The sequence below is a fragment of the Simochromis diagramma genome, unplaced genomic scaffold, assembly GCF_900408965.1.
Source record: "Simochromis diagramma unplaced genomic scaffold, fSimDia1.1 OVJJ01000545.1, whole genome shotgun sequence".
NCBI classification, from domain to species: domain Eukaryota; kingdom Metazoa; phylum Chordata; class Actinopteri; order Cichliformes; family Cichlidae; genus Simochromis; species Simochromis diagramma.
The window spans coordinates 788,823-860,576 of NW_024387371.1; the positions used below are offsets into that span (position 1 = coordinate 788,823).

The 71,754-nt window shown below is 39.5% G+C and overlaps 2 protein-coding genes across 3 annotated transcripts; one reads left to right on the top strand and one right to left on the bottom strand.

Annotated features, from left to right (window-relative positions):
- Window positions 1–22,112: 22,112 nt before the first annotated feature.
- Window positions 22,113–28,198, bottom strand: rnf114 (ring finger protein 114). Its single transcript, XM_040007821.1, has 6 exons — window positions 27,987–28,198; window positions 27,217–27,367; window positions 26,894–27,000; window positions 25,474–25,588; window positions 25,245–25,352; window positions 22,113–25,135 (listed from the first exon to the last, which is right to left on the bottom strand). Exons 1-6 carry the CDS (start codon window positions 28,121–28,123, stop codon window positions 25,070–25,072), a joined length of 684 nt encoding a protein of 227 aa, XP_039863755.1. The 5' UTR covers window positions 28,124–28,198; the 3' UTR covers window positions 22,113–25,069.
- A 108-nt stretch (window positions 28,199–28,306) lies between these two features.
- spata2 (spermatogenesis associated 2) lies at window positions 28,307–36,773 on the top strand. Of its 2 annotated transcripts, none has more exons than XM_040007806.1 (3): window positions 28,307–28,671; window positions 29,638–30,461; window positions 31,647–36,408. In XM_040007806.1, exons 2-3 carry the CDS (start codon window positions 30,111–30,113, stop codon window positions 33,000–33,002), a joined length of 1,707 nt encoding a protein of 568 aa, XP_039863740.1. In that variant the 5' UTR covers window positions 28,307–28,671; window positions 29,638–30,110; the 3' UTR covers window positions 33,003–36,408. The 2 variants fall into 2 exon arrangements, with proteins under 2 accessions (XP_039863740.1, XP_039863741.1); XM_040007807.1 differs by lacking the exon at window positions 28,307–28,671 and adding an exon at window positions 28,680–29,105 and having other exon boundaries at window positions 31,647–36,773.
- The last annotated feature ends 34,981 nt before the right edge of the window (window positions 36,774–71,754 follow it).

Below are 71,754 nucleotides of genomic sequence, written 5' to 3' on the forward strand. Positions count from 1 at the left end.
CATTATAACATTCCACAATAGACCCATTTCTGTAATATATTTACATATCTATATTATTGCTAATATTTATTGTAATATATCTATATCACTAAAGCACTTCTGGATGGATGCAAACTGCATTTCGTTGCCCTGTACCTGTGCATGTGCAATGACAATAAAGTTGAATTCTATTCTATTCTATTCTATTCTATTCTTTAAATGACTAGAAAAGATTTTAGTGTGGAGACTCGCTGAGGTTACCGTCCTCACAGTGTGAAATATTTGTAATCTAAATGGAGAATCTAATAGTTAAAAACATTTTGGAATCTTGATATTTGATGTAACCGTTTTAAAAACTTAATTTTGCAATAACGTTTTTGCCCAGTTTTGAAGAGAAATTCATTTTAAAAGGATGTAATAAAAAATATACAAGAATAGACAACACACTGAATATCAGCTTTTTAAAAAATGTGCAATATTTCTTCTTTCAGCGTGATCTCGGGTGGGTTGAATGGGCAAGTCTTATAACTGAAACTCCATTCCAGAGCCCAGCTGTTCACCAGTTTACAGATTGTCAACTATGACCTCCTACAGTGTCCTTAGAACCAAAACAAGTCCTAAAACACAACCTCCCAACGCTCCTACTACCTCTCTACTCAATGTTCAGTGTGTGTCTGTTTCTGTGTGTGTTTGTGTGTGTGTGTGTTGTAATAATGGAAGGCTAATTACCCACCTCCCATGTCCCTGGACAGCGCCACAATGTCTGGGTTAGGTCTCTGTGTGGGATGGTTCATGGTGGTAATTAGCTTGATACACACACATACGCTCACAGACAAGATAAATGAAGGCTGGGTGGGTGTCTGTTGTTGGACAGTTGATTGGGCAGGTACGAGGGGAGTGTCTGGGGCCTCTAGAGCATGTCCGCTCTGATAATTATGTGCGTATGTGTGTGTGTATTTGTGTGTCCTCCTCCACTGCGAAGAAGCTCTCAGCCCAAATTGCTGTCTCTTGTCTCATTGTCAGAGTGATTATGAAATATTGTTTAATTTACTGGGTGGTAGAGTCTTTGGTGATTTTGATGAATCGGACCTTTTATTTCTTCATTCCCTTTATTGTCTAGTGGTTAGGTGTTGTGTATTTCCTCACTCGAGTGTGTTAAATTCACTGTTGGTACCCATGGACCTGCAACATACAGTATTGCAACAGACCAGCAGAAGTGTGTGTGTTATGTGTGTGTGTTATGTGTAGAAATACTTGATCCATGGAGCTCAGAGAATAGATGTTGCAAGAGATGCCTTCCTCAAAGGAAATGGAAATGGTAGTACTGTTATCAGTATACCAGCTGTGTGAATTAGGAGATTTGGAGGAGTTATTTATTGTCACAGTTATGAATATTTAGCCTTAATGAAATGTCATTTAAAAATCCAGAATTCCACCAATTTTGACACAATGAAATTGTTAATAGTTTTGGTGGTTATATGTTGGCTGTCTTTGTGTCTAAAGCTTAGCAAAGAAGTCTGGCTTCTTTGTTAGCCAGAGTAGTTGTTTTTTTTGTTTTTTGGTTGTTCTTCTATTCAGGCTGGACATATTGCTTATGTATGACAAAAGGATAAAACCAAATTGGTTAATCAAGAGAAATATAGCTTAGTGCCTGTCAATTAATCTTCTGACATTGATGTGACTTAAGTTAAATAAATTAAATCAGTTCAATTTAATTTTATTTATATAGTGCCAACAACAGCAGTCGGTTCAAGGCGCTTTACACTGTGAGGTAAGGACCCTACAATAATAGAGAAAACCTCCAAAACCCAATGACCTCCTATGAGCAAGTGATTGGCAACAATGGGAAAGAAAAACTCCCTTTTAACAGGAAGACGGCAGAACCATGCTGTTTGGGGAATGACAGATAGGACAAAAGACACACTGTGAAAGAAAGCCAGAAATTAATAATTAATAATTTAAATGAACATGTCACGTTAAAGAAGCATTTCATGGGACTCTGTGAAGTGAAAAACTACATGTACAAAAGTACATCCCAGGATTCAGTAGCATGTAGAATCATATTTAGCAGCATTAGCCTGAAGTCATTATTTTCTGTGTGATTTTATCAGTCTCTCTTAACCTTTTCCCACATGAAAATGACTTCTGACGAGAGCTAAGGTCCTACCACAGCACTTCAACAGGGTTGAGGTCAGGACTTTGACACTTTCATCATTGCGGCGTTACATAACTCAGTTTCGGCCAATTTGGGTTTTAGCAACAGTCAAATGTTAGCTTTAACATTTCAGTTCAATTCAGTGCTGTTTATATAGCACCAGATCACAACAGCAGTTGCCTCAAAGCACTTAACATTGTAAGGTAAAGACCCTACAATAATACAGTATGGTCTCACATTTAACTATATAATACTTTAGTATACAGAAGAGTTCATGCCAACTTAATGACTGCAAGGTGCCCAGGTCCTGTGGCTGCAAAGCAAGCTGAAATCATCACCCCTCCAGCGCCATGCTTGACAGTTGGTGTGAGATATGAAGAAATTAAGCTTTTTTCTGTCTATCATTCCAAAAAACTCATGCTTGTTCAGTCTTTTTCTAATTGTAATTTTATGAATTTTAACATTTAACATGCTAACTGAGGCCTGTAGCGTCTGAGGGTTTTTTTGCAGTATTTCTGAGAATTGTACTGAACTTGAGGTAAATTTTTCAGTCCACTACAGATAATAACTGTGTTAACACTGTGCAGCACACTTGCATTGTGTTAATAGTGCAAGTGTGCTGGAGCAGACACACTTGAATCTAATTGCCCGAACTTCTGCTATAAAGGTGCTGACACTTGCTAATGATCAGTTTATCAAGTGCATTTGATTAGCAGCACCTGGCTGCTACTTACCCCTTAATTACTAGAGAAGCAGTAAGATTGTACTTAGTTTTTCAGAGGACTGCCTAGAGTCCTTTTTCACATAACTGTATAAACATGATTCATCAGCATGGAAGTCATTTGAAAATTAATATGTAGTCCAACATATGTCCAACATACTTGTTACTTTGAGCTTACTGGTTTTCATTTGGGTGCAGTTAGTAAGATTGACCTATCATGTTCCTGCAGGCCTGCTATGCATGCTGGTAAATAATTGATGTGGAGTCAAACTGCAAATTTGAAACCATAAGGAGTTATCTGTTTTAATTATTAGAATCTGCATATTTTTTAATTAAAAGAAATATTTCATGAAAAAGAAACCTGAATGTAAACTTTAAGTTAACTCACATTTTATTAAGAAATTTTATTATTTTTTTTTAGGTTGAATTTCATTATTTTCATTAGTGGGTTTCTGGGTTTCTTATGTTTTGGTATATCTGTAGTAGCCAGTAAACAGACAGCCTAGACTAGTTTTTAGAAACTGATTTAGAAAGTGAATGTGTGAGACAGAAAGGTAGGTTCACTCTAATTGATTATACCGCTATCGACAAGGATCCAGAAAAACAGGCACTCACTTTCCCCTTGATTGAATTAAACACCTTTTATGGGGCAAATCGATGGGATGGAGATGATGGTGGGAGCGGAGAGTGGGCAAAAAGAGGTGGTGGGGGGGGGGGGGGGGGGGGGGGTAGCTGAGTGTTATGATATGTGGAGGTGAGATCTGTCTTTACCTTCTCTCTCTGACACACATTCACTTACTTACACACACATGCAGGCTCACTCAGAGCACCCTGCAGACAGGTGAGAGGTCTGATTCCATGTTGTAATTCAAGCAAATCAATTCTTTTAAAGCATTTAGCCATGCCCGGTGATGAAGTATGGCAAGAATAGGCTCACCAAGCAATATATGCCCCAGACCCAAATCAATCATAATTACAGGCTGGGACAGTTCAGTGAATGAGCAGAGGGATGACTGGACCCCACTCCTTCATTCACTCCTTTTATAGTTTGATCAAAGATGAATAGTAAAAAGAGGATCGTGTCTCAGATAGCCACAGAAAGTAATACAGTATCTGGATTGTGTCTGTACCGTAGGTACTCAGTTTGGTAATAGGTCTTTTTTTTAATAGTCCACTCTTTGACTGGTTACAGCTTGAAAAGTGCAGATATTGTTAAATCAACCACTCAAGAAAAATGGTTTCTGTAAAAATGTTAATTTTGCCTCTGTCCATATGTTTTCCCGGTCTGTACAAAGGACAGGATCAGCAGCACAGATGATTTAATAGCCACAATGGGCAAGAATACCTGAATAGCACAAACCCTTTGCTGATTGAGAATTTTACACAGTATTTGTGTTCTTGTGTGTTCTTCAAGCTAAGGTCCTCTACCAGAGGCCTCGGAGGTTGAGGGTTTTGTGTAGTTCCTAGGACGGACTGCACTCTTCTTGACAGAGACCTTTCATGATGTGCCTGGAGTCTGGAGGAGCCACTTTTTCAGTTTGGTGATTACAGCTCCTAATGCTCCCGTTACCACTGGGACCACTTTACACTTCCACATCTGCTGCAGTTGTTCCTTCAGCCCCTGGAACTTCTCTGGTGTCTCGTGCTCCCCCTTCCTGATGTTGTTGTGTGTTGGGATTGCCACACCAAACACAACTGTGGTCTTCTGCTCCTTGTCAATCACCACTATGTCTGGTTGATTGGCAAGCAGCTGCTTGTCTGTCTGGAGCCCTATTGTTTTAAAACCCACTGGGGGTGTCTACCATAAAAACTTGGTGATTTCTAGTCTATATGTTGCACAGATGATCCTCAGCTTCTTGGCTGTGCCTGTCAGTGTAATCAGTCCCAGCTTGCATCTTACATCCTGCTACTGTGTGTTGGGTAGTCTCCGGGGCACCTTTGCACAGTCTTCTTCTTGGGTCCTGTTGACTCTTGCCTTTATGGGGGGAGAAGTCTACCATAGCCAATTTAGTCTACCAAGTTGCAGTCTTAGGTGCTCAGAGTCTGTGAGGAGAGCCTCTGTACTGTCTTTTAAGTTGGCCTCTTCTAGTCAGTGGTAGAATTTCTTCATGTCAGCCTCTTCTTCTAATTGTCGATGTTACATCCCATGCAGGAGCTTTGTTGTATCTGTTGATGCATTGGTTACCACTGTCTGGGGCTTTTCCAACATCCTGTTCTTCCTGTGCCTGTATGGGTTCCTCCCAAAGTTTGGTTAACTGGTCATTTTAATTGTATATGTGAGTGAGAATTATCTGTTTTTCTGTACTAGCTGTGCTGGAAATCTGTGCAGATTTTACCCTGTCTCTTGCTCTAAGACAGCAGGGTTAGCTTTCAACCACACTGTGTGTCTCTGTTAGATAAGTTGTTAAGAAAATCAGCAAAGAAATGGAACTTGTAGTCTTTTGCCAAATCCTACATTACATTCAGTTCCTTAACATGGCTTTCATCTACCCTTTTTCCATGCATGCTAGAGTATTTTTCTTGTAACACAACAGACTGTAATACATAAAGCTGGACTTACCTTTTAATTTTGATCTATAAACCACTGATGTCAGAAATCATCAAAACCGCACCTCTCCAAACACCAATAACAGCCATGATAACAGATCCAGGCAACGTGACATCATCCCCACAGACTGCTACAATCAATACAAACCACGGGTTGCTCATTTAAAAACTCAGCTGTCTGCTGTTTACTACACACAGAGAGTTCATCCTGTCTATGATGTTCCTAAACCTCGCAAGTAAGTCACAGGACATTATGACCTCATGTTGCCACAAGGAGACCTCCCTAGCCAACGCCCATCCTAATCACCACCTCTGCCTGGACTCTGGGTCCACTATGACCAAATTAGTCAACAGCACCCTACTACTGACCCCCACAAACCACCACACTAACTTCGTAGTCCGGCTCAGCCAATCAACGATGCTGTCAAGACGAACCAAACCAATTAAAGTGTCTAATGAGCGTCTTGTATAACACTAACACAGCCATTAAAGAGTGTTTAAAGAGAGCACAGGGGTATCGGGTGGAGGGCTGTGGGTTAGGTGTCATGGCTTATTAGTATTCAACCAGCGTTTGGATTCCATTAAGGCGGCGTTCACAAGTGCCTCGGGTGACTCGAAGGATTCAGCGCCAACGATTTGATGAGTCACACATCTAAGATTTTACAAACAGCTTTCACATCGATGAAAACAATATCCAGCCATAAAGAACACTTCTGATTTCATTTGCAAATAAGGAGATAAGCAAGAACAGAATGAATAAATGAAGTGCACATGAAATGTGTTTGAGAAAACAGTGACTTGACAGTATTACACAAGCACTCAGTTTAATACCCAGCCATAATATTGCTGAGGGAACAGGCCCAAGGCGCTACTCTCTTTTATTAGCCATTCGCTGGGATTATGGACACATTGCTTCCATTACCTAAGAGAGAGGAGCAGAAGCCCTGTCCCCCTGGGGATGGCCAAATAACTCTCTCTGTCTTTCTTTCTCTCTCTCTCTCTCTCTCTCTCTCTCTCTCTCTCTCACACACACACACACACACACACACACACACACACACACACACACACACACACACACACACACACACACTAACATTAACGTTAACATACACTATGGCTTAAATAGATTTGAGCCGCAGTGTGAAGGCATACTTACAAACACATGTCATCATTAACATAAACACAAGCTCGTAGCCCTTTTTAACTGTAACATAATAGAGCCAATACTGCATACAAATAAATAGCAACTAAACAGATCCATATAAAAGTAGATGAAAGACATTAGATCACAAATGTTTGTTTGTTGCTCTCCGTCTCTTTTTGTTAGACTACTTTTCATGTGTGCAGTGAGTTGAAATCTGGGCTTTGTGTAGAAACATTTAAAATGAGTATTATGTCAAATGTGAACGCTAAATCCACACAGACACGTGCAAGGACACACAAGCAGCCTGCAACAAACACATACTGGGTTTGTCAGCAGTGATGCAATGAGGCTGATGGATGGCAGCAGAGAAAGAAACATTTGGCAGATGAATTTGATTTGTCTTAATGCAGCTGAGGTAGATGGACTGTACATCAGCGTGTTACAACTTTAGCTGTGAATGCATGTATCAAAGTAATTCAATTACCATTAGATACAATTCTTTCATTTGCATAGATTAGGCTGTTTTAAGCAACCACTCTGTTTCTGTGTTTTGCCCCTAGAGTGCACGCTCGTCATCTGCACTCTTTCAATCCATCATCCCACCATCTCGCCACACAAGCTCTTTCACTTCACTATGACATCACTCACAAAAAAATGCAATGTGCTCTGATGACAGAGATCCTTGGTGCATGTTATTATTATTTTACATTCAGAGCTGATTATTGTACCTCTGCTGGCCGTTTGACCTCTTTTTCTAATTTGTATTGATGGCAGTAGTTGAATAACCTTAATAAACAACTGAGCAAAATCACAATAAATAACTACACAGGAAATCTTTTAGCTAGATATAATCATCCTGAAAGGATGTAATTGGTCTGTGGATCTGACCCTAACTTACATTAAGCAAGAAGTACGCTGACCAGGCTGCTGAACACCCACAAGGCTGATGCATAGAGACAGACATTTATGTTCACATTCACATGTGAGAATTATTCATCTAACAAACACTATCCATGCCACTCTTAATAGAAACAGAGTTTGCAATATTTCCACTTGGAAAAATTTCATGAGTTACACGTAAAACAGAAGTAAGTGGAAAGTTTAAAAAATCTAATATATGTAGGGTTGAGCACTGACACAATGAGATGAGATGACAGGAGGAGTGGGTATGTGTCCCTGTATAGTAAACAAAAATGGTGCCACGTGTCTGTTATGACAAAGGAAGTTGCAGATTGAATGTACTGAATGAGTCAGCGCTTGAAAAATCCTAAAACATTCCCACAAACTGAACGGCAGTATTCCAACATTTGTCATTTAATAGTAGCGACAGGAGCATGAAAACATGAGCAGGGAAAAGTAGTCGTCTGTAGACATCAATTCAGAGAATTAATGTGTTCCAACAAATCTTGTTGTTTTATTTCCACCAGTGCCTCCATTATGTGCTTTTAGTAACTGGGGTTGATGCTTAATGATGGACACAGAGTTAAAGTGCACCTTCAGTGCATCGCTTATTGTGACCTGCTTTCATGTATGGCACCCACATGTACACATCCATGTATGTGCTCACACATTTTAATATTTACTCTCTTAAACACACAAGCACACAGCCAATCCACCCACTCTCCTAAACCCCTATGTGGGCATAAATTTCTCCAGCTGTGACTTAAAAGACAAATAGCCAATAAAAGTGCCAAGAGGTGTTCACACATACGTTTCTGGCACAATCAAATCAATTTCCTCTAAGTAGCTATAAACATGTTCTCTTTTAAAAGGTGAGAGAGGGGTCCTATTATCCCCAGGCCCCCTGGCATGCTCCTCCACCCCAGAGGTCTCTCTATAGGGGTCAGCATCAAGGCCTAATCTGTCTCAGTCCGCTAGACCTATCTTAGCTCCCAGACACAGAAAGATCAGGACCTCAGCCACATCCCAGTCTTCTGATCACAAGACTACATCCATTAATCAGTGGCAGGCAGTGCAGTGACAAAAGGATTGCTTGGCAGGGGGTTAAAGTCTTGAGAGTTACCTTGGGCCTGCTTCAGGGCCTAGGCTCTGCTTTGGGCTTGAAGAGGCCTGTATGAGGGACCAGACAAGAGGGTCTGTTGTAGTTAATGTTATTAATCAGCAACTGAAGTTACAGATCTGTGATTTTACTGATGTTTAAATTCTAAAATGTCTAAAATCTGTACTGCCGATATTTTGTCCCCATCCTTCTTGCACCATTGTAATGCACTGTTACTGTAGTGGCTTCAAAGGGGGTGCCAGGACTACAATTACCCTGGTTGTCCTCCCTGTGGTGAATGATTGTAATTATAATTGACTAAATCCACTTTTTGCATATAAACCCCATGTTAAACATTCTACCCCCAACTTGCAAACACTCCCCGCCCCCCCTCCATCCTCACTGTCGCTAAACCTTGTGCCTCAAGCTTACACTCATGGGAGTTGACACTCTGCTCCTACAAATCCAGTTAATATTCAGTGGCTCATTAAAGATTGATTGTGAGCTGTAAAAGGGAAAATCACACATATAACAGCACAAAATCCTGCCTTTACCTTGTAATTGTGCTTTACAGAGGAGCTTTGGTCCTGCTGCTCCCTTGGTCCTTGTTAGTGAATGCTGGGGATCTATAGACCTGCAAAGTGGAGCCCATAGTCTGGCCCAGGTCGACCCGGATGCACCCAGGAAATAAACGCCAGACCAGGGCAATCAGGCACAGGATTGACCCCCTGAGAGAGTAGTTCATTTCTGCTACTGAAATATTTAAGGGCTGAGCATGCCCGGAGAGACTAAGAGTAGCAAATCTTAGACACAGCTGTGTATATATGCTGGAAGGAGTAATTCCTGTACATCTCAGCCCAGGTGAATTAGTGTTTGGTTAAGAAAAAAATTGGGTCTCTGCACATTTTTTTGTGAAATTGCTTTTAAAAAAATCTTTATAGTGGTTTGACCTGTTTTTAAAACTGTATTTTCTCTGATTATCTGTATTTTTATTTTTATTTTTTCAGTTTTTTAATGTTATACATTTTGTCCATCTCATGTTCATTCTGACCTGCTTTCTTCCTCTCACTATTTACCTGCTCCTGTTTCTCAAGCTCTTCCCGCCTGTCTACCTGACCTCTGTGACCTACCCAGTTTCCCAGGAGTCCCTGGCCTAGGCAATGCTGCAAACACAATTTCCATAATGTCATTTGCAGCATGGATGGAGGAGAGAAAGTCTGGGCTGTCAAAACCACCTCAGCGTTGCAGTGAAGAAAACACAAACCGACATATGACAGATTCTTAGGTTTGTACAAATGGACAGTTCCCCAGCTCCCCTCCTTCTCACTTCAAGCCTCTCACTTCTGCTATCCTCCATCCAGCAGCACCTTACACCTTCCTTGCCCCTCATGTTTTTCTTCAAAATGTCTACTCCCCCTCTCACTCAACCACTTTCCAAATGTCATGCCCCTGTCCCTTTGCCTCAGAATGTCACTGCCTCACTCTCTCCCTGTCAACTGGGCAGAAATTACTGCATTATTAACTATGCATGGAGTGCCAGGTCACATCATCAGAACTAATTTAATCAGTCTGTCACATGACTCACACTATCATGGTCATAATGCACAAATACAGGCTAATCCACTTCCACATTGATATGTCTATGACACTTAAAAACAAGTGACAAAAATGGTAATGTGGAGGCAAACGCCTAAAACAGTAAGTGAGGAGATTATACTCCTGTATTCTATAGTCACCATTTTCCTTCATGCTTTATCCACTTCAACCTTCAACTCCTCCTGTTCATAAAATAAGGGTAGGACCCTTTCAATCATTGGCTCAATCAATGAAGATGATTGGACCAGTGAACAGGAACACATTGGGTTATAACACCTCCAACCTGCTCTGCACCTGATGTGACCCACAGCCACCCAGAGTGCGCTCACATCCCATTTGTCACTGCAATTTTTCCTGGAACAGGGGGATAAGATTGAATGGGCCGCCATGGAAATATGATTTTCAGTACGCATTGTTAACTCGCCAGGGAGAAGCTTTTGCCAAACTCCATCAAAGTGTGCAACTGTGTATTAAATGACTATCAAAAGGCCACCCATCATTTTTCATAGTGTAACCACGGTGTCCGCAGGACTAACCCCTGACTACTGCTATTGATCCACTGTGAAAATGTGTTGACACTGGTTGTGACAGTGCCACAGCCAAGGAGGCAACACTGTTTTGAATATGAAGTCATGGTTAGTATATCAGAGGGCTGTATGGCGCGTGCAGAGGGCTAGGTTAATACAGCCAATTGCTCTATATACATCAAGACGGGACCCCAGAGCCATGTTTCTTCTTTACTTCCCACACTTTGGCCAAAAGTTTGGTGATCCATATGGAAGCAGGTGGGCGCCAGGCCATGAGTGGGCGAGATGGGGTCCCAGTGGGCGGGGGGTCATGGATCCCAGGCTGACGAAACATCAGAGTCTCCCACAGGAGAGAATGGTGTCTTAATGCAGTCTTCAGTGTGTAGGATGAGAGCTGGTTAAAGTTTAACCAGGCCCATCCTGTTCCCCACAACCCTCCATCAGCCAGCCAGAGCCAGAGCCAGCCTTATGGCCTCCACCCCCACTGACCCCCACTCTGCTAGGGACAGAAGTGATGGATCGCCTCTCTCATTGTGCCCTGTGAGGGGACCAAAGCAAAGAGAGAATCCTGGTTAATCTGACCCTCCCAGTCATAGTAGACAACGCAACACATTATGACAACCCCCCACTCCAAAAAGCAAAAAGAGAACAAATGACATGTATCTGAACTCGCCCGCCTACGTATGAGCCGCAGCACTCTGCTCTCCTCCTTTTTATTTACCCTATTTTCAACCTCAGCCTCCATAAAACCGTGACAGGAATGCTTTAGAAGCTGGGCACATTTGGTGAGGGGTATAAAAAGAACAGAGAAAGTTGGGCAGAAAGAGAAAAATGAGAGGTGGAGGGGAGAGACGGCAAGCAGCTGTGTGGAGTGACAGGATGCAGCGCAGATGACTAATGTTGCTGGATGAACTCGTGATATTGATGAGTGATCAGTCATGTCCCGATGCCATCTCTGCCCCAAACCATGTGTTCAGTAGCACAGGGTGTTGTACTGTTGCAGCTGCTTATTCTGTGTTGTTTGCATGAAAGAGATATATCAATTTGATAGCAGGCTTATGTTTTAGATTTAAAAAAAAAACACAAACATGTGCTAAAGAGTTTCTCTGAGCTTATTTTTATTATGTAATTTTTGTTTTACGATGACTGCTTCTACAATTTTGTTTTTAATTCTCTAACACCATTTACAAATCAGTAAAACTTAAAGTGTCAATAGAAGTTTATCTTAAACTATATTTTCTGCAAAAACCTACACATTTACACATAAAAAAGGATCACAACTGCAATAAGTGATCTGAGAAATGCTTATTATGATGACAAAAGAACTAATCGTGCTAATTTGTAATGGTCCTCCCCTTGATTATTACATGTTTTCCTTGGGGAGGACTGGCAATGTTCATTTTAGTGGTTTGTTAAGGGGACAGGATGTCAAACCCTCACAAGCAAAATGTAGTAATGCAAAGGACATGGGTCAAGTTTAGCATTTGGAGGAGAAAAAAATCTTTTCCCTTGTTTGTGACAGTGGGGTCAGTGCTCCTCCCATCTGGGTCTAAACTGGAGATGCTGGGTGTCAGTAGGTGACAGAGAGGGGCACCATGCTGCCTGAGTTCGGAGACTTGATTCAGGGAAGGACGTGTGTATGTGTGTGTGTGGGTGGAGGGTTTGACACACACGCGCGCTACACCTCTCTCAGCTGACGCTGAGAATATGTTTGTGTGGGACAAGTCCACCAAGACCCATCCATCAACCGGGTCCAAATACGCCCTGCGCCACTGTTGACATGGGGTTAACAACTTGACACTGACAGAGGTGGGTGAGGCCTGTGGCAGAATGGAGGCTGGGACGGAAAGAGAGATGGATTGGGCCGTGATCGACATTCAATTTGAATTATTGCAAATATTCCCATTTAGCGGAAAAATGAGAACATCATTGAGCGTGCATGCTGTTGGACAAGTAAGAGCGATTTTCTAGAGTACACGATTTTGATAAAAAGTGTATCTGAGAGTAGTCAGTGTTCACTGCTGCAGAAGTGAAAACAAGCAGTGACCTTGTCCTTAGTTCAGAATATTGCTTTACGGCTAAATAGACGGGCTTGTCAACTTGACTGCGAGAGATGAGTTATGTTAGAATTGTTCATGAAGACATTAAACTTCCTTCCCCTCAGTAATGAGCGTACATTATTACACATTAAACATGCACTAATGTACAATTGATCAATTCTGTGGTAAGGCAACAACCAGAAAATGATTAAAAACTTTTAGGGGGCATTGATTGAAAAACTACTTTGTGGGCTATATGGAAAAAAAAACAAAAACACAGGCTGTATATAAAGTTGTAAATCAGTGCTGATGAACGGGTCAAGATGTTTCCCGATGAAAATTTCTGTCCAGCGGGGGCTGAAAATGTAAAGCAAATGTCTTAGTGGCTGTGGCAGGAATGCAGGTGGAGGAAAGCGCAAGGGAAATGTAGCGTAATCTCAGCTTCAGCCACGTTATCGGCTGGGCTTTTTAACACAGGGGCCAATTTAATTGCACTTAAAGCAGAATGGCAGAACATCAATCTTGATGAGTGGATCTGCATCGCAGTTCTCCCAAGCCAATCTATCACTATCTATACCTCTGGGTAGCCTCAGCCCCCCAATACTAACAAACTCATACATACCTGCACACCCTCGCCGTCCCATCTGCACCTTATTTTTTAAATAAACAAACCATACATTTTTATCTCTTTTGCTTGATCTTTATTTTTTAAAATCTAGAATCATCTCAATCTTAACATGAGAAAAAGTTTTGGTTATATTTAAAGTATAAGGATGACAAGATTTTGTTGTTTTTCCCCATTGTCAGCAAAAAATGTGTTTGTCCATCTTGCCTCTGTGACAGTGTGAGTCTCTGGGTCCTGGTGACAGAAACTTCATCTTTAAAGCGTGAATGTGAGTTTCCTTGTGGATATCTTTGTACCCTCATATTTCTTTTTGTAACTTTGCCAAATGCACCAGTAAAATCCAAGAGCTTGTGAAAAGCACGGATGTTTAATTGTCTGTAAAAGATGGTCACAGACATTTTGTATTCTATTTTCTTTAATTTCCCAAAAAACAAGGCATTGTGGATTTTTTGGAAAAAGGAGAAAACGTGTAATTGTTTTGTTGCTGAGTATTTACAGCAGCTGGAGGATGTGTGATGAAATTTGGATACACAAATAACCTTTTTTCTTAAGACCGTTTTATTGCTAGTTTTTGCATTTTTCATTGGATTTGATCACAATAAGAAACAAACATCACCCCTCATATTATTTAATACACTTCATGCCCCCAGGAAATGCAGCCGGTTTGATGTTAAGCCTTGTAAAGTTGTGGTATCACACAAAAACCGGCTTAAAAATGAACTGACTATAGAACTTTTCATGAAGTCAGTGTCTGTTTAGTCACCATCAGTGGTGTCCACTGCAATGAATCATTCTTCTAACTGACCAATGTGAATTAAAAGCCAGCGCAGTTAATGCTGAAGTAAATGTAGGGGAAATACACACAAGCATTAGGGCTTAAGGCAGTGATGTTGTGGTTACAGAATGGTAACTACCTCCTGTGAGGTAAGCGTCTCGAACTCCTAGTGGCTATTGAACACTTAAATACAGAGGGTACTGGATTCATCAAGGCCATAAAGCATAAAGAGTACCTATCTAGCATTGAAAGCTATGGACAGAGCCTATAGAGGAGTAATGATCCCTTAATGCGGTGGCTCTCTCAACCACTCTTTCTGTCCACCCCCTCCTCCCACTCCCAACTGCTACATTAGCAGGGATAATAAATGAGACTCCAGCATCACAAGCATAAACTTTTTATGACCCACCTGACCAGCCTTATCAAATGTGGATGTGATTACTCCACCAGGTGACAGATGGAGAGATGGATGGACAGCATGCGAAGGGAGGGAAATGCAGATGATTTTCTGATGGAAATAAATAATTATTTAATACTATGTTCACAAAGGAGTGATGAGTGTGGAAAAGCGGGAAGAGGAAGTGTAAAAATAAAGGATGAGGAATAAAAAATGAGAGTAGAATGAGGAAGGTGAGGAGTGGGAGGATGGGAGTGTCTAAAGCGCTGCTCTTGGTAGCCGCTCTGAATGGGCTGGTAAGATGGAGTGGACAGGCTGTATAGGCCTGGTGAAAGGCACCTTTCTCCTCTACATGATAACTTTGATCCCTCCTGTTTCCGCACACCAGTCAGCAATATTGTTAAGCAGCAGTTGGTTAATACTTTAACTGAGTCGCGGTATTGAGATGAGAGGTGTAGGCACCCCTCACCCCCGACCACCGCAGGCCCATTAGCATATACTACTCTAACAGTAGTATTCGTTAATTTGGACATATTCCCATTTCTGTTTACTGTAAACCAATTAATTGATCAAAAACAACAAAACTTCAATTACAACTCTAATCAGATACAAAGCATTAAAAAAATACTCAAATTTAAGGCTCATGCATGCATGTGTATAAAAATTTGACGGTATTCTCTAGCTGTTATGAAATGAGCTGAAAAGTAGAAATTGAAATTTCTTAATCACATGCATTATTTTACAATATCATGAGGAAACTGGGACAGAACACCAAATGAAAAAAATCATGTTATTAATTACTCAGTATAGTACTGAATATTTCTGTGCATAGGCATAATTTTGCTGTGGTTTCTGCCTCCCAATGTAGGGCAGGGATGTCAAACTCAATTTACATCACTGGCCCTCTTTGTGCGGGTCAGGCTGGTGAAACTGACCTTTCAGTAAAGAAATGTAACTAGACTTTTAATCCCTGTGATGCTTTAACATAAGAAAAATAAACAGTATGTCTAAGTTTTTTCTACATGACAAAGAAATACTCTTGTAGTAAATCAGTCAGTACAAATCTTTAGGCTTAAATTGCAAGAAATATGTAAAATTGGCAGCTTATTGCCCAGACTGTCCTGTAATTATAACACAGAAAGTTTCTGTGACAGAAAATGCTTTAAAAAAAACAAAACAAAACTGTGGACCCATTGTAAAAAAAAATGTTTTAACACAGTGAAAAACGGGAACTTTTCTACGGAGCCCCGCAGGGGACATGGGAGAAAAAAAAAATTAAGACGGACTTTTGCGAGATCTCGCAAAACAAACTCGGGATCCCGCAAAAGTTTTAGCCGCATTCTTCGGAAGCCGCTAGCTCGAAGCCGACCGGGAGGTCGAGGCACGATGTGCCGGGAAAGCGGTGTTCCTCCCGGCTGTAGTAGGTCTCGACCTCCCGTTAGCTTCAAGATGGTGGGTGTCAGATCTCCGAAAACGTCGGAGCACTTTTGCAAATATGTGATGTCTTGTAAACCGAGCAGGTATCTGACGTTTACACAACTACATTCACGCCTCAAAATATCTTAAAAATGTATTTTGTGACTCAGAAAGAGTAATATTACAACTAAGTAGCTGCCGCCATTGTTGGAATTCAACTTTTGCGAGATCCCGAGTTTGTTTTGCGAGATCTCGCAAAAGTTCGGCTTAATTTTTTTTTCTCCCATGTCCCCTGCGGGGCTCCGTACTTTTCTGTCATTTAATTTTGTACATTAGTTAATTACTTTGTAGTTGTATGAATGGCTATGAGGGGAGTTTTTAATCAGGATTAAAAGCTGTAAAACGTATGAAAATACAGCAAAAAAATGTAAAAAAAAAAAAAAAAAGCCATATTCAGTATTCTGTCCAGTGGGCTTGATTTAAATCTTTTTCGGGTCAGTTCTGGTCCCCAGACCTTATGTTTGTCAGCCCTGTTGTAGAGCAACTTTTCCATTAAATTTATTTTTTATTATGTTAAATAATAAAACACTGTATTTAAGAAAGTGATTTCCAAAAATCATTTTAGTTTTTAATACAGAGTCTAATGCTAATTGATCTAATACAGAGTATATATATATATAAAATGCAATAGAGAATAAAGGGGAAAAGTTCCATAATTGTTTTTCACCAATGATTTCAACTTTCTGCTGAGCAGCAGCACTCTTCATGAAGTCACTGAACATTTTTCCCATGTTAACTGTGTGACTGATAGCACGGATACAAGCTAAACACGTGTGACATGTAGTTTTTGTTCTGCCTCATTAATGAACGGCCCGAGTATGAAGACATCAGATTAAAGGTAATTAAAATGACAAAAACACACTATCATTCCTAATACAGCTGTAATGAGGGCCTAAGTGTAGCTGAGTGCCAGCTCCCTCCACCTCTTTCTCTTCCCCGTTCCTCCCACCGTTCATCCCTCTCTCCAGCTCAGCTGTGGCTGCAGAATCATTAACCTGGCTCTCTGAGAAGGATGTGCTGACAGAACACTCTGCTATTGTGTTTCCTGTCATCTTCAGGAAATCAGGTCTTCCCCCTGCTGTCGAGGTAAAGGACCGCTGGGTGATGAGCGACGGTCCCTCTCTTCGTTCTTCTTTTATTCTCTTCTCTGTTTCTATGTTTATCTCACTTTGTTAAGCGCTCTTTATGTTCGTCCTCATAAAATGCTTACACACACACAAAAAAAGTATTTTAGTAAAATAACATCCCGGCGCCCAAGTTTAGCAGAGAAACTCACTCCCATTTAAAGGCCTGAAATAATGAACAGATTTTACCTTTCAGCTATAAACACTGGCCAAAGTTCCTCTAGTTTTAAACGTGGTTTCATTTGTGTCATCTCAAATAACCAACAATAGTCCCTTAAACCAAACACCAAGATAAAATATACTGCATACGTGAAACATAACCAGAACGACTAAAAAAGTGCAGTGTGCGTGTGCATTTGTGTGTCTGATTGCATGTCCTGATCTAAGTGATGGAGTGGATATACTCTGTCATGAGCAGCACAGACTTGACGCTTCCTTTACATGGCAGCTGCAAGGCACCAGTGATGTATCAGAGTCAGCAGAAGCATTGATCAGAACCGGGTTAATCATTGCTCCGGGAACCCAGAAGAGATAGAGGCTGCCTGGGGAGAAGTAAGGAGGGCGAGTGGGCGGCTGCTCCACAGGAGGCCTACAGCTCTACAGTAAAGGAATGCAGGGAAGAAACACATACACGTGTGTTTATCTCTCTTTTCAACTATCAGCTAGTCATATTAATAAACAGCTAGCTGTGTATGCATGCATTTTGTTTTGTGTGAATGTGCATAGGGGTGAGGGCACCAGCAGTGTAATGTGGGTGCTTGAGAAGCCGGTTCTGTGCTGTGTCTAGTCAGCAGTACCCATTCACCCCGGTGAGCTAGAGAGTTAATAATTCAAAAGAAAGCAGGAAAAAGAGGTGATAGGCCTGAGTGACAACACGAAGAGTGTGAGACACAGAGAGAAGTAAGAGTGGAAAGAGTGACCACAGAAGGAAGGAAGAACTGAGCGGAAGGACAGAAGTAAAATATATCCATACTATATCTCTTTGGAGAAAGCATGACGTGGCATGAAGTTGTCCCAACATCCAAACTGCACAGATCATTTTACTGGCAGAGACCTTCCCTCCATTTAACTTCCACCTCTTCTGCTCTGGCCATTCTTTTCTCCTCTTACTGTCCCTCTGAGTTTTCACTGTGACCTGCCGTCATCACTATCACTGGTGCCAACATCAAAGTTCAGGATGCTCTCTTCAAGAAAGCACACGAGGATATGAAGGAAACAAACACGGCCCTCGAAACTACGACTGGCACAGACACCACAAGCCTGCGTGTGTAGATATATATATGTACACATACACTCACACATACACACAGATGCTTGAAAGGAATGTCAGCAATGCCAGTAGGAAGGATGAGGGGCAATGGGAATACAAAGAGGTTCATCTCCTCAGAGGGGAAGAAAAACAGGGCAATAAAACCGTCATGTCAAGCCAAGAATCTGCTGATGGCACACATACATATACACAAGTTCAGAGAGACAAAAGAGAATCTGTCAAGCAGATAAAGCCATCACTTCTCCTTTTCATTCCTTGTTTTGTCCAGAGGCGTCCCCCTTTCACCTCTTCTCTGCCCCGCCAACACTTGTCAGGCAAGAGAGTCATTAATGTTTAGCTGGGCAGTGATGACAGCACTGACAGCACTCATCTGTCTAAGAAGACAAGATGAGAGACAGGGACAGCCCATCAAAGCTTGCCACTTAGAGAAGCGAGAGGGGGGAAATGAGGCGAAAACGGGAAAAAGTGTGGCTGGACCAACAGGAAAGGGACTCATCTTTTTATGCAAAGTTAAAGGTTACGTCACCAAGGTGGGCTATGAAATAATGCCATTGTCATCTCTATCCTCCCCTCCCTTTTCATCTTTCTATCAATCCACCTACACAGTCCCCTTCTCCCCACCCCTCTGGTCCCCTTCATGTGCTTGTCAGCAGTTTGATTCACTACCTGCAGGTTAGTTACTCATTGAGCCGAGGAGGTACCGGAGCCGATGGAGGTATATGGACGACAGTTTGTTGGGCAGCGACTGGTGGTCGGGGGCTGTGGTTTGAGTGACAGATCTGCCTGGATCGTCCATTCCCTCCTGTAAAGACTCAGAATACAAAGCACAGGAAGTGTAGGGAGGCAAATAGCTTTGAATATGAATGGTACAAAACAGACATGGTTAATAATTGGGAAGTGTTGGACTATTAATCCGGGAGAGACAAGGAAATGCTGTGCTGCTGTTTCTGGCCTTCACTTTTGAAGATACAGTTAAAATAGGAAATGTGAAAATCTTTCCCTGGTAGCTGCATTTTTCTTTTTACAGTTATCAACTATTCACTAGTTGTTCTTTATAATTTAAATAATTGATCATATTTTTTGTGCAAACATAAGCACTTATGAATATTTGGAAATGCTTATAAGTATTTCTTTTTTGTTTTGTTTATGTGTGACCATTTATGAGTGTGATGCTATAAATCAGTGTTTCCCTCCATCTTTGCCTAATATGCCACAAGTTTAGTGAGAAGGTGCTTTGACTGCCATGACAAGTTAAGTGGAGGGAGTGGGAGCATTGTCTTTCAAATCAGCTGTCAGTGTGTTTATGCTGTCAGCAGTTTGACTCAGTACCTGCCTGGTTAATCATCGAGCTACTCGCCGAGCTGCGAGCTGCAGGAGGTGTGTGGAACACCGTCACGGACCCCCATCATCGCCACAACAGGACAACATCTGATTGACAGATTAGCAAGCACTGGCGCTTTTATAAAGAAAGAAGGGGGGAGAGAGAGAGAGAGAGAGAGAGAGAGAGAGAAGTGAGTGGAACTGAAAGAGGCTTGAGGAGGAAGTGTGAGGTCGAGGAGGTGTGTGTGCTTGTGTGGGTAGGTAGGATGGAGGACTGGAGGTTACCAGGTCTCCCCAGTATGTAGGCATGTGATGAGGCATTGTAAAGATACAAAATGTGCTGTATGAAATTAATGATGTAAAAGAAAATGGAAGAGAACTGAGAAATCCTAATTGAATTGAGAGGATTTACTGGACTGTACAGATGTGTCTCTTTTTGTAGCAGTGACAGTTGGATGGACAGATTAAAATATCAGATTTAAAACAAAAAACAACAACAACAACAACAACAAAAAAAACCCCACCCAATCAAAATAATCAAAGTTATGTTTCTGTGGGTTTTCATAACCATAGAGCTAAAAAACAATGTTTTAATGTCATGCAGTTTTCCCACAGGCCATTCTGGACCATGGAAGAAGAAGTGGGCAGACACTTTAATAACAAGCATTGCTTTGAAAGTGAAATTGCCTCCCCTATTGGACATTAATACTGCTACAACTAACATTTGTCCCCCTCACACACTCCCCCAATCCTGATAAGGTTATCCCCACTGTAGTCCTCTCCCCCCTCCTCTGATTCCCTCTTGCATGCCCGCTGAGGTTTGATTTCAAATGGAAAAATTAATGGGAGAATAATAGCCTTGGGCCTCACTCTCTTCCACACATCTTAGTTGGTCTAAAATGGTAAAGTGAGGGGGGGTAAGATTTAGATCAGATCGCCTCACTTGGCCTGATACTCCACTGTGACATCAATGCACACATGCGCACATACACACCAGGGATTTCGCCCACCCTGCCGCTTTTTTTTTTTTTTTTTTTTTTTTTTTTTTTTTTTTTAAAAACACCTTAGAGGACTTAACTTTCAAATATTAGTACAGCGGCTGTGTGAATTTCAAATAAATAAATAAATAAATGAGGAAGCAATGATTAGCAATTCTCCTGATAGTTATATCAACATGCTTCATATTCATTTTCACTTCCAGGAGAATATTTCTGCAGAAACAGTGATTTTTCAGAACTTTCCAAGCTTTTACAGGGTCTCCTAAAACTGTGCTTTTGCAGCCACATTTAGGGAAGGACATACAGTAGCTTCAGAAAAAATTACAAAACTTTTGCTTGGATAAACAAAATACATGCAAAAACTGTTCTTTCCTTGTGGTGTATTGAATTACATTTCCCATAAAAGAAAAATGAAGTACACAGCAGTCTTTAAGAGACAATAATAAAGATAAACTATGTTGTTCTTACAATTCTAAGTACCTCTGTCATAACACTGGCAAAAGTCAGGGCACAAAAATAGAACATGCGCACAGACAAGATATGCAAGTTTCACTTAAGCTGATACAGGGCCAAGTTGGTTGCAGGCGTTATTAAATCAAAGTTAAGACTCGATGCTCTTAGGCTAGCAAGACAAGAAGTGTGTGTGCGCGCGTGTGTGTCTGGTTGGGGTAGGGGGTCGGTTGTTAAGAGTTTAAAAGCGGAAGATGAGTTGGTGTAGAACCAGTATTGATGTCGGGGAAGCCCACTGGCACTTTCTGTTCAAACATTTGAGAGGACCGACCTGCTGAGCTGCAGTACCCGGGTGGCAGGATTCCCGCTCTTCCGGTTTCTCCTGACTTTGAGGAATATTTCGGTGAACAAACTCCCAGTGCTCTCCTCACATGCCCCGCACCTCATCAGAGATACCTGCCTCAGCAAAACTGAGAGGGAAACAGACCAAGACAGAACTTTCCAGGCATTTCAGGAGTTCCTGTCTGTTGTCACCCAGAAATGCATTACATGTAATGTTAGAAAACTATTTTTTAAAGGTGACCGCTACATATGTAGTCACTCTATATGCTATATCTTCCACCAAAAGAACAAGGTGATGAACCTTACCTACCACTTCTTTTTCTCTGAACAAAACTTTTTGGGCAAAACGCACAGTTTTAGGGTTTTGAAAAAACCCTAAAACTGGATGAAACCCATCGTTCTGAGTCTGTTAAAACATTAAATTGTGCTAAAAAGCAAACAGATGAAGTCTTGCTTCGCCCCTTTTTCTACAGATCGGTTTCACGATGAAGTGAAAGTCTGAAAAGAGTGCAATTTCACTGATGTCACAAAATTGCTGGCTGAATTTGCTGTGTTCAAGTGTCACTGGTGTGGGGAAAACAATTTAGACAGCTACCAGGCATGAACAATATGGACTTCATACAAGTTCAGGAGCGATTCTTTTTAATCAGTGTTCAGGTGAAAGAGAAGGTTTACAATACAGTGAATGAAAACAAAAGACAGCAAAGAGATGTCTCGGGTATAGTGATGGTACGACACACATAAAACGAGCTACCGTCCCCACACCTCTCACAGTTTGCCTTTGGGCACATGTAGCATTAATTGCTGCCTCTACAGAGCCTGCAGACTGTACGCACCATCCACTGCTCGCATCAAAGAAACCACACACTGAACTTTATGAAATTTTTATTCAATGTGTTCACTTCTCTTCCCTTTTTCCTATTCCCCACCTTGGCCCCCCTCTCCCTTTTAAGCTGCGCCACCAAACAGACAAGAAAGACTTCTCCCTGCCATGTTTTTCAGCTCGACTTCCTTCCTGCCCAGAAGCACTCGAGTATCTCGTTAGTTCTCTCACAGCTAACATCACTCCTCTATCTGCCAGGAGCAAAAACCTGATTGGGGGAAACATAACGAGAAGAAAGGATAAGAACGGGGGGTGACATCAAGAAGTTTGGTGGATGAGATTCTCAGTAGAGCTAGGTGTAAAGCCGCAATATCATTTAGCTACAGTAATTACAGATGAAAGAAACAAAAAAAAAAAAAAAAAAGGGAGGAGAGATGAGAGGGTTTTCTCTCTCCGAGGACAATGTACACTGAAGAGCCCCGAGTTTCATCATGAAGTTACACATACATGTAAAACCACGCTGCGAGATCTTTGTCGTTATAACACGACCCTGGCTTGACTTCAAATGTACAAACAAAGGTTTGCAGAAGGCTTGCCTTCCTTCATCCACAGTTTGTTTCCCCCCCACTAATACACAGCTTTTGCTCATAGCCAGATTATGACAACTGGGCACGTCCGGTTTTCGCAGCGCTGTGAACAGTGCTTTCTGTTTAAATCCTCCCGCTCACACACAAACACACACAGTGGTCATCCATCAGCACTGAGTGTTGTTTCTTCCCCCGCATGTCTCATACACACAGGTATAAATCACTGCACCTGATTTCTGGGGCCAGGGTTTAAATAATTAAAGAGCTTTAATTTATCAGGATTTAGCACCTGCTGACAGTAGGGCTGACAGAAGAGAATGAGAGATATATTGAGAAAGAAAAAAAAAAAAAAGTTCATTAAACATTAGAAGAAAAAAAAAACAAACAAACAAACAAAAAAAAAAAAAAAAAACCCAACACATACAAAATTATTACACATTGCACAAGACAGAAAGAAAAAAGAAAATATCTAGTTCGAAGTGGAACCAAAGACTAGGTGAGAAGGCATTGAGGTTCTGCTCTAGAGCTACTTAATCTGCTGTGTTAAAATTTGTTATTTACCTGTTGGCAGAAGACAAATGAGCCTGTTCTACTGTTCTATGTGGGTAATCTTACAACTAAGTTGAAATAATCATTAATGTAAAAATAACACAATTGCAAAGAAAGACCCCCCCTCCCCCCCCAAAAAAACCAAAAACTCCCCCCAAAAACATCCAGTAAAAAGAAGATCAAGCAAAGTTGTACTGGTTTTTTGTTTGTTTTCCTAACTGCACATGCCGTCTTTTTGGAAGCATACATATAAATGACCATGGATCTTTATGTTTCAAAGCTGTTGAAGTAAAGGAGAAAGTGATAGCCACAAGAAACTGGAGTGTTTTTAGTAAAGACCATCTAAGACACTGGGCATGAGAAACATACATCAATAAGTTACATTTAAAGTCTTTTGTTATGTCACTTCAACTGCACAAACCGAAAATGTGGTTATTTTGTTTTAACAATGACAAATAACCCCACCAAAAACCTAAATATTGAAATACCAGTGATTTTTTTTGTATTAAAACAAAAGTAATAAGTGGAGAACAAAGCACTGGGTAAAGCACACTTATAGAATGAAATCTGTCTTCAATTATGTCCTGCAAGAACCAGCTGTTGTCATGTTGTCACAGAAATGTAGAACTCTACTGCCCTCTTGTGGTTTAGACACATGCAAATAAACTCTCACATGAAAGTGACCAAATGAACCCAAACACACAGATTTTTTTTTTTTTTTTTTTTGAAATACTTGCATCTGTAGATTCACTGAATGAACTACTGTGTTAGCCCTATGAGTTCTGGAAGGTTGAAAACAAGATCTACCAGCAGGCACAAAGACATAAGGGAGAAACATCACAAAAGCAAAAATGCCATCTCTGGCTGTGTTTGACCCTCATTGTTTATTCTTACCAGTAGATCTGTCAAAACAGAATGAACACACCCAGCCACACTCTAATACACAAACACACGCGCTTCAATCAAAGACAGCACTGAAAAGACAGAGTTTTTCCCCCCCCCCATCTGCTGAAAAACTGTGGTCAAAAAAAAAAAAAAAAAGGGAAAAAGAAATAAAAGTCCCTTTACCCTTTTGCATAAACATGCGAGTAGAATTAGTATAATATATTTTTCTGTTACTTGAAGACTTCACAGAGTGAAGTTTGTTGTCTGCTGGCAATAGGTAGCCACCTAGTGGTTAGACCCTCTCATAACATCAAGTATTGACTGCAGAATTTTTAAATCACAAGTTTGGATGTTTTGTTGCTAGATGACACTTTGTCATTGATAAACAAACAGCTTAAACATAGTTTAGCAGATACCTAACAAACTATCCAGTCTACAGACTCAGCTGGGGGGAGGGGAAGATAAGTGATTATCACACCAGAAACACAGTATTACTCCTAAATCAAACAGTACAATATGTTTTTGTTTTTTTTAACCATATTGCGCGATTTATTTTCAGAATAATAAACCTATATATTCATAGTTACGATACCAGTTCCCTATGAAAAATAATTACCCATAAGTCAGTACCACCATCCCCATTCTAGATGAATGATGACACTGTGTGTTTTTGTCTTTTCAAGACCATCATCCCTTCATTTCACTGGATTCCCTCCACCGGTGGATTGTTTTCACACTTCAGTGGTCCATAAGGGAGCGCTGTAAAGCCTCCTGAATCATTGTGTGCTCATCTGTGGAATAATCCTGGGAGGTCATAAGCATGAGAAGGGGAAGAAAAAAAAAAAAATCACTTAAATTCTTATTAACATAAAAAAAAACCCAACAACAAATAAACAGAGAGTGCTTTACTTACAACAAATGTATCATAGGAGAAAGTGTGTCTGATCTTCAGGTGCTGGAAAAAGTCAGCACTCCTGTAGTTAGGATCCCCCCAAGGCATTGAGGCACAGATGGGGCACACCTAAAGAAAACATGAAGGTAATAAAACGATCTTTGAAACACATTAACCCAGCTGAAGCCAGTAAGTGTGTGGAAACTCAGTAGGACTCAGAATTATGACAGAATAGGTTTTGTTTTTTTACCACTTGGCGTGCATCTCGAGCATGTTGGGTTGTGCAATGTTCAACCAGGCCGTCCTGGTCGAGGTTCTGGCAGTTGCAGTAGGGGCAGGTGAAGGTGTAGCGATTTGGCACTGAACTGTGGCAATGAAACAGAAATAATAAAATGTCACAAGGTTTGGTTCTCAACTACATGAATATTACACTTGAAATGTAACAGGCATCAGCTTATGAAGAAATAAGTGGACATTTACCACAGTTAGTGGCCAATCTTTATCTATTGTCACATTAACTTTGCACCAGCTGAAAGAGCTTGAGACAGACTTAAAAGTGACAGTTATTCCTTTTTAATAATAGGAATCTGTTTCATGGTACAAAGGTCTGGAGGGTTAAATAACAAAATAAATAAATACTGGGATCGGTTTCTTACTTTAAACAGTGTTGGAACAACATGCCACAATGTGTGGATTCTTAGTTTTAAAGGCTGCTGTTTGGGTGGGGGGAAAAAAAAAACAAAAAAAACAAAAAAAACCCAAAGGCTACTTCCTGATTAGTCATAATAACCTCATTACAAGCGACGGCTTCTCAAACCATCTTCTCAGAACTTTCTCCAGGAAGCACAGTTGTCATAAATACTTAACATCCATATATGATAAAAACCACATCCACTTCATACAACTTGACAATAATAGTGTTTTATGTTTTCTAAAGATGAAAGTTGTACTGTTTTCTATACACTCTGGAAAAATTACAATCAGAAATTACGAGAGGTAAAATACAGAATGCTTAGTACTATAAAGTATGATCAAGCATATGCTATTTTTTTCTTGCAATCAAGATTGTGTTCAATTTGAAATCCCGTTTGTGCTAAAACTTCTATTTATTTATTTTTTTTTACTTTAAGTGCAAAATGTATACACTACATATAGTAAAACCGCAAAAAGAGAGCTTTTCTTATTTGACTGACATGTTAGGCATGCCAGTGAAACAAGGCAGTAATAGAGTCACGACTTTGGAGTCTTATCAAACAACAATGTACTGCCAAGAGTTTATAATACTATAAACATAGGGAATTTTATATCACGAGAAGATATTATTCCATCATTTGTCACAATGAACAGGTCAACTGTTTACATTTGGCACTTAAGTTACAGTGAAATCTAGCATAAATCATATCATTGAATATATTTGATTGGGCCAACAGAACTCTATTTCCTATGTACAGTACTTTCTGCTGCATCAATGAAGCCCTCTCACTGAAACTACTGACAGGGCTGCACTCTTTTCCTTTTTCACTTTGGATTAGTGTTGGTCCAAAGGTGACCTTTAATTTATACAACCCAACAAGCAGCAGTAATTGCACGCAAAGTCTGACTCTACAGTGTAAACCATTTTGCTTTATTATGTAGGGAATAGCAAATAATTGTTCTGCTTCTTTCCCCACCTGACGATGGCAGGCTGACTCTGGGCAGTTGTCCTGACTCCCTCCTCAATGTACTCCTGGTACTTTGAACAGGCAGCTGTGTGGCTTCTCATCTTAGAAAGCCCAACCTAATTGGGGGAGGAGTGACACATATCAGTAACTTCCAGTATATGACCATCATCATAAAATTGTTGCTATTATCTAAATATAAAGACAGAAATTTAGACACAGCAAAACATTAAGATTATGCATGTGCAGTTATTGGATCTTCACCCTCTGTGATTGCTTCATAAATGGGCGTCAGTTCAGTGATATTTTAGCTTTTGGTCTGTAGTGAAACTTACCTGTGTGCCACAACCCTTACAGGCTGCCACAGAAGATTGAATGAGTGCCTCGAGTTGAGCAGCTTTAGTCCAGTGGCCCGGAGCACCTCGACATACAGCACAAACGGGCTTCTGTGGACGCAGACATTCCTGCAAACAACTGTGGCAAAACCTGTCAAGAGATGGGTGAAAGAATGTGATTGCTGCACAAGAGAAATCAACTAAATTGTCAGTTTTAATTTGAGCTCTGGTTACCTTAGGCTTTAAAAAAATATATATATATATAAAAAAACCAAACCAAAACAAAAACATGCAACAACTCTGTTTGCATTAACGCATGGCCTGCCATGAGAAAAAACAAAAAACAAATACTGTCACTAAAACAAACCTTTATTATGCTAGTGACTGGACCTTCCTGTAACTCATATGGAAAGTCCCCCACCTCGAGAATAGCCAGGGACTTGTAGTTCTTTAAAGTGGTTTCAAGAGTTAGAGCAATACACATCCAAACTACAACTCCCAAGTGAGGCCTCCTTTTTGATGTAAACAAAACTGAAACTGATTTAGCAAGCTGGAACTGTTTTTGTCACATATTCGAGAGAGAAAAACAGAAAAAACGGGGTCGTTGCACGAGAAGACACTCGCGAGGCCGATATTTTACAACTCTGGTGTGACGACACATTTAAAGTGAAGCCCTTTCCTCCATTGTTTTTGCCTCTTTTCACTGCATCGTTGGTGGCAGACGCGGGTTAGGGGGAGGGCGACCGAAAATAAACGGCAAAAATACTCACGTATGTCCACACTGTGTTGTCACGGGACTGTCGAATATTTCGAGGCAAACTGGACAGACAAATTCGGACACGTCGTTGCTCCCGTCCGAGGTGTTCTTCTTGTGAGGTGCTGCGCTAAAGCCTCCGAGCATCGCCATTTCTTTTCTTCACTGAGTCGGTTCCACCACCAGCACCAACCGTCCCCGTGACGACGTCATCGGGTTCTTGTTCTTTTTTAAGCGCGAGGGGGCGGGGTCACCGGCGAAAGTAAACATCGTAACACATAATTGTACGACATATTTACTAAATTTGTGACACACCCCTCCCACTAGATTTTGAAACCCCCCAGAGACATTGAAAATATTACAATATATAGTTATACAAAGAAATCAAAATTATTCAGGCACTAATACAACGAAAAAGCAGGAAATCCACACCACTAAATGCATACCTTCGGCAAATCATTATTAACCCGGGAAATCTGTCTCTGCGCGCACGCGAGCCTATATTTTTTTCCCCAAGCAAAACAAAAACAAAAATGAATGAAGACTGTGGATGATGTAGTTGGGGGTCTGTATCCCGTCTTCCCTAGCACGTGGGCTCCTGATGCTGATGAACTGTCAGGATTGAGCGCATGCGTGTTGTTATACTGGGAATTTCCAACAGCTGAGGAGGCGTAGCTAGCCATGGCTAGCACTTGTTAAAGGTAAGATTTGCGAATGGTGGTATTTCTGTTTGAAAAAACGTCTTGATCTCCTAGTGGGAGCGCATTAACGTTTGGTCCCAAAAGAAGGTCCCCTTAAAAACTCGCTGTGTCTTGATATTTTATTTTAAACTGGCGAATAATGTCTGTGTAGCGATGGAACGCCCTGCTAGCCGAAAGCAATTGTTAGCTAACCAGCTACGCTGAAATGGGCGTTCACTGTTTAGCTTATATTCAGTAGGGGGGCCACAGTAGTGGCAGCATCGGGTTTGAGAGTCATGGAGAATTAATGTATACGCTCTAGGAGTATTACTTTATATTGCCATTGGTCACGGTGGACTAAATTTGTTGTAGTAGATACGCAGTTGTAAAGCATGCGTCTGGCTAAGGCTCATTGGTTGCTAGCTCGTTGAGCGGATGTTCGCAGAGATTTTCAGGTAACAGGTATAGCCAGCCAGCCAGCTTGCAAGAATCTGAGAGCAAAATGTTTGCTCTCCTGTTGTTCAAGCCTCGTACTATTTTCACGATGTGTTTGTTTATGAGTTTTGAGTTGAAGCTAGGCTAGGGTTAGCGCCACTCTGGTTTACACGCATGTAGTACCAATAGCTGAAACGTTCACTGGCGCAAACGTGTGAGAGGGATGTATACATCAGTAATGAGTCCCTCTCTTGCTTATTTAAGCTATAATTCCACTGGCCTTTTTCTTGGTTATGTACATTGTAAAACAAACATTGTTTTTTAAAAAAAGCCCTTTCACTATGTGACAGACAAAAAACCCACCTACCCACCCACCCAAACGAATCCATCTTCACATCTCTACAGAGATGGTCCTGGATTAGTGTATCTTCCCTCTTATCTGAACCTCTAGATATTTCAAAACATGCTTAACCACAGTTAAATTGCATTTTCATTTGGCTAGAACCGAAAATGATATTTTTATCTTAACAGCTATTGCTTGTGTCATTTCAGCTTGGACATGGCTGACAACAACCCCAAGATCATGAATCTGTCGTCTTGATGAGTGACCTTGAACTCTACCAATGCTGAAACCAAGCAATGGAATAGATGCAAGTCTGTGTGCCAAGGAAAACCTCCCCCCTGATGTTATCTTGCATGACAGAAGCCTGTTTTTCGGGAAACAAGTCAGGCTTTGAGCCAAAACCAGAGATGCTCATACCAAGGCATCCTTATGGGCTACAGCCTTGCTACACCAACTGAAAGCACTAGAAAACTGCACCTCTTGCTTAGAGGATGTGCTACTGAGTGGATGCAAAGACTGACTCCTCTGCCATCTCTCCGCAACATTAACAATTAGTGTATACGGTTTAAAAAATGGTAACCAAAAATGGTGTCTGAATGTGGCATTTTGTGGTTGGGCATGCTAAAAGGTGTGAGGCTCTCTCAGAAAAGTATAACAGCTGACTAATAGTCTGCTGCTAATAATGGATGCCAAGTTAAAAGAGGACCTGTTCCGGAGGTATGTGACAGCACTGGAGAAGCGCCTGGAGGAAGGAGGGGATAACAGGGGGACTGGAAGTACGCAAGAAGGGGAAAGAAGCAGACACAAGGACAGTGAGGCCTTACTTTCCACAGCCACAGCTCTGCTAGGAGCCTATCAGCCAGATCCGGCACAGCGATTTCGCATGGTGCGTTTCTATGAGGTAGTGGAGAACTCACTCCGCTCCCAGAGAGGAGTTAACCTGAAGGGCCTGGAGAGAGCCTTCCATACCCTGGAAACCATCTGCACCAACCTCTTGCTCTTCCCTTGGAAGAAGGAATTCAGATGTATAAAGGTGACTTTATTTTATCGATGGGATATTTAATATACTTTGCTTAGATTAGTTTACTTTAATAGCCAAAATTTCACTATTAATACATTTGTTATAACAGAATGAATCATTATTGTCCAGTCTTGAGCTTTGAGATACTGAGCTTTGGCAATTAATCAGGGCAGTGTGTGTGTACACCGAAATACTTTTGTGAATTTGCATATCTTTCAGACTGTCTTTTGTAGGTAATATATATGAATATCTTTCCTGACCTTTAGTATGGAAGCAAAACTTTTATGTTTGTGTACACATTCTCAGGCTTTATGCAGATATCAGATATCTGCATAATCTTAAGAGATTTGTGTTGTTGTACCTTAATTACTTGTTGTCTAATCCTAACATCATAAAGTGTGTATACAAACAAAAGTTTGATCCCACCAGCATATCTGAAAGTACATGAGTGGTTCTCCCCTGTCTCATAAACTGCTTGACATGTTTTTTAGTAAATTAATATCTAAAAGTAAGAACATTTTTCTGAAACTGTTAAAATTTGTATAGATTTGTAATTTTAGTGAACACACATGCAAAGAGGACCTGTTATTATGATTGCTTCTGCTCGGTGAATAAGTGACAAATTAAAAGGAAAGCTGTAACTCTTGACCCCTCTGTTTTGCTTTGGGGATTTATGTTGCTGGCATTCTTTAGCTCTACTTGTCGTCTTAGAGGGAAAGCACTGCAACTCAATACGAAGTTGTTTGGTGTGAAACATTTCTAACCTAATAGGAGAGGGAAATGTCCTTGCACACAGAGCCGAAACTGTTATGAATGATCTTATGGCGTTCACCCTCACAAGATATCAAGTTAACTGATTGTCTATGGGAAATTTCTGTACATGTTAGACAGCCTTCTGCCACCCAAAAAGGAAAAAAATAGTTGTGTCCTCACTTCTGGTGGTTTTCTAAAGCACTTTGTTTGTTTTTCCCTTGAATCTATCAGCTAATTCTATCTAGAACTATATCTAAAATAAGGGTTTGTTATTAGAGAGGTGGCCATTGCAGCTTTACATTGAGGTTGTTGTAATTTGTGCTAATCATCTGTTTTTTCATATAAAGATGTGCATTTCTATATGTTTTTGTCTTTATTTTTGGCTTCATGTCAGCCTGTTTTAAACAACTGACACTTATGCTGATTCTCATTTCTCTCTTTAAGACCTTCACTGGCCCATATGTGTACCATCTGCAGTCTGCCATTTCTGATGCTGAACTCCGAACTTTAATGCGCACCATTGGCTACACCTGTGACCATGATTCGCAGTTCCATTTGCAGGAGCATCCAGGAGGTGCAAATCATCTGCGGCAGTTGGCATTTGAACTCTTCCTGGCCCAGGCAGAGTGTCGTCTTCTGGGAGAGGTAGTGGCTCTGGCCCGTGGTTCAGCGTCAGAACTGGAGGCCCTGGAGCTCCGCAGAGGTTGCAGAGATGATGCAGCTGGCTGTGCTGAAGCGCTCCGCAGACGTGACAGCCTTGGGGCAGATATGGCTCGGCTGTCCGTGCGGCCATTGGATATAGAAAAGCCTCATGCCCACCACCTTAGGCGAGGTAGCCGACCATCTAAGTCTGTGGATGTTACAGATGGGGCTGGTCACTGGCATGCAGCGGTTAGTAAGCCTGTCTTGAAGGCTTCACTGAGTCTGAGGAAGGAGCCTCTATTTGTGGATGCAGAGGAGGATATGAAGGATGAGATCATCAGGCCCAGCACCTCAATATCTCTTTCCTCTGTGGTTGCGCCACCTTCCTATAGCCCTGTTGCAGATTTCTTCCCAATTCAGTCACCTCCCCCAGCGGATCCCTACACATCCTACCATCCATCCTCTTTAGATGAGATTGACTTGTACACAGAGAGGGGTGGGGCTGGCACAGGAGGAAGGCAGACCCCGTCTCGACCTCTATCCAGAGAGCCTCGAGATGGAAGGGATGGGTGGCTGCACAAAGGTCATGGTAGTGTGAAGTGCCAGGGTTGCGGGCTGGGCTGCACCACAATGGCCTCCTGCCAGAGGTGTGACATGATCCTCTGTTCTGCCTGTCATGATGTGGACCCCTCCCCTTGCTGTGGCCTCCAGGACTACCATTCAAAATCTCCACGACCCCTTGATGGATACATTCCTGTCAAGGAAAAGCTCTCTGTCTACTCTAATACTCATACTCACTCCCATCTCCATCCACACCCCCTCACACTGACCCACTCACATTCTCATCCCCACCCTCACCCTCAGATGGTGGAGAAGCCCCTCATGTCCACTAAGCTGTTTCCCAGCAAGTCTGTTGCCTTGACAACACCAAAGGGAGGCAGCAGTGAGCGAATAAGCATGGGGGGATCGCGATGCGGGTTTTGCAACAAGCCAGGTGCATCACACACCTGTGTGAACTGTTCGAAAGTGTCATGTGACTCGTGCATGGGCTTGTATGCAAAAGATATGTGCACGCGAAAGAATCCTCAGCACAACTTTGTGCCCAACCATCAGCTCAACTTCAAAACTGGCACCATATCTCACCTGGTGTACCGATGAATCAGGCAGACAGAATATATTTTTTCCCTTCCACTGCCCTCCTTTAACTTGCAACATAGTCTTGCACGATTGCTTTAGCTTTCTTTCCATTTAAATCATTCATGTTCTTCATCTCAGTCCAGTGCTTTATTTATTTTTTTGGTCTTAGTTTTATTTTTCCTAACCCTCTTTTAAACTTTGTACATTTTCTCTTACTGTTGTAGGGCCATTGGATGCACATGCCACAGAGAGCCATATCGTCTGCCCATCTCTCTGCCTTGTACAAGTTCAGGCCTTTTATCTATTTCTTCTTCCTTTTACCTTGCTACCTGCTCTTGAGTAGTCATGTGATGTTGTAGCGCTTCCCAAATCCCTCAAATCTTGTCCTCATCAAAAAGGGAAACTGGAGAAAGTTTAATTCCTTCTCATTTTGAATGAATTCCGTCCAAATGAACATAATCTACTTTGCCTAATTTCTCAGCTAAAAAAATCTTCTAATATATATAAATATATATATATATATATATAAATATACAGTATATATATATGTATGTGTGTGTGTGTGTGTGTGTGTGTGTGTGACTGAATGAGTGAACGTGTATGCGTGAGTGAGTGTAGAAAAGACCTCTGAGCTTGCATTGTGATAAAGGGGTCTTTTTAACTTGAAAAAAATATAGGAAAAAAGAGAAAACATACACTGGAAGTCAATAAGTCAATAGTATATATTTTTAATCTCTATTCTCTAGAACAACATGAGACTGTTAAATGGGCATGAGGCCTGGCATTAGGAATTTTGGGCTATAAACTTATATATGTGGGTATGGGGTGGGGGATATCTCAAGGGGACACACTGAGACAATGGTCGAATGCCATAGATTCTATTTAAAAGATTATGCCTTGTAAATTAATCCTCAATTGTTTCTGGTTGTAGGACTGAGGTTAAATGCTGCTGTTGACTTGAGACATTGAAGACAAGCGGCGTTGATTTCTTTCTGGTAGTTGTGTCAGTTCCAAGCCCCCTACTCCTTTTCATTACACTTCTCAAGCCTTCATGGATCATGATGTTGTAGTGCCCCTGCACTAGATCAGTGGTTCCCTATTAGTCTTGGGTGGGACCATAGGAAGTCTCACACTGGGCCAGAAATCTAGGGATTATGATTCAATTGAACAGTTTGTCAGACTATTGATAGGATAGGTTTTAGGCAGTATGAAAGTACATACTCTAACATGGTTTCTGTCTACCTCAAATGGCTTCAGCTTATACACCCAGTATGACATTGTGGTTTTAAACTAGCCCTAAGATCTAAAGATTGTTTGTTTATTGCATCTTTCATTTCTAATTTATGTTTAAGCACACTAGAAAGCACCGCCCTTTTACAATCAGCTGAGCCTGTCAAGTGGTAGAGGCCAGCAAAGACATCAAAAATGTTACACATGCAAACTTTAATGCGGTTCAGTATTATGACGAGTACATAGCAGTTAAATACTTATTGCAGTTTTGCTGATGAACTATTTACCACATTGCTTTTTGCACTATATTTCACAGAGCTTTCTGCACAGCACAGTGGCTGCAGGCTGGAGTTTTTGAGTTATTTCTTGCTAGTTAGTTTTGACAACACATTTTTAAACACTAAATCTGCATCTGTTTGATGTATGGGGGCAGAATGGGAGGTAGTTATGCTAATAAACTAAAGTAATGAATTAAACTGCATATTTTAAGGGGTAGATATATTCTGCTTACATTTGAAACTGAGGACCATACATTTAGTGTTTACCTTTAGTAATTAGACTTTAATTTTCATTGTAATCTCAATTGTAATATTTTATATCACAGTTGATCGTCACCAAGGGCTAATTTTAAATCACATTGCATTAAACAAAAAAGTCTGAGTCTGGGTTATTTTGACAGACTGCTTAGGCTGTTGTAGCCTTTATGTTCTGTCAGGAGTAACCTCTAAATGCCTTAAACTCATTCAGCTGTCTTATCCTAGTGTATTTAAGCTTTTGGTGTTGTTGTTCTCACCCTGTTTTGTCTTTAACCAGCCTGTAGGTTTAAAATTAACATGTGGTTAACAGGCTAGAAAATGAAGTTCACTTCTCTGATGGTGAATTAAAATTACACCTAAGAGTATGGAGTATGTGTTGAATACAGAACATACCTACCATGTATATTAACATAAATATGCAGCAATGAACACATTGTACATCTGTAAACATTGTAGATGTTTTGCTTGGAAACAGGTTTGGTATATATTTTGTTTGCGTAGAGATATTACCTTAACACATTGGTTTCAGAAAGTGACATCTGATTTCATTCTTTTCATTCCTTCCCTTCAAAACTGAAAATTGTCTTTTGTGTCTTTATCATATTAAAGAAGGGATCTTTTGATACCAATTAGATGTAGTTTTAGCGGTTCTTTGAAAGATGTTCTTGTGCTAATTTGGGTATCAAAAAAAAAAAAAGAAGTCTTGAGTGCCCTTATGGGAGGTGTGCAATTTTTCTGTTTCCATCAAAGAAGACTTTCTAGATATTTATCATAGCTATATTTCAGTTATTCAATTCAAATCATACCAGCAACAAAGACAACTTTCAGATGTATTGAGCCATGTTGAGTGATCATATTGCCAAATGAAGAACAAATATCTTACCAGAGGAGAAAACAAAATTATGTGGCTTGCCTGGATGTACAGTTAATGTAACATAAATCTGTGATTTTGCTAAAGTTTAGCTTCGTGTCTGTAGATGTTGGCCTTTTTAAGAAGCCTAGAGAGAACACCCCCCCCTCCCCCTCCCATCAACATAGATACCTACTCGCACACCATCGGATGTGTCACTTGAAACAGTGGACTGATAACTTGTGTAGGTCACTACAAAGGGCTAAACAGTCTGCAGGGCTGCTGCTAAGTTTGTGGGCACTGTTTTAATGAGAAACTGACAGATCAATATCTAATGTGGGGCTTACATTCATCAGTTGTTATGAATTACTGATGTTGGGAAAACAAATGTCATGGAACACTGAGCCATTTTAACATGATTGGTTTATCCCACACTTGAAACACTCAAGTCATTGTGGAAGTGAATGCTCCCCTTTACCTCTGTGTGGTTATCTTACTGATATTAGCAGTCTTGGTGTAGTTAGGCAGCCTCTACCCATTTCCCTAACCTTCCTCTTGGCATGCTCTGTACAAGGCCCATACCCATACCCACACCCCACCCCACCTACCTTGGCACTGAGGATCATCGCACAATGTATTTGAAGGGGTATGGACCTTGTGATCAATATGTGGGCTTACATGGGGTGGAATGGGAAAATAGCCAAAAATTGTTAATTGGTGAATATATAAAGAGAAATGAAATGAAGCAAAAGGTAAATGAGATTTTATAAATTAATTTAAAGAATAAAGTTCTGAAAAACAAAGTTTCCTATCTTGAATTTTTTTATTACTCTGTTTGTTTTTGGTTGATTGAAATTGAGTTTGTACTGTCAAATCTGTACACATAATTCATTGTTTTTGAACTACTGTAAGCACTTTTGACAATCCGAATTTGCAACTATTGGATTTGCTAAATTGTCATTTTGTTCAGTGTAATGTTAAGAAAAAGGCCAGAGTTTAGGACTCAACATCTCAGCCTTTTTAATCTGACGTGTCGGTACTGGGGAAAAAGAGGTAATTACGGCTCTTTTTTTACTCATACCTACTCGACTTGACTCAGGTTTGGTCGCTCTCATGGCTCATTGAGTGACACCACTTTCCAGATAATTGGTGGTATGCAGTCTGTTGAGATCACATTTTTGATTAACTCCGATCAGCCGAGTTGGTAATGAAGAAGTACAAGGTACTACCACACAATGGAAAACCATAAAAACCTAGCCAAGCCAACTGGGTGCTAGTGGAAAAGGCCTATAGCTGTCGATGTAGGTAAGAGCCCTTTAAAGTAAGATCCATATCAGACCCTTGTACTGCTCTTTTTTTAAATCCGTTTTTATCCATAGGTTTACAGGTTTGATGTTCCTAGTCTTTCCCTTCAACTTGTAAAGGAAAGCCTTAGTCATAATCATCTATTGTTGTTGTTTTATGTTGTTGTGCAGTCCTTTTGTGTCATTGTAAATTTCTTTCTTCTCCTTCTTTTCTTGCAGCCAGACTCAGATGCTGTTGGCTGGTCCAAATGATTAATCTTCTGTGCTGAATCAGGCTTTTAGGGCCAATTATGTCTCCCCCTAATACTGAAGAAAGACCCTACTTAAGGCCCATGGAAGTTTGAAGTTTTTCCTCCGATAACTCCACTGACCTCTCCCCTGATTGCCCATGAGCCCACCACACAAACATGTTGTTTCTTAATAGGCTAGTTATACCTGATGATTATTTGAGTGGTTTCACACTTACCAGGAAACAAATACAAAAGCAAAACCCACAAACTCAAAACTTTTTTCCTTTTGAATTCTCACAGGCCTCCAATTAGTAACTATGTTTTATTGCCTTAAGGCATAGTGCACTTACATAGGTTTTTATCATTTATATCAAGTACATAGAGTTTACAAGAAACAGAAAAATAAAACTGTCCTCTGTCCTCCACTAGATGGCATTGTATTACTATATTATGACTGCGTGCTGTTTGCATTGTCTGTGAATTTTGCGGGTTCTCCCACAGTACATGTAGGAGACATATATACAAGATTCTTTATTGATTCTAAATTGGCTGTTAGACTGTGAGCGTGAATAGTTGTCTGTCACTCTGTGTTAGCCCTGTAAGGGACTGGTGACTTATCCAAGGTATGCCACGCATCTCGCTCAACATCAGCTGACACAGTTTCCAGTGCCTCAGTGACCCTGAACTGGATGAGCAGTGAAGAAAATGGACGAATGATGCAAGTATAACAATTAGTAAAGTCAATATTCCTTAAACTGTAGTTGCACAAACACTTCTGCACGAACAGAACCCTTCATTATTTATACTAAATTAAGCATCATTACTAATAATATATTTCACACATTATTTCACAAACTAACTGGCTGTTTTAAATGGGCCCCTTGCCAAGTTTTCTGCGACATGGTCCGCTAATAAGCTCTCCTCATGACTCAGTGATATCACAGTTAAAGCAGCTGATATTCACATTTACAAATGCTAAATTAAACTAAAATAAAAACCTCAATAAAAAACACTTTCTGTCATTTTTATTTTATTTTTTTAATTTTTTTTTTTAATTTTTTTTTTTTACAAATTTTCTTTGGTGAAATTCACCCTCATAAAGCAGCTTGTTACTGTGATCATATAACATTTTATTATAGCTCTGCTAAAAGTATCAGAGGAAGGTAACAGTTACAATTATGTAGTTACTTGTATTACAAATATTCTTCTTTTATCTGCACAGTGGACAGATAGAAACACTGTCTGCTGTCATCTTTGTGTTCACACTTAAGACTAGGAGAAAGATCCTGAGTGTGTGTCCTCATTAGGATTAGGATTAATGTTGTGTGTGGGACTGTAGCCCAATATTTATGCTGTTAAATAGTAATTAGGACTATGCATCTATAGTTATGTGACAAAGTAACACAAAAATAAAAAGCAGTGAAATTAGTTACTTTCTCCAGTGACTAATTTGTTTAATGCATTCTTTTTTTAAAGTAATGAATAATATGTAATACATTATTTTTCTTTACTTGCTCTTTTTAAATATCTACTCCTGGTAATACATTTTCTGCCATAAAGTATCTTGCACATTTAATAAACTTAAACTCACTTCCTAGGCTTTAGATAGTAAAGTAAATTTAGATCACAAGCAAAAGACTTTACAAGATCCGTTGCTTGATTACAAGTACACCTCCAACAGAGAAGGGAATATCAGAAGCTAGGAGCATGAAACCCAAGGGTAGGGTTACTGTGCTTTTAAATGACATATATTGCAATGAATAGACCAGTGCTAGGTGATTTGTGAGGTTTGTGTGGCTCACACCTTGTACGCATTTCTGAATTAAGGAGCGAGGACATAAAGTGCATTAAAACAAGTGTGGGCAGTGGCTTTTGCTTCATTAAAAGCCAGTGACTTTGTAAATGGAGCCAACAGTTAGTCATCACAGAAGTCTGTGTACTCTTAAAAAAATCTTAAAAGCATATTCTAGCGTTTTCAGGTGTAATTGTCATGAAATGCTTGTGAAAACCTGAGGGAAGCACAGAGAATAAAAGAAATTCTTCACTTTATCTAAGAACAGGTTTTCTGAATTAAACCTATATTCCCAGTATAAGGTTGACAAAGGACACCAAGCATGTTTTGAAATCAGGTATATACAAAAGCTAAGCAAAAACTTATTTTCTAAAGTAATGTCTTTTGAAGTAAGGGGGAAGGGAAATTTCACAAAGTATATGACCTTGGATCGAGCGCAGGCCTCAGTGCTGGCAAAGCTTTTGGTAGAAATGGCCCACCTGCAATCATGTGACCTACATGTGTCCCATTTTATGTTATTTTTTAAAAGAAATATATGATTGTCATTTAAAAAAAGATAAACATTAGGAATGTTGTAGGACTCCAAGCTTCTTTTGTTATTTCCCTTTACAGTGTTACACCATTACTGTATTTTTTTATCATTATTATTATTAATAATTATTACTGCCTCATTTCAGTCACAGTGAATGTGATGGCTTCACTATTTTGTTATTTAAATTATACACATCGTAAAAAGGTGTCAGTGAAAAGTGAGGAGATTTCTTTTTTAAACAAGTCCCTTTATAAATAAATCTGTGTTAACAGTTATTATAGAAATCCAAATTACTTGTAGAGATGTAAGCAAAAACCATCAGTTTTCCTTTTGTCCCCACTCTCCTTTTCCATCTCTGAAGTCCTCAAAATTTTTTAATGCTTTTCTTATTGCATCACATCTCCATATCCTAAAAAGCATCAGACAGCTATTGGGCGGTTGTCATTGTCAGCCTCACAAAGGTTGTAGCATGTCACCTTTTATACAATGCAGAATCAATTTCCCCACAGCTGTGGTGATGTGATCAATGGTAGTAATTTGTTTAGAGAGCGACAGCAACAGCATGAATGCCCCATTTCACTGTAAACAACTTTTACACTTTCCTATTCAGTAGTGTGATGTGTGAAGGAGAAAGATGAGATTGCTTTCTGCTTTCCTCATGAAACTGAAGGAGAACTTTATTAGGTACAGCTTGCTAGTACCACGACCCTCTTTGGCTTTCAGAACTGACTTAATTCTGTGTTACAGATTTAACAAGGCGTTGGAAACATTCCTCTGCGATTTCAGTCCATATTCTCCCTCTCCAAATTTTGTGAGGCTGTGTAAACTGTAGCATCAGTTTTCTTTCTCTGACTCGAGTTACACCTGGTGTGGTCTTCTGCCCATCTAGTTTAGCGTTTGACTTATCCATTCAGAGATGCTCTTTTGTATATTTTGGTTATAATGAGTCGCTGTTTGAGTTACTGTTATCAGCTTGAAACAATCTAGCCATTCTCATCTGACCTGTGGTATCGACAACAGAATGCTCCAGTGACGCTCACTCACTCTGACCATTCTCTGTTAACCCTACAGACTGATGTGTGTGAAAGTCCCGTTAGAACACCAATTTCTGAATTACTCAGACTATCGGTGCACATTTAAAATCACTTAAATCACATTTTTTTTCACCATTTTGATTCTCAGTTTGAACCTCAGTAACCCATCTTCACCATGTCAACCTGTCTAAATTGACTTAGATGCCAATATATGATTAGATTTTTCCATTTACAAGCAGTTACGACTGCTATGGTTTGATTTTAATTCTTCTTGATCTGAGCTCAGCATTTGGCACAGCTGATCACTCTGTTCCAGAGTACCTACCTCTGTTAAGGTAGCACATCAGTTTGTGACCCATCGGGAACTTGTGGTAATTTTTTTTAAATTATTATTATTTTTTTCCAATATTAATTCAATTATTTACTTTTCTGACAGGAAGTGCTGGATGACCTGCAAATTATCTGAAAAACATCTGCAAATATTATAATAATAAATTAAGATTTCCAGCAGTTGGCTGAAAAAATGAGCTCAGAAAACACACAGTCATATCTTCACTGTTCTGACTGTTTAGATAGATTTAGAAATTATATAAGATGTTTGGGACTTTTTGGCTCAACACAAGTTATCAAGTTATGCGGCACTAATGAGACAGAGCATAGTCTCAGATCTCCCGCTTTTGTATTTGGGGCTTAACTGTTTTGGATTTCCCTCATTCTGGATCTGAGGTTTGCATAACGTTGTTTAAATTGCTTTTTAAAATGCATCTTTTAAAAAAGAAAAAGCATGCACATTTATCAGTGTTTTATTTCTGTCTTGTCTGATTTATTATTATTTTTAATAATATTTTAATCTCATATTATTGTTATATATGATATGTTTTTATTTTATTGGATTTTAATTAAACAATGTGATTAAACTGTGGTTAAACGATACATAATTCTTTGTAACTTTATTTTGAAAGATGAATAATAATTGTGCTTAATTGTAATTATTATTTGCATTGTTGTGGGAATGGGATGTGGAAGCAAATTAAATTTAAATTGAAACTGCAGTAATTATGAACGTCACCAAGCACAATCTTGTCTGGCATTTGGACACGTCTGATTAATGACTACTGCGAAAGTATTGTGGTTTACACATTTGCCTAATAGGCCAAAGCTCTCTGGTTTGATCCTGTGACCAGACACAAATCTTTTGGGGTTTTGTGTCAGGAAGGACGTTCGGCATAAAAATTCTGCCAAATCAAACACATGGAGCTACCCGCTGTGGCGACACTTTGTGAATAAGGGAGAATCTAAAAGTAGCTTCTTTAAGTAAAACTGATTCACAGTTAGATGGATAATGATGTCAAGCAAGTTCTTTTGTGTGTGTGTGTGTGTGTGTGTGTGTGTGCTGCTGCCTGGAAATACTTCCAGCTGTTTGAGCTACTCAATAAATCATAAAGAAATCTGCGGGACATCACTTTCTGATTTGTTGAGAAGACACAATCTTTGTCCATTCTAATTATATGTGGCAGCCCTGTATTTGTCTTTAGCATTTAACAGCTTTTTAAAAAAGACCTTAAAAAATATGGCCCAACAGACCAGCTGTTTTACTATTTACTTCTGCAGTAGCTGTACTGACTAGAAAGTAGCTTACAAAGTGTCATGCTGCTAACATGATTGGAGAGTGATTTGTTAGACTTTGAGAGACTTAGAGCTTTTTATTGTCATTGTGCAGTTTCTTGCACAGCGAAATTGGGTAGCTGGACCACAAAGGTGCTAAAGTAAGAAGAAGAGAAACCAATACACAACGAGGGGGGGAAAATAAATAAATAAATAATTAAATTAATAGAATAAAATAAAAAGCAGTGTATATGTATACATATATGAGTGGAACTATATACATGGTGTATGTGTAGGAAACATTGAAACAGACTGGGACCAAAATAATTGCACATGAGCCAAAAATATTGCACAGAACATGGAAAGACTGAGATGTTGCACATAGATGAGCAACAGCAGTGTCAGGGTGGATGTGTTCGGGAAGCCTTTACACACTCTTAGTTTGCATTAAGAGTTCTGACAGCCCACGGGAAGAAGCTGTTCTTTAGTCTGTTGGTTTTGCACCTGATGGATCTGAGCCTTTTTTCAGAGGGCAGGATGTTGAAGAGGTGGTGGTTAGGATGGAGGTGGTCCTTTATAATTGCCCTGGCTCTGGAGAGACATCTTGAGCTGACAATTAAGTCCAGGGAGGGGAGTGGACAGCCGATCACCTTCTCCGCAGTTCTGATGACCCTCTGTAGTCTGTTCTTGTCAGCTGTTGTGCAACCAGCGTACCACACAGGGATGGCGTGCACCAGCACACTCTCGATAGTGGCACGGTAGAAGGACACTAAGTTCAGTCTGCAGCCTGTTCCATCTCAGAACCCTCAAGAAATGGAGGCACTGCTGGGCTTTCTTTACTAGGGCTGATGAACACATCAGCCCTAGTATCATTTGTGACATACAAATGATTTGTGCATTTGTATGTCACTTTACTTCTCACCCCTTATTCCACATAATTACTGCTCTTCTACTTTGTGCTTGCACAGCTTTTATTTTAATATCTGTAACTTAGCTTTAGGAGTCAGTTTGATCTTTCAACACTTACCAAAGATGAAGGAAAAGAAGAGTTTTGTCCTGCTCAGAACACTTTTGCATCATAGCTAAATGAGCACAAGCCATACACATAGGATTAGCTTGCTCTTGCAAATTACCAGAACAGTCAAAAAGTAGTTCTGAAGTCGAACTGTTAATGCTGTTTTATTTTTTTTATTTCATGCTTCTGCACAAATGACAATCTTCAGAGTCCAGTGTCTGATGTCTACACTAACACTTTTGCTGTCAGCATAACTTGTGATTTTGTTTTCATAAGCACCGACCTGAGATGATGTACAGCAGAGGTGGATTCAGATTTGACAGAAGGATTGTAATAAATGTTTTATTTTATTTCTTTTTGTTTTTCAGTTATTGTGTATTGCAGTTTTTGTATCTATAATGTACTGTATATCTATGAAATTGAATACTACAAAATCATGTTTGTGTATTTCTATTGTGTATTTGTGTGGATGGAAAAGTCCAACTAGAGACAAGGGCTAGATGTTGGCAATAGCTTTGCACTTTCTCATGCGCTGTATTTAAACTATATGTTAAACTGCATCAATACTATCCCATAAGATTTAATAATAAAAACTATCTCTGAGATGTTTTTCTCTCACCACTTCAGTGAGCTGTTTCGACACACCCAGACAGTAAATCATGATAGACAACTGCTACTTTGAAGGTCTAGGTCAGTATTTATCAAACTGATTTCAAGTTGACAGTGCAGTACATGGAGAAATAAAATGGGCAGTGCAACAAGTTAATACGTAAAATTTCAGAAGCAAACACAAACAAACAAAGACAGAGTTAGTGGCAGTTTGGGAGTAGCATTTTCTGTAATTATACATAAATTTAAAAAACAAGTAAATAAATAAATAAATAAAAATGTTATCCAGAACAAATCCAGTGTATTCATACATGTAGTTTCATAGTTTGAAGGGAAAACTGACAGATATGACAGATCCAATCTAAGAAATGTAATATCAGTGGTTTAAGACATCAGTATACTTGTATTATATGTATCATCATGCCTGAACATGTACCTACTGACCAAGGGTTTAAGTAAGAAAACAAACAAGGAAAAACAGTCTTAGTGAAGAATCTCAGCGACTGTGAAAGTTGACAGGCCGAAAGAAAATCCATTTTTAAATCTTTGGATGCATTTGTATTACCTCTGCTTTGTGTAGGCTAAACTACAACGTGCTCTTTCGTGACCCTCGCAATTTTTTTTTTTTATCAGACTTATTACTCCATAATCGTTTGGCTCCTGAGAAAGCATCGACAAGAATTGACATTTTCTTAAACATACTTTTGAAAAGTTGAACAAAGTTCCGAGTTCAACTTTTACATACAAAAGAATTAAAAGGCATTAAGTACGGATAAATCACACTGATATTTCTACTGTCTCTTTTTTTGTCTCTTCATCTGTAACTTGAAATCAAACGTGGACTGTGTGTCAAATATGTGTTCTGGAATCAGAACATCATATTTTTGAAATCTTCACTTAATAGCATTTCACAGGTAATAAATGTAATCACTATTAAGCATGTTTTGTGTCAGAAACACAGTATATGTTCACTGATTGAGGTTCTAAACTACTGTTTCAGATATTATTACAGAATGTAATTAACGAGCATGGACACCTTGTGCTCACTCTTTTTAGATTTTCCCATGTGTACTATTTTCCTCTTTGTCCAGTGGACTTGCACCTTGATTTCAAATAGCAGAAAAGTTGGACTGGTTTTAAAAACTTTGCATTTCTCAATATGGTCCTGGTTCAACATACTCCCCTTTCTTTGCTTCTTCTATTGACTCTTACTGGGGATTTATGCCTCAGCAGGAAATCTACATCTATAGATATGTCATTATAACAAACCCCTTTCAAACCCTACAAAGTAGCTTATGGTGCAACATGACATGCATTTCCCTAGAAATGCATGTCATGTTACACTACCCTTTGGGTCAACGCATTTGTGATTGACCTCTTCTTTGCATTTCCAGGTTTTCGCCGCAGTTTTATAATTAATCAGTGAGAGAATACCAGTCGCTAATAACAATCAAATAAAAGAGTTAATATAGGAGAAAAACAATAAATATAAGAAAAAAAAAATAATAGCATAAAAGTCAGAAAACTCCTGGAGAGAGAATGCTGAAACAATTTCTCAGAATAGAAATAAGAGAATGTACAAAAAGAAATGGAAAAAATTTTGAGACAAATTTGTTTACCCCTATGAAATATTTGTATGTATTAATAACATTGTGGTCCTGCCAAAGTGTTTTGTATGCGGTGCATGCCTTTGTTGTGATCAATTCAAAAACTGCAGTGATGAGTTAGATTAGGTTCATTTTTTAGCACAGCAGGAACTGACGATACTGAACAAAGTAGTTGTGGACAGTATCGACCCAACATGCAGTTACATTTCTGGAGAGGTGTATGGTTGGTAAGACTGGAAGTTACAGCATAGGGTATCAGATAGGTTTGTGGTTACAATTTCCCTCTGAAGTATAAATCCCCAGTAAGTGTCAAACTTGTCAGTCCCCATTTACAGAAGCATGCACAGACCCAGAAAGCCAGTGTTAACAAAGAAAGGTGATAACCCCTGTTATGATACTCGATCTTGGATTGCTTATATGGGATTTTGTTGAGTAGACTAACATGAAGAAAGCTTTCCTAGATCCCTAAAGGTAAATCAAAACAGTCAGAGAAAAACAGACCATTTCTCACTAAAGGTGAGAAAAATATGGGAAAAGGAAGTCAAACAAACGTGCCCCCATGAGGGTCAAGATCTTTCTGTTAGCCAATCAGTGCTGAAGGGATTCAATACAGTGTCTGGCTTGGCTGATTGCTGAATAATAAATCATGTTTTATAGTTAAACATAAAATGTATATAGCTGCAAAGATGAAAATAAAAATAAATACAAGACAATATTTCAGCATTACATTTGTGTTCTTGGAATTTCCCCTTATTTTTCCTTAACTTTATTTGTTTAATTGTTAAAGAGGTTCTTTTTTTATGCAGCAGTGATTCACAGATCAGTATTAAGTGGATAAATAAACAAAAAAAAAACCCCCATCCCTCTCAAAATAATCAGGTACAAGAATTGGATGAAAATGGGTGAAAAGCAGCCAGTTTCCCAAATGTCTAGGAGAAGTTGCTCAAGATGACCATAAAACTATTTCAAAATCTGGCTCCTTGGAACCAATATTAAAAAACAAGGGGTGTATTAAGACTTTTGCACAATGCTGTATGTAAAAATGTGCAATTTGTTATGTAATGTGCAATATATTAGCAGCAAAGGAGCATTATGTATGTTGGATACAACAGAGTGAAAGTTCAACGTGAAGTATGTGTGTGTGTGTGTGTGTGTGTGTGTGCGCACGCGACAGTGGCTTTACATCTGTTGTTGAGTATAAGTTTAGGCCGTATAAGAGAGAACGAGAGAGACGGCTTGATTTTGCATTTCTTGATGCGTAAGAAACCCCTGACACGTTCTGAAAAAAATGAAGAGATGAGACATAATAAGATGGCTATAACAACCCAACAGAGAGCAAATAGAATTTGAAGAATTTGCTGGAGAGTGAGAGAACTGAGAGGCAGGGAACAAGAAGGAGATGCAGATCAATAGAAGCAGTCAGAAAAAGAGCTAAAACGCCTGAGTGATGTGTGGAAATGGAGTCAATGAAGGACAGATGTGCTGACAGAGAGCGAGACGAGGAGTGACAGCGGAAGAAGCCAAGACGGGGAGAGGGAGAGTGAGTGAGAGATTGAGGGTAGGCAGGAATAAAACGGTTGGATGAGAAGAAGGGTGGAAGAGGGACAGACCTCATGGCTACAAGTCAGACTTTCACCGAACATGAAAACAGAAAAACTATTTCCTAGATTCCTCCAAATCATCATCAGACCCATTCTGCTGTTGTACCACATACAATAATACTGTGAGACATCTAACACTTCATAAAAGTAAGAACAGTAACATTCTAGAAATAAAGATAAAATATGAGGAACAAAAAGGAAAGCTGAGAACTTAAACCTCAATAAACCTCAATAATCGTTTATGTTTCTTTGGCAAATGTTGATGCTTGCAAATCTGAAGTATGTAAATATTGCAAATATTATACTGTGGCTTTTACAATCACCAGACAGAAAACATTTAATAGACTTTCTTAGACAGTAGCCTTCACACTTTCCATGTTTTCTTACTAGATAAGTAACCTTGTAAACCTAGATACACCTAGATACCTTGATAGAATTCATCCCTCGGCTACAGTTTACCATTGGTGCTTTTAATATTGGTAAGTGCTTCTTTTATTACAGAAAAAAAAAGTAAATTTCCTTATTAAACACCCTTTGGTAGAAAACACCTTCAGCCTTGTTCTGCATTTTACAAGCTGTTTTATGTATGAATTTTTAAAGCAGACTACTTTAAACACACACATGCACTGCACTGACAAAAATTCACACAATTTCATACAATGTATTGGGGGGGGGGGGGGGGCAACAGCTGTTCAAGTTTTGGAACAGGCAATAAAGGCAAACCTGGCTGCAAGGACACAGTAAAATGTATGTCCTGATCAATAAATATTCCATCATTATTACTATACTATTGATTATACTGTTATTGCTCTATAGGTGGCCCAAATAAAGTATGGCATTTATCTAGAAAAAAACTATTTCAGTTTACCAAGCAGCTGCATGATCAGCAACACAAGGAGGGGCCCATACAATCTTATTTAACTCATATGGCAATGTTCTTCAGTAGTTTAATTTACTTTAGTGCCAGCTGTTCCTGTGTTGTTCTGGTCTTTGTAATATTGTGGAATAGAAATTGTGTGTGACTGAGTAAAACAGATTTCATTCATTACAGTTGCAGCTGATGCCTTGTGACTTCTAGTAGGTGGAACAAACCTAAAGTCCTTAGTGGAAACTTTAAGAGATTCAATTTAGTAACTACTATACTTCTCCTCCAGTACTGACGTACTTACGTTATTGTGTCCACGCAGTCAGAAATAGCATGAAAGGAGGAGCTATGGTGTAGAATGCATGCCGCCTAAAGCTTCTCATTTGTGTCCTCTAAGTGAGATTTATATTGGAGGATATCAGCTAAGCTATCACCTAATGATAGCTTAGCTGAAACCAGCTGACATGTTGGAGCTTGGCTTTGTTGTCTGCCTGAATGAACAACATGATGACCATGTGGAGTTGTCTGGTAAACAAATCAAAGTCAGGTTATACATAATTCATGATACTGCAATTGTAGAGTAAAATAGAATAGAATAGAATAGAATAGAATAGCCCTTTATTGTCATTGTGCATGTACAAATTGTGGGCGCTCCACACCAACTGTGCCAGAATAAAATATAAATAGTAGACAGCAGGAATAAATAGCAAATGGGAGGAATATGTACAATCAAGAGGGATATATACAAAAATAAGAGAAATGCACACACTGGAGAACAAAATAGTTGCAAAGTGCTCGGAGGAAGTGGAAAGAAAAGACTTGGTCTGAATTGGATTCATGTGTGAATGGCCAGAGTGATGAAGGTAACAGACCATGGCTCAGATTAGTGAGGTGGGTGGGCAGGGGTGGGGTGTCAGGGGATGGTGTTTGTTGACAGTCTGAATGGCCCTGGGGAAAAAGCTGTTTGTGAGTCTATTGGTGTGGGACCTGATTGACCTGAGGCAAGGATCAGAGGGCAGCAGGTTAAACAGGTGGTGGGTGGAGTACAAGGGGTCACCTGTGATGGCCCTGGTTTTCCAGACACAGGAGGATCTGGTGATGGTCTCCAGGGGTGGCAGAGGGCAGTGAATGATTTTTTGGGCGGTGTCAATTTCCTTCTGCACAGCCTTCTCTACAGAAAGGTGTTTTCAACCACTGCTCCTGTGCAGTCCTGTCAAATCCCAACTCCATGATGCTGGAATAGAGAAGAAATACCAAAGAAAAAATTCAGATAAAAATGCAGTGTGAAAGAAACAGACAGTGGCTTCAGTTAACACTTTTCACTGTTTTAAACACTGTTTCACTCTTGACTTTACTCAGCACATACAAAAATGCTCTAAAACATGATTAAATTTGGCTGTTTTGACTGAATGCAGAGTTTTTTTTTGGGTTAGCACTTTGGCCAAAAATATAAGATCCTAAGATCCTAATATGACAAAAACACACTGGATAGATTAATCAAATAAACCAAGAAAACAGGTGTTCCATGTACTGTGTTAATGTTAGAATAATTAAGACATCAGCATGCAACCGCTGTAATGATGCATGAGATTATTTAATCATTTTGCATTAAAATTCATAAAACTATCAACTGTGTCTGTTATCTCAGATAGTGATTCCAGTAAATTGCCTCCTGTGTGAGAGGTTTCTCTCATCCATGCCCTTTATTCTCCTTCACATTATTCATGTCTTCTGTTGGGGTCACGTTTGCCTGAGCAAACGTGAAAAAAGATATGTTCAGTAAAAAGCAAATCAAGATAAGCTGTAGCTTGATGAGTGAGTAGAGAGATTAGGACCACAACTGCTCCACTAAGAAGTTAATTGTATAGCAGCCTGTAGTGGAAAGTAAATCCATATATGGGAGATAAGTTATATTCTGTTTGACAGCTGGAAGCCTTATCACTGCACTGTTGTGTAATTAAGAGGGGATCATTTCTAAAGATCCCTATGAAGGCAGTCAGAAGGGACACAGTGTGTTATGGAAAAATCTTCACTCTATTTATATCATGAGCAACTCTGTCTTTGCATCAGGCCACTTTACCAAACTTGTATTTGAGAGAAGAGCTTGCACATCACCAGGTTACTGGACATACTGGACATTTTAAGCTCATAGATTTTAATTTTTCCAAATGAAAAGCTGCACACAAGTCATAGTTAATGTCTTCATCAAAGCATTTTTTTGTATCTTTGATATTTTATCAGAAACCAGATATTTTCTAATGGGGCTCTTTATCTTTTGTGCAGATTCAAGAAAAATATATTTATGACGTTTTTATTTTTTTTTCTGCAAGTGCAAGAAATTAGAAATAACTAAATACATAATCATGCTTTTGATTCTACAGGGTGGGCCATTTATATGGATACACCGTAATAAAATGTGAATGCTTGGTGATATTAAAGTCCTGTTTGTGGCACATTAGTATATGTGAGGAGGCAAACTCCTCAAGATGGGTGGTGACCATGGTGGCCATTTAGAAGTCGGCCATGTTGGATACAACTTTTGTTTTTTCAATAGGAAGAGGGCCATGTGACACATCAAACTTATTGGTAATGTCACAAGAAAAACAATGGTGTGCTTGGTTTCAACGTAACTTTATTCTTTCATGAGTTATTTACAAGTTTCTCTTTGTTCACAGCCATTGACATGTCGAAGAGGTTAACACGTGAGGAGCAGATCGAAATTGTGTTGATATCTGGTGAACGCAGTAACCGGGTCATTGCAGCAGATTTCAATGCAAGACACCCTACGAGACCACCCATCTCCCATGCTACAGTTAGCAAACTGCTTGATAAGTTTTGTGAAACTGGTTCAGTGTTGGATTTGCCAAAAGGTGGACGCAAGAAAACTGTCACTAATGAAGAAACATCAGTGGCTGTCCTAGCTTCATTCAGCAAGAGCCCAGTGTTGGATTCAGTGAGGACCAACTCCTCTGACTAAAAACCTCAAGTGACATATAGTGTCAGATTTTACAAATACCAAAAGTTTGCACATTTTTTTCCTTGTCTTTTTGCACAGTCTGTACATTCCCTTCGGATTTGCAGTAGTAAATCTGAGAGGTTACTCTGGGATACCACATAAACTAGGGGCTGCAATCACTGCACATTCTTCAGGGAGCTACTGCACACCAGCTTATGACCTGCAAACACTCAAATTATGCATGCACAACTAAGCTTGTTGACAGTTTGTGTTAAGGTCTCGTTTTTGAAAAACACAGTGAAAATCAAAGTTCGACACCAGTAAAATTAGATGCCATTCTTGGTTTCAGTTTCTGGTGAAAATAGGCAGCAGTGATACTGCTCTTTTATTCAGAACGCTTTACAGTCACACCAAAACCACTCACAGCAAACAAGGGACTGTCATATTTATCAGAAGACTCTGGAGTTCTGCATTTCGTTCAGGGGCATTTTGACATGTGGACTGGAGGGGCTGCCCTCAGTTTTGGAAAAAGTGCTGCAATGCTCTGTCATCCAAAAACCAAACAGAATTATATTCAACTGTTCAAATAGAGCTCAGCAAGTACAGGTCTGAAACATGGATGTGCAGAAGGGCAGCATAAATAAATATTTTACTCTGTGTTCCATATGTTAAAAATGTGATTTCCCAAATATGATCAAAACAGGATGTGACTCATAACACGCGGGGTGAAAGTATGTCATTTAGAAATTCACTTGTAGTGTTATGAGTCATTACGGGGGTTGTGAATGCGGGGTGAAATTAAATGGGGAGCAAAAGAGAGGGACAGAAACAGAGACATATGGTGCTGTCACAGTAACAGACGGGGTGTAGACATGCGGTAAGTTGCGGATGTGAACAAAGATGCAGGGTCAGCAATGGTTTCATACACACATACACACATACAAAAACCATATCTCTTCATCTTGCAAAGCTTCTGTATTTAAAAAGCATAACAATGCTCCCATTGACTGACAATAAGAACTGCTAAAAAGATTATTCAGCTTACTTTTCATTATGCACATTTTCTAAAATACAAACAGAGTGAATTATTGGGGTTTGGTTCTCTAACTCACTGACTCCATGGCATTAGAGGGAGTGCAGAATTATTAGGCAAATGAGTATTTTGTCCACATCATCCTCTTCATGCATGTTGTCTTACTCCAAGCTGTATAGGCTCTAAAGCCTACTACCAATTAAGCATATTAGGTGATGTGCATCTCTGTAATGAGAAGGGGTGTGGTCTAATGACATCAACACCCTATATCAGGTGTGCATAATTATTAGGCAACATCCTTTCCTTTGGCAAAATGGGTCAAAAGAAGGACTTGACAGGCTCAGAAAAGTCAAAAATAGTGAGATATCTTGCAGAGGGATGCAGCAGTCTCAAAATTGCAAAGCTTCTGAAGCGTGATCATCAACCAATCAAGCGTTTCATTCAAAATAGTCAACAGGGTCGCAAGAAGCGTGTGGAAAAACCAAGGCGCAAGATAACTGCCCATGAACTGAGAAAAGTCAAGCGTGCAGCTGCCAAGATGCCACTTGCCACCAGTTTGGCCATATTTCAGAGCTGCAACATCACTGGAGTGCCCAAAAGCACAAGGTGTGCAATACTCAGAGACATGGCCAAGGTAAGAAAGGCTGAAAGACGACCACCACTGAACAAGACACACAAGCTGAAACGTCAAGACTGGGCCAAGAAATATCTCAAGACTGATTTTTCTAAGGTTTTATGGACTGATGAAATGAGAGTGAGTCTTGATGGGCCAGATGGATGGGCCTGTGGCTGGATTGGTAAAGGGCAGAGAGCTCCAGTCCGACTCAGACGCCAGCAAGGTGGAGGTGGAGTACTGGTTTGGGCTGGTATCATCAAAGATGAGCTTGTGGGGCCTTTTCGGGTTGAGGATGGAGTCAAGCTCAACTCCCAGTCCTACTGCCAGTTTCTGGAAGACACCTTCTTCAAGCAGTGGTACAGGAAGAAGTCTGCATCCTTCAAGAAAAACACGATTTTCATGCAGGACAATGCTCCATCACACGCGTCCAAGTACTCCACAGCGTGGCTGGCAAGAAAGGGTATAAAAGAAAAAAAACTAATGACATGGCCACCTTGTTCACCTGATCTGAACCCCATTGAGAACCTGTGGTCCATCATCAAATGTGAGATTTACAAGGAGGGAAAACAGTACACCTCTCTGAACAGTGTCTGGGAGGCTGTGGTTGCTGCTGCACGCAATGTTGATGGTGAACAGATCAAAACACTGACAGAATCCATGGATGGCAGGCTTTTGAGTGTCCTTGCAAAGAAAGGTGGCTATATTGGTGGCTGATTTGTTTTTGTTTTGTTTTTGAATGTCAGAAATGTATATTTGTGAATGTGGAGATGTTATATTGGTTTCACTGGTGAAAATAAATAATTGAAATGGGTATATATTTGTTTTTTGTTAAGTTGCCTAATAATTATGCACAGTAATAGTCACCTGCACACACAGATATCCCCCTAAAATAGCTAAAACTAAAAACAAACTAAAAACTACTTCCAAAAACATTCAGCTTTGATATTAATGAGTTTTTTGGGTTCATTGAGAACATGGTTGTTGTTCAATAATAAAATTATTCCTCAAAAATACAACTTGCCTAATAATTCTGCACTCCCTGTATTAGCATTATTCTTCCTGTTTGCATTCCCAAAGCTTCCAAATTATGGAAATAGTAGTTCCAAAAATCACAGCATGATGATCCACCAACCATAAGTAATGCAAATAACAACAGGACTGGCAAGTCCCTTCATATTGTAATTTTTGTAATTACTCTCCATTATTACTTTTTCATATATTACTGTAACTGTAGCACTCTTATATATTAATTTCTAAAGTACAGCTGCTCTGCAAGGTTTCAGAGATTGATGCGGAGTGTGTTTGTGTGTGTGCCTGAGCGCGTGTGGTGGTGGGTTGGGAGGCTTTTCTAGACTTTCCAGAGCATACGTGACCCAAACTGACGCAAAAGCGGCCTCATGATCTGTCAGATCGGATGATGCATGAGCCTGCTTCATGTAAAATGACTGTACTATACCAAGCATGCAAGAATTTCCATTCAAAATGGTCTTCTCCGTAACCAATAAGCTGTTGAATAATAGAACTCTTCTCACTTCAGAATTTGTTTCTCCAGTTAATATAAATTCATTGTCCTGTATAATACATGTAGCATTATATCAAAAATATGATACCTTTCCAGTATATAGGATTAATGTCTATGTGTATGTCCCAAAACGATTGATTCTGTTCATCTGGTCGTAGAGGTTCTTCACTTGGATGAGTGACGAACCGCTACGACCAGATGAACAGAATCAACCTTTTGGGATTTACTTACCTGGATGATTGAGCATACATCAATATATCTGATATGATCTGCAATGCGTGGAGGTATTATTAGATGCTTATTAGATATTATTACATTAAAGAAACCCCATGTAATATTAATTTAGTTGTTGTCTCCATAGCCCTGCTGTTATATGCAGTAAAGGAAAATAAACATAGAATTGGCTGATACTGCCAAAGGATGCATGCTATGCAAGAGAGAGCCGAACTGTAAAATCACAGCAGGAGGCATCACAACCCTGCAGGGACATCAGGCAATTCCACTTCAGGCGTAGCAGGACCAGCAGCTGCCAGACATGTATGTCATTTTATAATAAATTTGTTATCCATCTCCAACATTTGTTTGGCTGTGTGAAGGAAGTTACCAGAAGGCAGAATGCCTTGTACCAGTTACAGAGAGATTATAATAGAGTGGCAGAAATTCCCCTTAGACTTTCCCATGTGAGCACCTCCATCCCAGACTGAATGGGAATGTTACGCTCCAGCAAACTCCATAGTAGTATGTCCAATACCATTGCCATCCTGTGGCTATAGAGCACTGGATATTCACTCACCTGGAAATAAATAAAATTTTACTTTTTTTTTTTTTCCTGGCTGTCTTCAAGCCCAGATGGCATTCTGGCTCCTACAAAGAACTATTCAAAAGTTAAATGCTGTGTTCTAGAAATGCTGCCATGAGTTTCTCGAAGACTCCTCCAACGGTAAACCCTTTGGTGTGAAGACAGACACCAACTTCATGGCAATCGTGGTATATATGAGCAGTCAGCCATGTCTCACATAAAGCTAAAACAAAGTGCTCATGTGAAAATATTACATCTACCAGAAAAAACAGAAAAAACTGTACTTCATCTGCAGAAAGCTTTTGCAATGTGTGGCATACCATAGGGATACACTCACTGTGCAAAAACTATGAAAGACCTTCAGAAAACCTCGAGAACAATTGTTTACTTGAAAAACTTACAAAAATGCCCTAATAATTCTTGGAAGAAAAGCATGAAGAAATTAGGGATGGTTTAAGATTTTTTCACAATACAAGGCAAGGTTGTGCCAAAAAATACTCTTTTGTTCATTGTTTTAGTATGCACACCCTCTCTTCAGAAAGTATTCATGGTACTTATTCATTTTTCAAGTTGTACCTTGACATAGAGATAATGGCTTATGTTTACAGAAACTGTTTTTCAGTGAAAAAAAAGTGCATTTTTGTACCAGATATAAGAGGTACTTGGCTTCTGTGCCAAGTGCCTTTGATGGGCTTGAAATCATCACACTTCATCAGACATCAACCGGAGACCATTTAAAAAATTAAGGCCATGATCTTGGCCTTAATTTGTTCTGTCCTTAAGGACAGAACAAGATTACAGTTTTAGTGACACGGTGATAAAGTGCATCAGATATCAGATCTTGTGCTCCAAATAACAGCAGATGTTTTTCATGCTAGTCAAAGAATCCTTTCTTATCCTGAATCAAATGCTGCATGCCTAAAATTAACAATTACCATGCCACTTACTTTTTTTTTAAGATTCTACAAGGAGATACTAGTGACGATAAAAAACACAGAGTAATTAGTTACTTCTGACTGATATGTTAAGCATCCAAATTTAACATGGTACATTATATTAATAAAAAACATAATCAAGGTGAAGTAACATTTGTAGTAAATCAGTTTTATGTCAGGGGAATATAAATGTTGTTTATAGGAGGTGGCTTAGAAAGGCAGATGGGCTATATTTAAAATAGAAGCTATAACTCAAAAGAATCAAAGAAGCCATGATCAAGACAATCTTCTTGTCATATAATGCTGAATTGTACACTTAAGTCATGTGTGCAAATGCAAGCTAATTAGACTGGATGTTAGGTGAAACTGGAATGGCAGATGTGCTTTATGAGGCATGTCTGCCTACAGTGAGGACATTAAAACATTCAGTTTAAATCATAAAATGTTCTATAGCCTGCTCAAATAACACAGCTGACAAAGTAGCTGTATTAAATCCTTTCTAGGCAAGTGGGACTTCAGCAGCTCATTATCTGAATCAAGCATCGTGGTGGCTCAGAGTGAGGCATTTCTGTGGGACTCTGCATGCAGGGCTGCACAAGAACTAGAGTTGGCCCCAGGGCATCTCCTAAGATCTCATAATGATGTAAACATTTCACACAAGTTGTAAGCATTTTTACAAACAGGATGAATGCTATTCATCATGTTTTCTATCATGTCTAAGTAGTCAAAGAACAAAGGATTTTTAACAGTCCAGAGTGTAATTATTTTCTGAAGAGACAGCGCTGTAAGCTGTGAATGTCCTCCACGTGACTGTGTGTGTTATCTCCAGGCACTTTTTCCTACAGTCCAAAGACATGTGGTTAGTCGGGTAAACTGGTGAGTCTAAACTGGCTGTAGGTGTGAATGTGAGCGTGAATGGTTGTCTGGCTCTCTGTGTTAGTACTGTGACAGACCAAGTGACCTGGGATATGCTCCAGCCCCACTATGAGCTGAAATTGGTTGAATGGATGTATGGAAGGTGTATCTGGTGTTGTTTGTCTCTTTAACCAAGAAAAAACCCATATAAACAATAACAATTTATAAATAATAAATAATAAAGCTAAAATAAATAAATAAATAAATTAATAAATAAATAATAATAATAATAATAATAATAATAATAATAAAAAGAAACAAACATGTTCTCTCACTGTGACTGTAGTGAATGTTGTTATTGTTTCTACTGGTCTTTTACTTCCTCCATTAACATGGTCTGACTTGTATCACCTGATTCATGTTAATGTACATAAACAGGGTTAACATTTGGAGGCTTGAGGCTAAAGACTTCAGAGTTTGATGTGTCATAAATTATTTTGTGAAATAACCATAGTCCCCACACGCAGCTGCTTTACATTTCATTATCTGTGTTTAAGTTAAAATTCAGGGACTGACACTTTTTTCTCAAAGCTTTGGTTCTTGGTTGCCATGGTGATGAGTGCCCTGTGGAGAGTCTGAAGAAAAAGTACATGCTGCACGGATGAAACATACTTCCTCTTGAAATACATTCGTTGTTTGCTAACTGTATCCACCACATTGGTTTTTACACAGTCAAGATGTGATTGAAGTGCAGACTTTCAGCTCTATTTTAAGCAGTTTAACAAAAGTATTTTATAAACTTGAAAGACATTATTGTCTTTGAAAACAGTCATTTTCAGAGGCTCAAAAGTAACAGGAAAATTGTATTGTATGAGTAGCAGAGTCCTTTTTATTCCACGACAAACTAGGCAGGCAAAAGATGTTGAGTTGAACTTTTTGTTAGCAGTTCACTGGAAGTCAATGATGCAGTTGATGCACGTATGGGAAACCATCATCATTAATCTGACAAAATACAAAACAGAATAAACCTACTCAAGAACAATCAACAATCTGGTACATTCTCAAAAATGAATGAATGCACTGGCCATGATAACGGCCCAAAGCTTGGTGCAAAAGTGGCCCAAAAGTTTCTCAAGGCAAATAAATTAAATATCATTCAACGGCCAAGCATGCTTTTCAGATACTGAAGACAAAACTTAATGCAGAAAGACCCACAAACAAGGAGCAACTGGAAGTGGCTGCAATAAAGCAGAGCATCTCGAAGGAGGAAACACAGCATTTGGTTGTGCCCATCTGTTCTAGGCTTCAGATGGTCACTGACTACAAAGGATTTGAATCTAAGTATGAAAAACAATCCTTATATTTAACATTATGTTTGTGTGCCCAATTAATTTTAAGTCTCTGAAGACAGTGGACTGAACTGGGTCCAGTTCCTCAAGAGTTAATGCAATATTTTGTTAAACCCTCTGCACATCAATCACATCTAGATTGTCTTAGTTAAAATAAAAAAATGTCCAAAAAGTTATGAACATAAAAGCTAAAACTCTTTATGGAATATTATGCAGAAACACAATATTCCTCAAAATTGGAAATATGTCCCAAATTACTCCATATTTGCTACAGACTTTATGTGAGTATTCTGATCATGTGTGACTTTATAACTGACAGCAAAGAAGTAAAATGATGGTAATACGTCAGACTGAGAGCTTAATTTACTGCTTGTTAGTAAACTGTTGTTGATTTGTGAATGAGTGGATAAAAGGATGATTTTGAACACAGTCCAGAGGCTTTATTAAATCAAGTAATCAGATTTTCACTAAATGCTATCATGAGAAAGTATAACATGTTTGGCTGAAGACGGACAGAAGCTCTTATTCATCGTCAAATGAAGTGTTTGAGAGATGAAACAGAGATATCAGCGGCGGAGAGAACATTTACTTTACCCCCCTAAACACTTACTTGCTTAGGTCCTGTCCTGATCCTGAAATGACATCCTGAAATGACCTGTATCCCCTCAAAAGGAGTCCTAGAAGTACACATACACACATCTGTTAGTGTTTAAGAGACTATTTTGAGATGCTCTCCAGGCTTAAATGTTTAATCCAGTTAAATTTGTACTTCTCAGATTGTTAAATCCACCATGTGGAATGTCAGATGAGTGTACAAGGTCAGCAAAACGTTGAAAGTAATTATTCAGTGAAAGAGTAACACACTTTTTCTCCTGCTTCTGCCTCAGCCAGAACCAGTTAAACCTAGTTTCATTTACTGCCCCTACATGTTTTTCAGTAAAGTGAGCTTCTGCTACCTTTATAAATACAGCTTTAAGCCTGTAATGATCAGAGCACCCAGAAAAAAAACAACACACCTACAGCAAAAGATGGATTACAAATTTAGACAACACTTTCAGACAAAAGAAACATTAAAACAAAAGCAGCCATCACTTTCAGTTAATTAATAATTAAATAAAATGAAATTTAATACAATATACTGTCGAGTGAGTTCATTTTTCTAGACATGTAGAAAGTTAAATCACCACCACATTTTAAACAGCTAACTAAAGGTCCGTGTGTTTTCCAGGTTGATAGAACAAATCTTGCAAAATGCCACCTGAAAGCAGTTGTGTGTTACATGAATGCATTGAACTGATTGATGCTTTTTTGCCTTTGTAAGTCTATGTTGAACCAACCCCTTTTTCTCCTCCTACAGAAGTGACTTTCACTTTCCCACACTGTCAAGCTGATTATGACATCACTGGTCTAATCCAATCATCTTTCTGCTGACCTTCTTCTGGCCAATCAGCCTTGACACTGCATAAATCTTACTTTGGATCTGTCATTCTCCCTTGCTGACGCATTTGTGCAACCCACCTCCTCCCCATCACCGCATCTCCATCATCACTCAGACTCCATTCAAGCCTCCATCTTCATCTCCAGCACCAACGTCATGACTCCAGGGAGTCCTGCACTAATTCCTATCACTGCTGGGATTCCATTCTGCTGTGAAGGGCCGTCGGAGTCTAACCACAAAATACTTCAAACTGAATTCTGTACATCAATAAATCATTTTCAGTTCCTTCTAATGGCCTCTACTTTTTGAAATACAAATACTAATAGTAAAAATGTTGTATTGTTTAAAAACTACACAAAAAACACTGAAAAGTAATAAATAAAGTGGAATCATTGTACAAAGAACAAAATGGAAACATTATTCATAGAACATTACTATTCATAGTATAGTATAAACAGTAAATTACTATCATATTCAAAGATAAACTGAATGTAAAGTGTAATGTGATTCAACAGTAAATTACGTCTACTGCAGTTACAGAAACTGTACTAGACGGTTGAAGGACTTTAGCAGGAAGTTAATGAACTGAGATCTCCAAATTTTGACAGCATCCACCTCTCTACATCTGTATGCAGAGGGTAGAACTCCACCCTCAGGACTAAGCTATTGCCCACCTTCACCAGACCACAGCATAGAAAACAGCATTCACCACCACAGTGTTAAAACTTTTCACAGCATCTACTAAAGACTCACTTACTTATATTGAAATTTTGAGGCATTGCCAGCATTCAAGTTAACATTACAGCTAATATTACAGTTTTTATATTTCTAATCACTATTGTCTGTGGCCTCATATTTATAATAAAAGTACTGTAGATAGATAGATAGATAGATAGATAGATAGATAGATAGATAGATAGATAGATAGATAGATAGATAGATAGATAGATAGATAGGTGGTGGTGTGGTGGTTAACACTGTTACCTCACTCAGTACTGAGTTTGACTCTACCATCTCCACCACAGTCCAGAGATGTGTAGTTAGTGGGGTCACGTTAAATGGTGATTCTAAATTGCCCATAGGTGTGAATGAGAGTGGTAATGGTTGTCTGTCTTTCTGTGTAAGCGCTGCAATAGACTGGCGATCTCTGGCCTTATGACTGTTGGGATAGGCTCCACCCCTGAAAATGTTGAATTGGATAAAGGGAAGAGAATGGATGGATGGATGTACTCTAGATACTTACATTCTTGATCTCTCATATATAAACGGCTAAACATCCTTGAACTAATCAGTTATAGTGCATTTTAGGAGGCACACATACTTTCCCACACAAATTTCACAGGCTACGATTTAAATCAAATCAAATCAAATCAAATCACTTTTATTGTCACATCACATGTACACATACAGTACATGTGAGTGAAATTCTTGTGTGTGAAGGATTTAAAGATTAGAATGATGGAACAAGACAGATGGTCAACTTTATAGCATTGCCTGTCCAGTCCTGATAATCACATCTGACACTGACATGCTATTATGAAATCATATCATCCCACTGCAAGCAAAATTCTGTTTCTGAACTGCATGAATACTGTTGATCGTTGCAAAATGATTCCTTGTTCCACCTTACAGTGAAAAAACAACAACCAAAAAACATGCAAATATTGCAGATAATCATCAGGAGGATTTACACACATCAATAAGTAACTGCAGGCACTGACAATAATCTGCCCAAAGAGATGAAAAATACCTGCTTCTGGTTTCCAAATCTTACCTTATTCTACCTGAACATGACAGCATTTTAATGACCAATCATTTCCCCAAGCAAAGACAAGTGTCTACAACACCTATATTATAGATGTATCATTAATATTAAAGACATACAGTAGATTAGAGGCATTGGCACTGTCACATATCATTTGTAAAATTAGTTTTGAATGTCTACATGAGGAAAATATGCCCTGTCATTCAGTAACTAGGGGGAAATTACATAATGTCCATGTGAATAACAATAGGAGCTTCTCCAAATGTGGACCTTAACATGAGTGTGTATTATTAAAAATAGATCAGAAATGGCCTCTTTAAAGCCTGATCCATAAAATAATTGCTGGAAAAACATGTTTATTGATCACTCTGACAAATTAAAAAAATCTGGGGAGGGGCATCACACTGGTGATGTATGTAGAAGTGTCAAAACTCACAAAAAATGCCGTATCAATATGTCACACATGGCATTGCAAGATTATACACCAGTATAAACAGTATGGCAAACAGCAGTAATAGTATAAATAGATGTTTTTTCATTTGACAGTGGATTGCAAGTAGTTGTGGAGTGGTTGAGCAACATCCTAAACATCTGGTTACTGCTTTCAATCGATTTTAGATTTTTGTCTAATTCATAAACACAGACAGTGCAATCAGTCTGAGACAGTGCACTTATTGGTGCAGACATCTGTCTTTGCAGTGGGGGACTGGACTGAACAGGTTTCCAACAGGTTGGATTCTGATTATATTTCCATAAAAATGAAAGCTGCTGTGTGCCCACTATATGGTTTGGTTGCTACCAGTTGACCAACTTGCCAACCGGTCACAGAGTAGACATGTTTCCTTAGTGATTGGAGGTTGCCAGGGGTTGCTGACTGGTCGCTTGGCTTATGTGACTAATTGCTTATTTAACTTCACTCAATCATGATTTATTTAAATTATTTAAAAAAGACCCTGTGGCTGCTTATTATATGGGAAATAATCACCAACCTTAAAACCAGAATATTTATTACAGTGTATTGTTTTTAATAGTCAGTGTTTTGGGCTCGAGTCTTAGAAAACCATTTAGCCTTTGGCACAGTTAATTATACAGTAACCTCAGTGGCTGTGTTGTTATTGCAGCTGCAGACTGGTTCACTCAAGTGTTGCACTCACATTTAAAAAATTTCTGTTTGTGTTTCTGTATATTTTAGGGCGAGTTACTGCAAACTACAATTTACATACCACATGCTATTTTCTAAAGCACCCAAAATGTTTTGGGAGTGTATAAATGAAATCTCATACCAATTAATCTGTCAGAGCAATAATTTGTAAGTCATGTACAAATTATTTTCTTCTTTTATGCTCTTTGCTTAAGCACAGAAAGGTATGAGTTTTCTTCTGAAAGTCTGGTGGGAAAACATTAATGCTTAACACAAGCATGCTACAAAGTAGGCAACATCTCACTCTGTCTGAGGCACAGGAAATATCCATAAAACCTCTCAGAGGTAACAATTATCCAAACACACTGATGAGCTCAGAGCACTTTGAATATCACTTAATTTCTACACATATTCTCAAGATATTAACGTTTGTTGAAACATTCTGGGTAATCTTTGTGTTGAAAAATGTAAATCCTATTTAACTTTTCCTTGCAGGTTGGGAATGTAAATAAAATACATAGTGTGGCTTGGACCCAAATTTGATGTCAGGAAAATCTTCAGAATGAAACGAGTGATTCATTTTGGCTTCATATCACTGTCACCAGGGTGCAGGATCTTAAAAATGAGCTAACTGTTGTTGGCAATATTATGACAGATGTGACTAGAAGAGACGTACTGGCCCTGGATGATGCTCAGGCAACTGAATGGGAAGATTAAAATGACAGTACTTCTTTGGTTTTCAGGTGGGTTCTTCTTTGTTCACTACCGCTGGAAGGAAACAAAAATAGTGTTTCTATTACAGCTTTTTAATTAACTCTCTGTCCTGCGTTACTGTCTTCCTCTTACTTGATTTGTGGCAGCATGCCTTGCAGGTACAGGAGGGGAGGTGTTGGCAGATGATAACACCTCTAAAACTGACAACACCTGAGCACAGTGATCCATTTAAAACAGTTCTTGAAGCTCAGTTTCTGTCCTAGCTGACACTTTTTTTGCACCATACTGCATCATACTCAACATTCTATCCCACCCATCTTCTCACAGCTTGTCTTAAACAAATTGGCTTGTTCACTGACTTCTGCAGTGACAGACTTCTACTTTCACAAACACAGCATACAGAAAGAGACCACCATTGTGTTCCTTTCTGAATTGGTTGGTTATTTCAGTTGTGTCTAACCTACTTTAATACTATTCCAGCCAGAAAATCTAATTAGACTAATATCCTGTGTTCGTGGATGACTTATTCATGTATGGGAGATTGGATGTTATTATTCATTGATGAAATTATTGTTACTGGCAGTGTAGTGTAGTTTGGGTCACTACAGCATGCAGACTGTGGAAGTGAAGACAAGGGTAGGGATTCTAAATGAATTTTAAGCAGGAAATGATGACTTGGCTTAGGTCTTAACGAGGACATTTTTCACATCATAAGATGTGGAACCAGGATCAAGAGAAGAAAGAATCCAACAAGTAAATAAAATGCGAGCATAAGTGTGAAAGCACAAAGGATTTGATCCCTGAAACTATTAAAAACACTGCAAGTACTGGCACTTGGAGAAGAAGTTTATGATTAAAAGCTGTCCCTGAAACTGAAGCCTTGTTAAGATTAATTGTACTTCATTACTTTGAAATAAAGAAGGAGGAAAATGTAATAAATTCACATTTTGCTGCTTTTTGCTGACAGTGTATACAAGGACCTTGGGATTCATCTACATATGCTCAGCCCTGTTTACACAGCTAGTTCACTCATTATTTGGCTCACTGAAGTAAATTTTCACATAAAGGGACAACAGTCAGGCACCCTTCCTGGTGCCTTGGGCAAGATTAGGATTTGATGTGCAGCGATTTAGGTAATTAAGTAATTTATTATTTATATTCTTCACAAAACAAACCAGATGATGTCTGTTAGTCTGGATTCTTATTGATCGACCAGCTGCAATTACCATCGTAACACAGGCTGTGGGAAAGTTGCTAGATGATAGTGTTGTCAATGTGTCAGGACAAGAACGCGGAGGACAAGCTTGTTGCAGATGGAAAAAGTTTGCTTTATGTGTTTGAATGTGAAGTGAATGTGTGCCTATATAACCTGTATTTATTTATTTTTATTTTTAGTAAATCTCACCTCAAAGTTTCTGATAATGAAAACCTACAAAGTGGAAGGATGCATGAGATATAATCTTGTTCCTTCTAGCTGAAAATCCTAGTTTAAACCACCACCTCATGTGTCTCCAGTTGTAAACTTTGCTTAGTGTGTTTGTGCTTTCTCATTTGCATTTTGCTTTATTTCAAAGTACTACCCTGCAAGGGGAAAACACTGCTAAAGGGGTACCCAGTTCATTGAAGTATAACCAAATGGGGTCAGAATGTGACGAGCCGGCAGTGAGAATGTGTTGACTTAGCTTCTGCAGTTACTCCACGATCATACTTGCCTCCCCATCCTGCTACTGGCAGAGTGTAGCTATTTTGGCAGATGGTGTTCAGCAGGGACATCTTGTTAAGGTGAGGTAGCCAGATCACGTCCATCTGTTTGCATGGAGTGCAACTGCTCTCAACTATATCTAAATCTGCAGGGTTAATGCAATAAGCCAGGTGTGCAAGGAAAAGAATGGGAAAAAATGATGGGCAGAAACAACAGCAGCTGATAGTGTTTTCAATCTCCCATGAAATAAAATGGGGAAAAAATATTTGGCTTTTTAACGTTGTTTCAAGGTCAAAGATGTTGCTAAAACATAGATTTAAATATATGAGCTCAATTTTTCTTTTTCACGTTCATAATATATGCACGCATACAAGAAAGGAAGTTCATGTAAAAACCTCTCATTTTAGGTGAATAGCTGACAAATAATCACCACTGTCAGTCAGGATTCATGTTTTGGAAGTGCACACCGCTGTTGTAAAAGTCAATTAGGACTAAAAGTCCATGCCATCCTCTTAATGAAACCCCAATAAAACATGATGTGCATGTTTGTGTGTGCACACAAGCAGGACATAATACAAGAAAATAGGGATAGACACAAGTTACAAGTTAGCAGAGACAGAAAGAGGCTGACCTTCACCTCAGGCAATGCTTTTCCTTAGAACATTGTTTTTCCTCAAACTGAAGGCTGATGCTCAAAAATACACGGATCAGTAAAGTAATCTAGTTGGCGGTCGCTTGACAGGACCGTCTGAGATGTATGGCTACAAGCTGATATGACAAAAAAAAAAAGTCTATTATTGACCTTTGGCCTAGGGTACTGCAGTGACAAGTGCACTCATGAGTAGGGATGGGTACCGGTGTCCGGTGCCATGATGGCACCGGTTCTGACATAAACGGTAGTAACCAGACCGAAAAGCAGCGCACATTTCGGTGCTTTATTTCGGTGCTTTTTTTTCCTGAGCTGTGATACACTTCTAGCCAATCATTTTACGTTTCCGAGGATAGTAGGCGGGGCCAGGTACGTACGTTCTTTTAGAGCAGAGCTACAGATTAAAAATGTCCAAGGCGAAGCGGTCAAAAGTCTGGCTGTACTTCACAGCAAAATATGCAAACTCAGCAGCCTGCAACAAGTGCTTTAAGCTGATACTGTGATACTGTCAAAGGAGGTAACACCTCAAATCCGATTAAACAGCTGGCGACGCATAGCGTTTTTTTTAAAAGCCGAGAAATGCGCGGTATTTGATAGCTTGCTGCGAGACCTCACACCGTGCACGTCGGGTGGGTTGCCAGTTATCGGACCCGGAGCAACATCCCCCAAAACCCGAAGAATAGAGTCCTGGCCCCTAGCCCTGCCAGTGTAGCAGAAATGATGAGGATGATGATGCAGCAGCAGCCGTTCTTCTCTGCGTGAGTAGCTTAATGTTCGTGTGTAATTTACGTTGAGTAGGCTAAACACGTTATTACATTAATGCAGGTAAGGTGAACTAGCAAACATCATCATAGCTACATGCGGCTGTCTTCTTGTTTGATGGCAGATACTCCCTTCACCCTGGCCAAAAAGGCTAAAATGACCAAAGAAAAAGTGGGAAACAGTTAAACATGAGAGGTTTTTGGACAAAGTTTGTGTTTTTTCCATTGTTTAAGCACTGCTTCCAGCCAAGAGTGATACCATATATGCCCCATAGCTGCAGAAAAGGCTAACATTGTTATCTTTTTACAAAAACCAGCTGAACATGAGAGGTTTATGGACCAATTTTGTGTTCTCCATTCTTTAAGCACCGGTTCGAGCACCGGTTCGAGCACCGTTTAAGCACCGGCACCGTTTCAAAAGTACCTATTTGGCACCGGTATCGGATAAAACCTAAACGATACCCATCCCTACTCATGAGCTACTTCATGCTTGAACATGATGTTTGCGATAGCTTTTTAATGTTTTAACAATCAAAAGCTGCTATGTTTTAGGTCAGGGAGGCCATTCTTCCCATTACTAACCTCCATGTTTTTCCACTGAAGATGAATGAAATCCCCACATAAAGACAGATATATGGAACTACTACCAGATTATGGTACAGTGGGGCAAAAAAGTATTTAGTCAGCCACCGATTGTGCAAGTTCCCCCACTTAAAATGATGACAGAGGTCAGTAATTTGCACCAGAGGTACACTTCAACTGTGAGAGACAGAATGTGAAAAAAAAATCCATGAATTCACATGGTAGGATTTGTAAAGAATTTATTCGTAAATTAGGGTGGAAAATAAGTATTTGGTCACCTCAAACAAGGAAAATCTCTGGCTCTCACAGACCTGTAACGTCTTCTGTAAGAAGCTTTTCTGTCCCCCACTCGTTACCTGTATGAATGGCACCTGTTTGAACTCATCATCTGTATAAAAGACACCTGTCCACAGCCTCAAACAGTCAGACTCCAAACGCCGCCATGGCCAAGACCAAAGAGCTTTCGAAGGACACCAGGAAAAGTATTGTAGACCTGCACCAGACTGGGAAGAGTGAATCTACAATAGGCAAGCAGCTTGGTGTGAAAAAATCAACTGTGGGAGCAATCATCAGAAAATGGAAGACATACAAGACCACTGATAATCTCCCTCGATCTGGGGCTCCACGCAAGATCTCATCCCGTGGGGTCAAAATGATCATGAGAACGGTGAGCAAAGATCCCAGAACCACACGGGGGACCTGGTGAATGACCTGCAGAGAGCTGGGACCAAAGTAACAAAGGTCACCATCAGTAACACACTACAACGGCAGGGAATCAAATCCCGCAGTGCCAGACGTGTTCCGCTGCTGAAGCCAGTGCGTGTGCAGGCCCGTCTGAAGTTTGCCAGAGAGCACATGGATGATACAGCAGAGGATTGGGAGAATGTCATGTGGTCAGATGAAACCAAAGTAGAACTTTTTGGTATAAACTCAACTCGTCGTGTTTGGAGGAAGAAGAATACTGAGTTGCATCCCAAGAACACCATAACTACTATGAAGCATGGGGGTGGAAACATCATGCTATGGGGCTGTTTTTCTGCCAAGGGGACAGGACGACTGATCCGTGTTAAGGACAGAATGAATGGGGCCATGTATCGTGAGATTTTGAGCCAAAACCTCCTTCCATCAGTGAGAACTTTGAAGATGAAACGAGGCTGGGTCTTCCAACATGACAATGATTCAAAACACACCGCCCGGACAACAAAGGAGTGGCTCCGTAAGAAGCATTTGAAAGTCCTGGAGTGGCCTAGCCAGTCTCCAGACCTCAACCCCATAGAAAATCTGTGGCGGGAGTTGAAAGTCCGTGTTGCTCGGCGACAGCCCCAAAACATCACTGCTCTCGAGAAGATCTGCATGGAGGAATGGGCCAAAATACCAGCTACTGTGTGTGCAAACCTGGTAAAGACCTATAGTAAACGTTTGACCTCTGTTATTGCCAACAAAGGTTATGTTACAAAGTATTGAGTTGTATTTTTGTTATTGACCAAATACTTATTTTCCAACCTGATTTACGAATAAATTCTTTACAAATCCTACCATGTGGATTCATGGATTTTTTTTTTCACATTCTGTCTCTCACAGTTGAAGTGTACCTCTGGTGCAAATTACTGACCTCTGTCATCATTTTAAGTGGGGGAACTTGCACAATCGGTGGCTGACTAAATACTTTTTTGCCCCACTGTAAATGGCCTGTATTTGTATAGCGCTTTACTAGTCCCTAAGGACCCCAAAGCGCTTTACACATTCAGTCATCCACCCATTCACACACACATTGGTGATGGCAAGCTACATTGTTGCCACAGCTACACTGACAGAGGCGAGGCTGCTGGACACTGACGCCACCGGGCCCTCTGACCACCACCAGTAGGCAACGGGTGAAGTGTCTTGCCCAAGGACACAACGACCGAGACTGTCCGAGCCGGGGCTTGAACCGGCAACCTTCCGATTACAAGGCAAACTCGTGGTTGGTAAGATCCAGTAAGTTAAAGTGAGGTAAGGCTCTCCAGGAAAAACACCAGAAAAGCAGTAGTGATCAGCAGGGGCTTGTGGCTATCCCGTCACAACAAGAAGCCCTGCCTATGTCTGATGCCTGAACTGCACTGGACCCAGTTTCAGTGTTTATGGTTGGAGGACTAAGTTGTTTCTTTTAGGGCTCTGTGTATAGTATTTAAAAGTAGTTAAAGAAAACCCCAATTAAATACCAAATAATATTTATTTATCATTCCATTTTACTTCTGAACAAATGATATTGCATTGGCTAAATGTATGTTACACTTTTTTAAACAATCTTTAATAATTTTAAAACAAGAAACAAAAGCTGTAAACATTTTCACAGTGCATCTGAAACATCACTGACAACAATGAGAATAATTTAATACATCTAACGCATTTGCTCAAGCCTATGTAGTTAGACAGAATTGTTTTCATATACATACATACAGACACACATATACATATTTACACAACACATTCAGCTTTGTTTGTGTCAAAGAAGCTGAAGAAAGGTGCATCAAAACTCCTGGTGTGTGTGTTCTCATGAACAAAACTGCATCTCAGAAAATAAAAAGAGAAACATGGATTGATTTAAAGACTTGGCTGTTTTAGTCAGAAAATTCTAGTTGCATTGCTCAGTTACATTAATCTTTATTTACAATGCATTAATACAGCTATATGGACACAGTGCAAACAGAATGTAACGTAATATTCTGACCAAGCATAGACTCAAAGGTCTTTGCCATGTTGCCAGGCTGTATCTTGACAGAATATAGAGATACAGAAGATACAGATACAGAAACCTTCAGAAAGAAGGTTAAGATTAATATGATTAGCAAAAGTTTTAACACATTCTAATGGTGGGAACAGGATTTATTAATGCAAGGACTAACTATAATTGCACCAAGCTTGAACTTTTTCAGACAGCTCAGACATATTGGCACTAAATGTAACCTCCCTCATTGTAAAATGCTCATATAAGCTTGTTTAACAACATTAAAGCCTTCAAAGTACTTAAATCTTTCAATTCAAGTTCACCAGATGCATGCACATTAACATAATTGTAGATACGTTTTCCACTTGGATAATGGGCTTTATATTATGGCCAATTGAATATCCAGCCTTTTTTCTCTTTTCTATAGACATTAGAAGGGAAAAAAGGAAGTAAGCAGCTCGTTTGGACTGAAACCTTGTTTGGACTGCATTTAAAACATCAAGAAAATAAAAATCATCACCATTTCAAGACACTGCAAGGTGTTGCTCCATCTCCATTTTCATGTTTTGACTGATATTTATAATAACATACATCATAATTAGGCATTTGTACAAACACGTATTATCTTCATCCATGCGAACAATCGACATGAAATCCCTGACGTCAGATACTGTATATACAATGCAATATTATTTGAAGGAGTAAAGTCAGTGTAGATTACCCAGGTGAATGGCTACTAGTACAGACTGCACACCTAGGTACTTGCAATATTTGTTCATAGAGTAGAACAGAATAGAAAAAATAGACATCAGAATCAGATTTTCACAGTTATGTTTCCTGTTTTGAATGTCCTTTTTTTGCCCAAAGACTGTGGGCAAAACAGAGCCTATCAAGCACTGGACTTGAAGCCGAGTCTTTGATATGTTGTTTTTCATTTTCTTTTCTTTTTTATTATGTTAACCTGGATATTGGTAGAAAAATATGACAGTCCAAGACAGTATATTTTTGGCTTTGACAGTTAGTGTAAAGGTGACTGTAACCTTTGGTTGCAGCATGACAAGCAGAAACTTCACACACTTCAGTTTTTATACTACTTTTCTCATGTTTAAAATGTTATAGTTACTATGAAACCACCATCATTAGTCACATATCAGAAAAATAAGTACAATCATTTGTTTCTTTCTAGGAAATGTTTACCATACCATCCTGCACACAGTTCAAAGGCTTTGTGTCACTTTTTTTTCCAACCTGGAGGTTGTGGAGCAAGAAACAGCAATGAGCTGCTTACCCTGAACATCCAGGAAATCTTTGATATATAAATGAAAAGCTGAAGATAATGTTGTCTACAACATCCTCATAAAAAATAAAAAACTGACTCTATGAGTCCGTGGGGGGCCTGTTGTTGTCTTTGCAAAGGGAGCAAGTTTTCACATGTACATGAGTCAGCTGAAATAAACTCGAGCTCCAGACGGCCCGAGGCTTTCCTCACCTCATTTCACAGTTAGCTCCAGGTTCAAAAGATTCTCAAACTTGAACTTCACAACACTTGACGTATATAACTCTTTTAATATGGTCAGACTCGAGATTTTCCATTGCTTTTATTCTCGTGAAACCTCATAAAATAGTTTTAAGAACAATCAGAGTTATATCACAGCAAATACTACAGATCTGGGCTTTGTAAACTCTGAGCTGAAGGTTGCCTGGGGTTATCCCACTTTAGAGACTGAAGCAGCTGTCATTTGGTGTTCAGCCAGGAAACAGCACTGCAGTAGAAAACGCAAAAGGCTGCACTGTTGGTGGTGTGTTGCATGAGGATGAACCAACCTAGTATCATATCGCATTAAAGTACCTCCTGACTGATCTTTAGTGTCGGTGTGGGAGAGAGTTTTTATGCGATGCAGAAAGTGTTGACCTTATTAGCTTTGATTAGTCGCATAACCAAAATGGATACAATCATACTTATGGCCTTCCCTTATCTTAATGACATTGTAGTTAATGAATATTGTAGGAAATTATATATTCAATAAACTAATAAGATATGACTAACTAATAAATAAAACTAAACTAATCATAAAGTCAGTAGTGGATCTGATTGAGTAACATATTCATGCAAAGCTGGTTTAAGTAATAGATGAGTCCCATCAGATGGCAAAAAACTGTGAAGTAATTCCTAACACCGAGACAAAAGTTAGAATTACAACACTATGAGACATGCTTCTGCAACCTACCTCTCTCATATTCTGCATTGCTGTCACATATTTAATGAGTATCTAATGAGTTATCACATTTAATCACTATTCTGCCCTAACTTGTGTCTTTTCTTTGCAGAAGTAATTTCTTTAAAGGTGGAGAATCTGGCACTCGTTCATATCTGTGACATATATAAGTAAGTATGACTTACTTTAATTTATTCAAACTCCCTGGATTCACAGTGCTCAT

Coding starts and splice junctions, on each gene's coding strand:
- rnf114 (XM_040007821.1), bottom strand. CDS start 28,123: ATGGCGATGCTCGGAGGCTTTAGCGCAGCACCTCACAAGAAGAACACC. Junction 27,001..27,216: donor GTAAGGGTTGTGGCACACAG/GTAAGTTTCACT, acceptor TCCCCCAATTAG/GTTGGGCTTTCTAAGATGAG. Junction 25,589..26,893: donor AGTCAGCCTGCCATCGTCAG/GTGGGGAAAGAA, acceptor TCATTGCCACAG/TTCAGTGCCAAATCGCTACA.
- spata2 (XM_040007806.1), top strand. CDS start 30,111: ATGGATGCCAAGTTAAAAGAGGACCTGTTCCGGAGGTATGTGACAGCA. Junction 30,462..31,646: donor AGGAATTCAGATGTATAAAG/GTGACTTTATTT, acceptor TCTCTCTTTAAG/ACCTTCACTGGCCCATATGT.